Source organism: Condylostylus longicornis, unplaced genomic scaffold (assembly GCF_029603195.1).
Source record: "Condylostylus longicornis isolate FDR11 unplaced genomic scaffold, ASM2960319v2 ptg000135l, whole genome shotgun sequence".
NCBI classification, from domain to species: domain Eukaryota; kingdom Metazoa; phylum Arthropoda; class Insecta; order Diptera; family Dolichopodidae; genus Condylostylus; species Condylostylus longicornis.
Genome location: NW_026578103.1, coordinates 4452461 through 4524549, shown reverse-complemented (window position 1 = coordinate 4524549; position 72089 = coordinate 4452461). Strand labels below are relative to the sequence as shown.

At 25.7% G+C, this 72089-nt stretch overlaps 3 protein-coding genes across 4 annotated transcripts; 1 reads left to right on the top strand and 2 right to left on the bottom strand.

Moving 5' to 3' along the window:
- The first annotated feature begins 38256 nt into the window (after positions 1-38256).
- LOC129615069 (DNA replication licensing factor Mcm5) lies at positions 38257-40915 on the top strand. 2 transcript variants are annotated; one of them, XM_055530130.1, is made up of 3 exons: positions 38257-38344; positions 38436-39372; positions 39430-40915. In XM_055530130.1, exons 2-3 carry the CDS (start codon positions 38450-38452, stop codon positions 40703-40705), a joined length of 2199 nt encoding a protein of 732 aa, XP_055386105.1. In that variant the 5' UTR covers positions 38257-38344; positions 38436-38449; the 3' UTR covers positions 40706-40915. The 2 variants fall into 2 exon arrangements, with proteins under 2 accessions (XP_055386105.1, XP_055386104.1); XM_055530129.1 differs by having other exon boundaries at positions 38299-39372; positions 39430-40913.
- A 139-nt stretch (positions 40916-41054) lies between these two features.
- LOC129615071 (uncharacterized) lies at positions 41055-43101 on the bottom strand. Its single transcript, XM_055530131.1, has 6 exons — positions 42722-43101; positions 42613-42666; positions 42418-42553; positions 42059-42354; positions 41824-41974; positions 41055-41759 (listed from the first exon to the last, which is right to left on the bottom strand). The coding sequence occupies exons 1-6, from the start codon at positions 42855-42857 to the stop codon at positions 41399-41401; spliced, it is 1134 nt and encodes a 377-aa protein (XP_055386106.1). The 5' UTR covers positions 42858-43101; the 3' UTR covers positions 41055-41398.
- Positions 43102-45511: 2410 nt separating this feature from the next.
- Positions 45512-47572, bottom strand: LOC129615356 (sphingosine-1-phosphate phosphatase 1-like). The gene is made up of 6 exons (XM_055530512.1): positions 47333-47572; positions 46908-47203; positions 46690-46843; positions 46533-46629; positions 46430-46459; positions 45512-46371 (listed from the first exon to the last, which is right to left on the bottom strand). Exons 1-6 carry the CDS (start codon positions 47401-47403, stop codon positions 45811-45813), a joined length of 1209 nt encoding a protein of 402 aa, XP_055386487.1. The 5' UTR covers positions 47404-47572; the 3' UTR covers positions 45512-45810.
- Between the last annotated feature and the right edge of the window lie 24517 nt (positions 47573-72089).

The following is a 72089-nucleotide window of genomic DNA, read 5'->3' as shown; positions in this document are numbered from 1 at the left end:
TTATTCGATTTTTTTTTAAACAAAAACTTAAAAATGCTTCGTTGCAAATATTTTTTAATTTTTAAAGAAAAATCATCAAATAAATCAAATTTTAATTGAGGAAATTTTAACAAAAAAAAAAATTAAAAACCACAATCCAAATTCACTCATAAATCTTCAAGTAGAATTTCAATTCTCTACAGCTTCTTATACAAGTTCTCGTATATGTTCTCGTATGTGTGAAATATAATACACAAGCAACCAAGCAAGCAGAAATATTGATTGGTAATAAAAAAAGTTTTTGTTTTTTAATCCACATTTTAAATAAATCATAAAAATAAAATACTTCCAAAACTTTAAGATTAATTAATTCAAATAAAATTTAAATTATTACTCAAGTATTAGAATAACCAATATGTAAATCGATACGTATGCGATTTATAAGCACAAACAACATGCGACCAACATATAAATTATAATCTTAAAATAGAGCAATTCTTTGATTTATTATTAATACCGGTAACAGTTTTGACACTTTACTACCTAGAATTTTATGACACCAATTAAAATTTTGTATTTTTATAGAGTTGAATTGTTTTAATTTGCTTAACAAGTTTTATTTGTTAATTATACAAAAATTTTCATGTGTAATAAAGTGCGTTGTGCACGCAAACTTATAAAATTATTTAATATGTATGCATATACATACATTTAAAGATCCAATTAGGGTTAACAACAGGTTTAAATTTTATAAAATAAAAATACTTGTGTAAAGACCAATCAACAACAATCAATCATTATAGCAATGAAGATCAAGAATAAAAAATCTGATGTGGTCAGCACATAACCGACCGCAATGTTACAGAATATTATAAAAATGTCTGTTAAATACTTCTTTCCAATTTTTAGGACATTAGTAAGCTTATAGTTAACATAGAAAAATGTAAATTTAGTTCTTAGTAGAGTTTCGCCTTGTGCTACCCGAGTTCCCTGAAATGCTCGCCAGTTAGTTTCGGTAACAACCAGAATTTCAATATCAAATTTCAAGAAATTCCATCAACCCGTCCCGTAGATATGGTAAAAAATGTAAAATCGGCCCCCAGTGTGGTTTCCGAGCCCGAATTTTTCTAGAAAATTTATAAATTCATTGTTTAACATCACGAATTTAAATATTAAATTTCGATGAAATCAGTTGGTTATTTCTCTTTATATACTCAAAAATGTATATTTGGCAAGTAGTAAACGTCCAGTTGCTGACGCCTGATTTCTTCCGAAAGTTAGGAGGTTTCGCGGACGGTCGAGCTGAGTTTATATATGAAATTTCAAGAAAATCGGTTGAATATTTTCTTCAAAATGATCAAAAATATAAAACAGGCCAGTTAAAAACTCAAGTTCCCGCGGTCTCATATATCCCAAAAGTTGATCCTTCTGTGTCATAGCCGAAATAAACTTACATATAAAATTTCATTAAAAACGGTTCAGCCGAACTTGAAATACATGCGTGCACACACAGACAGACAGCCCGACAGGTTGCTAAAAATAGTCTATTTACACTTCCCTACCATGGAGAAGTGCATTCCCACCGTAAACTCGATATGCAAAATTTGTTGCCATCACATAACCTACCTATTGTTTCCACAATACGTACGGTAAAAAGATGATTATAAAAATTTTTTATATAACTATGTTATGTATCGGAAACAAAATTTAAATTTGTAAAATAAAAAGTCTAGATTGTCGCTTTTAAATTTTAAAAGTTGAAATAAACAAAAATTTAAATGAAATTTTTACAGAATTTTATATTTTCATAAATTTTGGGTTGGGGAATCCTGAAATAATCGTACTGTTTTTTCGTTTAATTGAATTACCCGGCATTTGTCTTGTATGTTATTGTGTTTATCATTTCGGATTGAAATAAACTCATTAATTCAAAGACCAATATCATCATATCCATAATTTTTATGAAAATTACAATACTTAATGAAAGCGTCTTCACTGATAATATCGAAGAGTATTTTTTGGAACAGTTTCAAGAAGGCCACCATTAGAGATGTATCAAAATCCTTAAAAACTAATGTTTTAAATAGAATAACCAAATATTAAATAATGCTTCCAAAATTTCATTAGATTCGTTTCATCTAGAAAGCATAAGAATTAGTACCATCTGGAAATTAGAATTTATTAATAATAACTGCAATTTTTTTGCTGAAGAACTATTTTATTACAGTAATTGAACCTATGCAGAAGTAATAGGAGAAAGAACGCTACATCATTATTCGTCCTTCCTACAAACATCAAGAATCATATATAATTTTTTAATAACGGTTTATAAATTTAATTAGCAATTCTACAGATTTGAACTACTAAGCCAAACATTACACTAATTTATTTTAAATCTCTCAAAAAAGTGTAAGCACATATTAAGATTACTTCAATGTAAGCTTACACGATTTTCCAAAATTATTTTGTAATTGCTTTCAAATTTTATATAAAACTTTCAATTGTTCTTCCCTTTAAAGACCCCCATTAAAACATGTTAATTATTAATTTAATGAAAAGAAGTTCAAATGCTCTTAATTAATTTTTAAACTTTTAACTATTTTGGGTAGTTATTTCAACAAGCAAAACAAAAAACAGGTTTTAATTTTAAGAAGATTTTACAAGTCAATCAATATAAGTAGCTTTATAAATTTTTCATTAATTAAAAATACATGCACGTAATTATAATGGGTGATTTTGTAAGTATTTTTTTTTTTGTATTTAATCAAGAGTTATTTTTTATCGACAAATCAAGAGTTGGAAACTGCACATTTACGAAATCAAATCCACACAGATTTTGGTCACGATTACGTTTCCAATAGTAATTAACGATTTATATTATGAAGCTCATAACTTTTAAGTTTAAAATTCCAAAATCTCTTTATTTTCCCATTCAACCAATTCGCGTTTTATATTATTTTTCAAAAACTCAATTGATGTTGCACAAATAATTTCTCCTACTTCCAGAGAAAATAGTTTAAAAACGTCTAATAGCATTGTGTCAGGTCGCAAATAATTGATCACCGAACGCTCGAAATTAACATTTCTTTAATATTAACAATCTGAAAACGCTACTTGGCCGTCATTTTTCCAAAGCAAAACATTTAACTAAAACAGTTTGGCGTTGACAATATTTGTTGACAAATTACTTGTGAGTTGTCAAATATAAAAACATGATGGCAAACAAATCACCCGTTACAAGTTATCCATAATTTTTTCTTTTAATCAACTACATACATAGTTATTCATGTTGGCAACGTTAACGAAAAAATAAAATAAAATTTAACAATAATGTATAAAAAAATTGATTGCAAAATAGCTTCTTTAATCTTTATAATTATATGTAATAAATTTGTTGAATTTAAGATATCTCCGTAATGGTCTTTAAAAGTATCATCATCAATTTAAACTCACAAGTATTAGAAATTGTGATCTGCACTAGCTATTAATAAAAAATTAAAAACAAAATAATTTGTGTGTATACAAGTTGTATTATAAAAATACTAGTTAAATCTTACAAGTTTTTCTTAATTTACTTTTATCCTTGAAATATAATTAAACGTATAACTTAACGAAATAATAATTACTTTAAATAATAATAATAAAATGCATCAAACACCCAACACAACATCATTAACTATCCAAAAAATAAATACATATAGGTATTTCTAACATTTCTATACTATCAAATTTGTTAGTGTAGAACTAAAGAGGTAGCAATAAAACTATAATAACGCATTCACAGTATACAATTAAATTAAATGCAAAAATAAAATTAAATTTTTGGTTATACGTTTTAAGACCCATATTTATCCCCATGTTCTTCATACTATTTTTCTCCTCTATTTTAATTTTTTTTGAAGTTTCTTCAAGGCACTTGATTTAGATTGAAAGTTTTTGTTTTGTTTTTTAATTCGGCATACCATAATTGCATTTTTCTTTTTTTTATTAACAATAATTACATACTAAAATTATAATTTTCGTGTACACGAGTGATGAAGGTGTTAAAGTTCCCACGGCTATTGAAATACAACTATCAAAAATGCGAATACAATAGCAGCCTTATGAATATCTGTAGGTTTTTTAAATAATATATTTACAGTAGTCAACAGTTGGTAATATAATTATAATTAAGGTATTTAATTTTAAATTATTAAAATTTGTTTTATCATTAGGGTTAATAATAATCATTATAGGTATATACAAATCATTCGTATATATAGTTGTACTTATAATTAACCATTTATAGGTCAAACATTGTGGTTTTAATTATAAAAAAAATAATAATGATAATTTTCCAAAAATGGTGATTTTGGCTTTTGATCTGAAATTTTCAATTGATATCATAATTGTATAATCTTTTTAAGTATTCTGACCTTGTAACCTTGAAAGATTGTTTCATTCGAGCAATATAAACTGTTTATCTGTAAGTAAATTACGAGTATGTATATGCATTTGTAGTTTTTGAAAATAAAGAAAATAAAAATACAAAGAAAGTTTAAACACTTGACTTATTCTTAATGGTTTCATTCAACTTAAGTTTAATTAGAAGGGATTTAGTTAATTATGGTAAAATGATTTTTTGCCAAATAAATCAAATTTGTGTCCTATATAGAATTAGTTCTGGTACCTTTCTTCCATGGTAATTTATTCTTTATTTTTATGCAGATTTGATTTCGTAATTCGTATCAAATCCATTATCCATCTCACAAATTTTGAATTTTTTTTTAAATACGGAAACCATTCATCTTCATTTCAGTAGTTTATTTGGTAACACAAATGACAATTAATAAATTAATCTTCGAATTAAAAAACAAAATTTAGAGATGTGAGGGAAAGAAGCAAAACTTTTCCTTAGGCTCGAAATCCGATTCCCTCAATAACAATAACATCAAAGACAACTTAAATGATTTTCAAACCAAAAATTAGACTTAAAAAGGGAGGCCTTATATGAGAATATCACCAAAGTTGAGAGAGCTTATTCCAAATGAACGGTAAATTGAAGTTACACAAATAATGTAGTAAATTTTTTTTTAAATTTTAAAAACATTTTCTATTGTACCATTACTTATTTATAGAGAAAGGAAAGTTACTTTATTTCTATAGAATATTCTTATTATAATATATTATATTTTGACTATAGGTTTACGTAAGTATGATAGAATGTAATTTAATTTTGAAAATGAAATTATCCTATAATTAATTCCAAAATCCGATAAATCACTGCTGATGATGGTAGGAGTTGATCCAAACTCGAATCATTTAAAAATTGCGACATTGACCGAGTAACGACGGCAAGAGTAACGTTATAGGAGCAATTAAAATATTAAATTTCGTTTTTGCGTGTTTTGCAGACTTATTTATAACCCGCACGAACGTATGTTCGAAGGGTATACTAAATTTACCTTACCGTTTGTAACGCTAAGAAATAACGGTCTTAGATATAGACTTAAGTGTATGTTTTAGATCAGCGTCAATCCGTCCGTCAGCCCGTCCGTCCCAACGATAATTCAAAAACTAATTGAGCTAAGTTCACCAAATTTTCAAAGATAATCTATTATAGTAAATGCCAGAACCTATTTAAATTGGATATGGTCAAGGTACTAGTTCGGGTAGCTGCCATACAACTTCAAAATTTATTTTTCTATACTTATCTCAGAAACTATAAAAGCTATGGTATTGAAATTTCATACTAGGAAATATATTTGTAGAGACAATCTGTTTTGACAAAAGTCGTTGAAATTGTTTTGCTATGGCATATTTATTCCCACATAGGATAATAAATTCGTATACAGGTATCACAGAGTTGACACGGTCAACTCCATTTTTTCTCGCTGTATTTAAAGCTATATAATGAAGCATTACAAATCTGCTCGAATCTTTCATCAGATCAAATTAATATTATATTTTCATTTAGCGACAGAAAATAATGTGTTATATCCGCTTGATTGAAGAAAAAGGTTGAAAGAAAAATATAAAAACAGAGTTGCAAACCTGTTAAATTTAAATTGACTATAATTTTATTTGTCTATGTTATATTTTCTTACATTTTATGTTATGTGTTATTTTATACATATTAATAAGGTTTTGTATATTTAGTAAATTGTTAATAAAAAATTTATAGATAACCAATAAACATTTTGTTATTTAAAAAAGCCTATAATGTATGCTTGTGATGTACATTTTAACATTGAATCATTACAATACACTTTTAAATTGAATTTCACGAATAAATTGAATGTGTCATAAACCTTTTACATAGAAATAGGTGACTCTTTTTCTTTATTTATAAAAACTTAAATTCTTACATTGTGGTTTTAGAAGAAATACATATTTAAAAATTTACTGCACGTTACGTTGCACACACACATTACGAAAGTTGAATGGCTGCAAGCAATAATTTTTGGCAGAAATATTATTTTGTGCAGAAAATTTAGTTTATGACCCCAACTTACAAAAGTTTTTTTTCTGGCATTATTATGTTGGTTGATATTCATTGTTGTGATGGTTGTATAAACATTTCGATAAAATTAATTATTACAACATTGAAAAAATTATAATTGTCCATGAGGGTTCAATTGTAGTTCAAAATTAGATTCAAAATGTTTCTCTTTCACATAACATTAATGAGGAGAAACCTTACATATCTTAATAAATCCTGACAAATATTTAAATAGCAATTTGTCGCAACAAATTTCCAATGATGTTAAAAATGTTAATTTTTAAGTACTTAATAATTGATTTCAAAATCTGAATTGAAATCTAAATTGCTAAAACGATCGTTGGTTCAAACACAAATCTAATTATTTTCGCATGAATAATTAAATTGCAAATATCAGTCTATAAAAAATATTTGAAAAATGTTTTACATAAAAATCAAATCAAGAACTTAGAATGTCATCAAAGATATTATCAAAAACGGAACTGTTTATTCTCGTTTGACAGCAATTTAAAAATTGAGAAACAAAATTTAAAATTATTATTTTAACTAATAAACGAATACAAAAAACAGAGGCTCTTTTGGACGTAAATAATATCTATATGGACAATGTACTTATGGCATTCTCGTGATTGATATTGCGAGTACCTATACACCGTTTTTGACAAATAACCTTAATGATTTTAATTTTATAATCTTAATACGAATAATAATTAACACTGGAAGGTAGTTGCTATTTTTCAAATTTCATCTTACTTAAACATCTGACAGAATTCCGGTCAATTCAGGCTGAATAATGTTCAACTAAACAAGAATATAAATAACAAAATTTTTTAATAATGTTCTTTTTATTATTTTACGTCTGTCAGTATTAATAGAAAATTTTGTTTTCCACCACTAGTTCAATTTAAAAAGCTCATATTTCAGTGTGTTGAAAAATATTGCAAATGAGTGGTGTTTAAGTCAGAGTAAATCAAACAGAAAAGTAAAAGTCCTACAGACATGAAATTTGATTAAGGTCAATCGTAAATTACGAAAAAAGATGCTGCTCTAGTTTGCCAGGAGGAACTCCAACAGTCTTCTATTACAAAGTTGAATAAAAAAATTAATAGTACGTCAAAAATTATAAATAATTCAAATGTCATTTTCATTCTAATTATGGGTTTTTCGAAGAGGAACGTTGTATATGCAATGCTTTTATTGAACTTGAAACTTAAGTTGGTTTTCCTAAAACGCATGTTTTAAATAAATTATCGTATCAACTTAAATAAAATTAAAATTAAATTAAATTAAAATATTTTGCAACTAAAACTAAAAAAAAATTTTCAAGTAAATTACCGCCAACTCTCAGGAACACAAGTATAATAAAATCTGCATGAAATAAAGTGATTCATTACTAATCCAAAAATCTTCAAATATCAGTGATCTTCCGGAAACATTAATTTTAACTAAGTTTTTGCTTAATTTAAAATATTTTTAACTAATCGAGAAAGTTACCCAGAGGCGGATACGTTTAATTTTTTTTTTATTTATTTATTTAGCATTATTTTTCGCAAAATCGGATTATTCAATTAATAAAAGTAATTAAAAATTGAATTTTAAATTAAAAATTTATAGAATAAAAACAAAAGTGTAGTTATGAGTTTTAATAAGAGATGAGGTTTTTTTTAATATTTTCAACTCTTCCAAGATTTTTAAGGTTGAGGTTAATTTTTTAGCATTTTTTTATATGTTATTTTCAATTTAAGTGAATGGAACGTAGTTTAAATATCTTAAAATTTATTATACAAACTAAGTACATTCGTTTTTGTTTTTCAGAAAAAAGTGACAAATAAATTATTACTATCCTTTCACATACAATTATCGTGAAGTAAACCTCCATAATCCATAGGTAGTCTTTAAAAACAATAACAAAAACCAAAATATCATATTGCATCAACAATATTGTCTCTATATATACTACATAATGTACTTATATATTTAATAGTAAAACAAAAATAAATAATTAAATAAATTATTGAATAATTTATGAATTTCATATTATTAGATTTGAAATATTTCAATTAAAATTATAAAAATAAAGAGAATGAAACGTAAAATCAAGAGAATCTATTAAAAATTTTATGCTTAATACGAGACAGATGGTGAGCTTTTAGATTATGAGCTTTTAGCATGAAATTGGATAATTATTTTAATTTTACAATTAAGAAAACATCGCTTCTCTCGCTATAATTTATTGATTAAAATTGAATTGAGTAATTAATAAGTAAAATACAATGTAAGTGTTAAAAGTAGTTTTTTTTTATAATTAAATTATTATAAATTAAATATTTTAAAATTCATAATTTGTTATTCAAATTGATTATTAAATAAACAATTCAAAAATTAAAATTTATTACAGCATAAGAGTTGTTTAAGGAAACTTTACAAGTATATGAAATTATTTAAGAATGCGATGAAATTGAGTGTTTTTGGTATAGTTTAATTCTAACTTGTTAAACACTAAATGTGAAGTTCCTGTTAAATAATGACATGAACTGTCCAAAAATATTGTAAAAATTTTAACTGTATGCCTTATGAAATTTAAAAATTACATCAAAATTTCACAGTTGCTATTTTGTCACTAAAATATGTCAAAGAGTTCTTTCTTATAAGAGACCAATTTCAAGTACTAAGTTAGAAATTCAATAAAATTGGATGAAACCCACGATTTGTAAAGTAGCACATTTCCCTAGAACGAGTGAAAATACTGCTTTTTAAAATAATCTTTTAAATTACTTCATCAACACGCAAAAATATCTATGCAAATTATAAGCAAAAGAAAAAAATTGAAAAAAATTTTAACATAATATTTGGTGAGTGGATTGGGTACTGATTTATTTGAAAACTTATTTGCATGTGGAACGGATTTAATTTTTTGTTTCTTGGAGTAGTATGTAAACCTGGTAGATTTTGCGTAAAAATTCATTTATTAAAGGTGTTGGATTGTCACCTAATCTACGCAAGCACAAAGGATTAATTCCAGCTATTTCAGAAAAATATTTTATTTCTGCTATATTTTCTTTTTCTTCCCTCACTACTCGACAGACGTTTTGTGCGTCTTTGAAATTTTAATATTATATCACTATTGTCATCATTTTCCGATTCACTGTCGTCTTTATCATTCACTTTGTATTTCATTGTAATTGCCAATTTCAGGATCACTAAAAAATTCTTCTTCAGATTACTCAAAGTCATCCTTATTAAAACTTTCGTTATCACTATCATAAAAAATATTCCTTATTTCTGACATAATGGGGCAGTGTATCGCCAATAATGTTCACCGAAATACTGTAATTGCATCTTCTGTTTTAACTGATAGAAGCTTCGATGAAATGAGCATGATTGTGCATGTTAAATATTGTCTCAAATCAAATGACGATTTAGACTCGTCATCCGCTTTTAAAGTAAACAAGTGCATGACGAGTCTGAGTCGTCAAATGTACTCAAAGGGTTAAAAATAAATAATTATATTTTTTAAAGGCATGACATTTTCCATTAACTCTTTGCTTTTTTAGAAATTTTAAAAAGTTTACAGTTTCGAAATATATGGTATTTAACTTCCACTCATTCTCAAGAGGCAATAACTTGAGAATGGATGGAAGTGTTTACAATTTGTCTTCTAACGAAATAAACTATTTATTAATGTCTAAAAGCTACTTAAATTTTTACAACTTACTTTTAGTTTTAAAATATAGAAAGTATATTTCGACTTTACTAAAATATGAGCCAAAACAAAAAATTATTTAACAAACAAAAACAACAGAAAAATTCTCAAAATAAATTTTTATCACTTACGCAATCAATGTTTTTCTCTCTTTTTCTTGATTTTTTGAATGTTTTAATCATTTTGAAAAAACAAAAATTATAAATTTTCCAATGGATTGCATTTTATAATTCTATAGACAAATTAAAAGATGATCAAGGACAAAATTAGCTTATATAATATTATACATATAAAAAAACGCATACCTGCAAATATCATAAGTTCATAATATGCTTAATATAAATAAATAAACTCAAATAATAAAAAGTGTTTGTAAATAAGCACATTTCTCTGGAACAATTAAAATTTAATTTTGTGTTTTCAGTGAAAACGATAACTTTTCCCCAAATGAAGTTCGAAGGTCAACTTGATGTATTCAACCCTGCACTTTAAATTACTAAATGAATCATTTGGCCTTATATTTACTTTTAGTAGGTTGCCTTGACCTTATACATCTTGTTAATGAAACTATACTTTATATATTAATTACATACTACTTGATTAGGAGACGTGTACGTTTGGTTGAAGTTTAAAAGTTGATAAAGTAAACCTTTTATTAAAATGTGCAAATTTACCATTTATTAAAAAATTATTCTAAAATTGTATTTAGAAAACTACTTCAAAACAACTTTTAGTTTCAATATAAATTTTTGGGTAAATAATGAAAAAATGACAATCGGACAGACAAAGTGGAAAGAAAACCATGTATTGTAAATGTGAAAAAATTAAAAAATATTGGAAATTCACTAGAAACGGCATAAACAAGTGAAGAAACAACTAAATATTGAAAAACAAGTTGGCAAAAAACAAAAACCGAAAACGAAAACGAAACGGTAAGATGCGTAACAATAATGAATTTTCATTTTCGTTTTTTTTTCTCCAAATTTTATTCATTATTTTTTGTTTTGAAAAATACCTTTAAATTTAATAATAAAAAAAAACAGACTTTTTAATTAAAAATTTACTAAAATTTTTTATTTTTTCTTTTCTTTCTTTATTAATTATTGCTTTCTTAGCGCTAATGAATTTGATGAAAAAAAAAACTAATAATGGTCACTTCCGACTGTTGAATTTTATTTTTATTAATTTTCGTAAATAAAAACGTCTCAGTGACGTAAGACACTTGTGATGACAACAATTTAAAAAACGAAATTAATGAAAATGTTGTAAAGAATAAAATTAGTAAAATGATTTTTGTAAAAATTTCAAGAATTCCGTTTTAATAGCCATTTTTAATTTAGTACTCGTAATTTATTGGTATTTCAGTCATTGTACCATACCAATTAGAGTAGTTCTTCAATTTTGAAGAAGTGTGATGCTATGAAATAAAAGATGCGTTCAATTAATTTCAATGAATACCTTTTGAAAATAATTTGACAAAAAAAAAATTTAAAAATTCATTGAATGCATTTCTTTGTTTCAGAATTTTTTTTAAATGATATTGAAAGGTTTCTCGTTTAAGTCTTTTGTTTAGCTTTGTATAATCATAAGTTTTTCACCTTTAAATTATTGGTTAAATATTTTCAGTTAAGAATAACAAAAATAGAAAGGCGTATAATAAATTTAATTTTTTCATTTCCTGGAAAAACTCTGTAACTTTTGATAATAAATATGGTTCATGTAACCTGGAAATGAAAAGCTAACGTTCAAACTCAAAATATGTTTACTTCTCTAAAAGAAAAAAATGAGAAGAAAACCGCAATTGCACGCTTTAAATAATCTAATTTATGATTAATCAATTACCTATTCTAATTGTTAAATTTAAATTAGCGTAAAATTTTTTAAAATTGTAAAAACCAATTTTAAAATTGTAAGCATCTAGCGGTTGGTATCAAATATTTAAAATAACAGTAAACGTACTTCTGTCAGAAAATACAACTTATAGTTTTGCTAATAATTAGCAGGATGTAATACTATATCAATTAAAAGAATAATAATTATAACTAATCCTAAGGTATGTTTTTATACCCGTGCAAAACAATATTGGATGGGTATAGTAAATTTACCTTTCCGTTTGCAACTCTAGAGAAATAATGGTCTGTGATATAAACATGTATAAATATTCTTGCTCATTACTAAATTTTGATTCCTGTAGGCTATGTCTGTCCGTTCGTCCTTGGGATAACTCAAAAATCAATAGAATTAAGATCACAAAGTCAAAATTTTAAAAGTAATTCGTAATTCGGGTAGCTGCCGTAAATCTTTAAAATTTCTTTAATCAAAATTCAGGTGCTTTTAAAATAATCACGAAAACTTTACATAAAAGAATATAGGGCTATTTATTTTCAGTTAGAGTTGTTGAGATAACAAAAACCTGATGGAAACCACTTTATACAGCTTTGTGAGTTAGTTGATCAAATCTCAGAAACTGGTTGGGCTACTTTTGCGAAAATAAATATAGAAACAGATATTAATTGACTCCTTATGGTAGCAGTTATACAATTTCAAGAGTTATTTTCGATGTGTTGAAAACTGTTGAATATATCGTTTTCGAACTTCATCAGCAAGTTGCATATATCTAGGAATCTTGAAAGAATAAATTCATCGTTTTACACTACAATTGCTTTAAAATCATCGCATAATTAATTGCATTAAAATAAAAACTAAAATTCAATATGTTTTTCGTTAAATACTTAATATACTCTTTCGGTTTATAGTCTTTTAAACAATCATGTAAAATATTTGAGCCATTTTATTATATAATCACCATATTAGACTTAAATTTCTTTACCTTTAATTGTGTAACCTACAAAATAATTCAAAAACACACATATTTTTTTTCACTTTGTTTTATTTGTTAAGTTCATTTCACTAATCGTCAAATTTCACGACTCATATTTGACTTTATAGTACATTAATTAACTAAATAATGGTAATAATTATAAAACATTTTCTCAATTATACACAAATTATATTTTATTTAATTTTATCCATAAAGCCATTTAAAATCTTTTTCATATTATTTACGTTTTATTTTTGTCAAATATCTTATTGTGAAAAAAAAAGAAATTTTAACGAATATGAGAGTGAATAAACTTATTAAAACGAAAAAAAAAATAATTTTCTTTACGAAAAAATTTTCGGACTTTTGTGATGTGACTTAAATATAATGAACGCATTATTAATGTTTTAAGACTTTCTCTACTCAATCACAAAAACTTATCTTGTGTGTGCTACTTTTTTAGTTTTAATTCTGCAATTAATTTGCAAATAATTTAAACACACTTTTTACATGTGTTCAACACATGCATATACAGTCTTAACTAAAATTTAAAAAATTACAGCTAACAAAAGTGTTTATATATAGCAGTTGGTAACATTTGTCTCCAAAAGAATGTTGGCTCTGTTTGTTCTATTGAAACTATAAAGCTGTTTTAATGAAATTTGACCACTGTACTACTCATCCCAGAGTACTTGATCAAGAATATATGTATTTAAGTCTGCGTCTATAATTCAGACATCTATATTTCTTAGCGGTACAAACGGAGTGGTAACTTTATATAACAAACATTTGTTCGTACGGTTATAATAAAACACATACGTATAAGTTCAGCATAAGTGTTATAAAACAAAACATGTAGCTTTAACTTAGTTCAACAACCACCTGTAGGCCAGTTGTAGGTAATCGAATTTCTAAAATCATCAATTTTCATCAACATCCAACTTGTCTGTTATACACTGTAAACTTAATTTAAATTTGGGTCATACATGTTTGATATAAATTTAATTTTAGTAATTTAATTTGTAAGCGATTTGATTTGGTAATATTTCTTTTAATATAATTAAAATCGCCATTTCGTAAAAGAGATACGAAATAATTATAAAAATTCCATTGTACATTTTTAATTGTCGTCAACTGTATATATGATTTTAAATCACAATATTTATTTTTATTAAATAAAAAACATTTACATAAATAATTTTGTATATAATTTTTTTCTTCTTCTTAAATGTGATTAAATGAACTTTTAAATAATTTTTTAAATATCTTTTAACGTCACACAATATAATACACGCACACCTCTTAAATTATATTAAACCGACGTTGTTGACAATTCGACAATGTCATTCACATAACTTTAACGTGAAGAAATCAAAAAGACAAAAAAATAATCCAAAAGGCATTAAATTTGTTTGAAAAAGTATTTCTCATCATAAACAAATGTTGTTTTAAATGAAAAACAAAAAAAAACAGACATAAATTCATTTCCTACATAATGTATGATAGCATGTACATACGACGTAAGTATGTATGTGTATTTATGTATGATAAATATGTAACAAATCTTTAATCAGAGCACAGTTATGTGATAACTTCCAGTTTGCAGATTTTTCAACGCAATTTTTATTTTTATTTTTTTTCTTATACCTTTTCCTAATGAACTTAAAATGTAAAATATATGACAAAAAAATTATTTCGGAAATGATGGTGTTTTTAATTAATTCAATAAATATTTTGATAGCTAAAAAATTTTACATAATGTCCATATATGGTAGCTAAATAGATGATAAGAATTTTTTATTTTACTGACTTTATAAATAAGAGACAAGTGGTAATGCGGCTATATCTATATAAATTGTCAATTAAATCATTTCCTCTACATGAAAACAATTAATTATTGAGATTTTAAAGATTTTTGAAATAATTTTTTTGATCGAATCGAAATAGATTGTATTTTGAAAAAAATTCTGTTAGTGCTATGATGAAGAATACACATAGAAAATATAAACGCTCCATTAACAAAAAGGTCAAATATTCTGTTGACAATAATGACAATTTGTTTCCAAATCTTAACTGTACATAAAATTATATATGTATTTCTGTTAAGATTTCAAAATGAATTCTAGTTTTTTACATGTTTAAATGAGACATTCAATATTTTTAAGTTAAAATACTCAAAAACCCTATAAAATCTGCATTACACTTAAGATCATAAAACATCCTAATTTAGATAACTAAACCCCTTATAAATAGATACGAGTAGTAAAATCATGAAATTTATAATGTAGAACCGCATTAACTTATAAAATTAGTTTAGTATAAGTATTTTAAATAATATTGTAAATAAAATCCATACAAGTTATTTATAAATATTTACAAGACTTTCATTTCATCTGCACCAATATATCTTCGACGGATATTATGAATTCACCACACCACATTACGAAATATGATTTTAAATTTTACATATATCTGTGCATATATTCTTGCGGCGAATTCTGATCTGTCCGTCCGGTTGGCATACCGATGATTCAAAAACCCTCAAATAATTTAAAAATAATTTACTCAAATCTAGGAAATTATGAACACTATACAGTTAAAATCTTGCATTCATTTAACAGCCGTCGCATAACGCAACTCTTGGAAAATAGTCGAACGAATAACAAAAATTTCATTCAAACTCATATCTCTTTGTGGTTCAGTTCATTTCCTCACTTCATTCTAGTAACCTTAAATTTCAAGTTTATGTGATTATTATTTACCTGAATAAAATTTGTAAAATAATTTACGTTATTCTTTTTATATAACTCCGTTCTATACAAAATCATAGTCTTCTTCTCATATTTACTGCTATTGACGGAATCAAATTGTATTATAATAAATAATTTTTTATAAAGTAACAAATTAATATACATATATATATATTTGTATATAAATATATATAATAGAATAATATCATACATACTTTACTCCAGAAATTATTAAAATTCAGTTTACATAATAGGCAAATATAATAAGTAAAATTTGCATATTTTTAATAACAAAGGTCATTAAAGCCATTGATCTCTCAATTAAAAAATTAAGATATAAATCTTAATCGAAAATGAGTGATTTCGTAAGTTCCTGTTCTAAATTATTATTTCAAAATTAAAACAGATTATTATTATAATAATAAGAACTTGAATTGAATAAAAAACGACAATATAATATAAAAAAAATTATTTATTCATATGAAATATTTTCAACCATTTTTATAATATGTGCGTAATATGTGAAGCTATCGATCAATAATTGTTTGCTTTATATAATTTTTAAAATATTCTTAACAAAATTTAATTAAAAATATCTTTTGTATTTAAAAGTATATTAAAGGTGGAAGCGGAAAAAATTCGGAAAGAAAATTTGTATAAAAATTTAAATAAATTATGAATATTTTATGTAAATGGAATAATTTTCAACTTTATCATTTCATTAAATATAGTAGATAAAGAGTGGAATACATGCTGATATTTGTTGTAAATAAAATACTTAAATGCTTATATAAATTTAAGAAACCCCTGAAAACCTTCCAACATTTTGTAATTTCATTTTGAAATTAATTAACGCATATATGTTTGTATTTCTCAACTTTGACCAATGCAACTCAGTTGTGATACTCGTACGAATGCAGTTAAAATTTTGATAGAATATTGTTCCTGTAAATAAACTTATTTTAGCTTTTAAAATTTTTTCATGAGTAGATTGTTTTTGAAATTATGTAATTCCTATAGCACGTACTTTTTAATCTACAGCCACATTAATAAAATCGTTTATCAAAAATTTAAACATTGCAACCTTTAGTTTACCGTATGTGACCAAATTGTTTTTTAAATTGTATGATAACAGTTGCGAAAACTTATAGAACTACGAATGAATTTTACCATAATACTGGCCCTATTACCTGAATTCTGGATATATTTAATTTGAATACTACTACTGGCTTTAAAAATAATATATGATCAAATTATTTTATAAAATTCCTAAACAGCCATTGTAAGAGCTTATACAAACACAGCTAGAATTATTTGCCCTGCTATACCAAAGTTATTTACGCAAAATTTAGTAAATCTGTATGGTTTTGTGTTTCTGTGATATGATTAAATTAATTTTGATATTGTATCTATATAGTAAGTGGAACAAACACTTCAATGGAACTAAAATTCGACACAGCACGTACCATAACTTCTAAATGCGTTTTGCAAAATTTTTGTAAGCCTATTTCAGTGCGTTTTTTGATTTGTTGCTGGATCGAACTGATCTGCATCTCAAGCGTTTATTTCCTAGCATTACAATTGGAGTAGTGCCATTCGGGGATAAAAGTATTTTTTTAAAGTTTCTAATATTTTTTTTTAAGTACCTTTTTCATTAAAACTTGTTAATTTTTAAAAAAAATTTTATATATTGTTTAATTTCTGCAAAAATAATTTCGATATTGTTAGTTTCATACCAATATGTACACGGAATGCAACAGGAGATTGTCAAATCGATATATGTATTTTAAATTAACAATTTTATAGTTGCGCGATGCAAGCCCGTCCAATTCGAATTCTCAATGCTAAACGTCTGCTCTTGATGCTAAAAATTATTTTCATTTTTGTCGACGTTTATAATACATTCATAATTAAAAAAATATGTTGTTGTGTGACCACATTTCTGTATACCGAAAAGACATTCTGTAATTTTTGGTCACTTTACATTAAAACTTTAAAAATTCAGGATCAAAAGTTTTAATTTACTGAAATTCTTCTAAAAGAGAAAAAAAAAATTCAGTAGCAATTTCAAAAATTTTATGTACCATTTAAAACCTTAAATTTGAGATGAATTCAGTAAAGAGCGCGATTTAAGCTATCACGCAGTTTTAACATAAATTAATTACGTGTAAAACATTTCGTTTTCATTGTGTAGGAGTTGCCAGAACAGCATTATAACAAAGAAAAAACAATATCAAATGCATATTATTCTGCAATAATAACCGCATTGAAGTTTAAAACAAATTTTTTTAATCGTTTTATTCCCATTTTTAAAAAATTTTAAATAACAGTTATATTGCAGTTATACAGTAATCAAAATATTTTTTTTATTTGAAATATAATCGTTATAGGGATTCCTACAACGCTCTCTATATGTAAGTATATTTAATGAACAAAATTAAATTTTAATATTTTTAACACGTGCTTTGCACACAATAAACATACTTAAATCTTCATCAATCCCATTTGTATTCCAATACAATAAAAACATATTTTTTATTAAGACTTTTAGTTTCATCTTCCCAAATGTGTTTGTTATGTATGTGTCATCTAAACCTACGTAAACTATGCAAATTTAAAATATAATTTGATTTTTCTTATTTGTTTTTTTTTTTGGTATTTACAACTTTTTTATTCACAAATCATTTATAGGTAAACTAATTAGAGTATACAAACACAAAGCAAATCAAAATCAAGCATTCAATCGGATATGATTATGGTCATATTATTAATGTATATACATAGATGTATGTGCATATGTTTTTGTTAAAATTAAATATACCAGCACAAAGTAATTTGTCCTTGATTCAGTTACACCAAATATAGTCAAATGACATGAGTCAAAGGTGATATTTATTTTGATTCACGCAAAATACAAAGAGTTTTTTTTTTTAAAACGGTGTAATCTAAAAATTATTTTCTATAATTATAATTTACAGTAATCAATACTAGACCAAATGATATAATTTTAGTGTTCGAATACTATTGAAATTTCCTTAAAACTTTTGTTAAATTTTTCTATAGATGAAATTTTTGTAAGCTCATTTCGAAATTTATGAATTTTGATTTTATTATTTCCGATTATTTGCCTTTTTGCATATTATGCAAAAATTATAGCAAAAATTACCATTTAGAGTGAAATTTAACAATTGTGAGAAAATATGAGCTTAAAAGGTAATTTATAATAAAAAATAAATTGGTAAGATATTAATTTTTTCTTTATATAGTTCTTGGAATATATTCAAGGTTGAATACAAAAATATAGGTCGGTTGCAAAAAATATTTAAAAAAGTTCTATTTTTCCATATGGGAATGAATGGCTGTATTGTAAGTTTCACTGAAGGAATTTCAGTTGATATGAAATCGAACTTTAACACGAGTTAAAATAATTTTTGTCATGCTTTTTTTACTAAGAAAAGCTGTAAATGTTTGCATTCGCATTTCGATATTACAGAAATTCCTGTTGGCACTCGCTCTAGAGAAATTCCTGTTTTAATAATGTTCAATGAAAAAAGTTTTCTTTAAGAAATCAAATTTATTTTAATGCTTACATTTATTTCTGATTGAAGCATCACCTTTTTTGTAAACAAACCGAGTATCCCTCGGTAAATCCATTCTTGAACTATTATAGATAGAAAATTTCTATCTTCAATCTAGATAGAAAATTTTTACATAGCTAAAATAATTTTTTTTTTTAAAACCACTGTTCCATTTCAAATTACCTTCAAAAGTGTTTATACATATAAACAAAAAACAGTGACAAAATATGACTGACAATTATTTAACTTGAATTGAATGCCGGCCTTTTATACACTGTTTTTTTAACGTAGAAATTTTCCGTCTGACGGTAACTCTAATTTGACAGTTCTAAACGATGGACGAAAATTGATTGAAATAATTTTCTATAAAAACATCTTATTCATAAAAATTGTCTTATATTTCATGAACAGAGTGTTCACATTGAACAAAAGTTTTACCTAAAAATGAGTATTCGAAGTAGAAAAGTGAAAATTTAAGAAAATTTTCACATGCCTAAGATTTTTTTCTTATATCTTAAGTTCCTGAAAAGTTAGAAGATTCAAAGAAACAATTTTTAGAAAAATCAAATAGAGGCCAAAAAATAAGATACCACGTTATGTCGTTACTTATGCACTTTTAGAAAAACAAGAATTCGAATTTTTGAAAATTTCAATTTTTCCAAAACTTTTACGAAAAAATTCTTTCGAGCTTCTTTTACAAATAAACCTTTGATCTTGTACAACTCTCTAAACTACCCTGCGTTCATTTATATTTATTATAGTTGCTTACTGTCTATATTAATTTCGATATATATTGTGATTCTTAAAGGTGTACAACAACATATTCTATTAGTTAGAGGATCGATAATGGGTAAAACATTTGTTCCGGACTGGGTGCAAAATTTCAAGGATTTCCGATTTTAACGAGTTTTCACGAAATTTTTACTTATCCACGTTTTTTTGATTATAACTTTCGTTCTGAAAAAATGGGGACTTCATACAAGCAGTTTCTGAAAGGCCTAGTAAAGGGTTTAAAATGAACATTATGCTTGATTCTGTGTTTTATGAATCTTCGGAATACAAAGCATTCGAACTTTAAGCAAAATCAAATTTTTCCCTTGTTTTATTTTTTCAGTTTTTTCTAACTAGGTAATTTCGTAGGAAATGTTTAAAACCTTGAAAAATGTTTTATAGAATTTTCCTAGCCGTTTCGTCAAGCATTTAAATATTGTGAGCCAAAAATTTAATTCAAGTCAAAGCAGATGTTGATAAAACTAAAATTAAATTCAATTTAATTTTCTTTATCAAAAAATTTGGCAAAATACGAATTCCTTTTCTCAAAAAAGAAAAATTTCTCAAAACAAACACCAAATTCTCCTATGAAATTCACCCAATTCGGAAATTTATGGTTTTCTTCTTTCAAATCGCATATTTCAAATTAATTGCTTTAGCCCTCTTTCCTCTTTAGTTGCATCAACCGTTTACCAATTTTAGTTTTTGTAGAAATATGTTGAAAATTTATTAATTCCCTTAAATTATTTATTAATTTTTTATTAGTTTCATAATGCTAATATCATAAATATCATTTACAAACTCCATTTTGTGTAAAAAAATTAGATTTTCCTATTAAAAAAAAATTTTTTCTAGTAAACTAAATGTCAAAATTTGTATGGCATGTTTTTAAAAATTCGCTCCAGCTGGATAATTCCAATAACTTCAGATGCCAAATGTTGTCTAGATTCCGAAAATTATTTTTTTAAATTTTTAAATTGCACCCGATGTGAGAAAAATGCATTTAAAAATTTCAAACCATATAGGTACCATTTTTTATAAAATTTGGCAAAAATTAAAAACCTATAATTTTTTTTACCAAGAAAAGTTTCGAAAAAAAATTTTTGATTACTAGATTTTTTTTTGTTTTCCTAATACAAAATTCTAGTTTTTCTTTTCAAAAATTTCAAATTTTTTAAAATCAATTTTTGTTTTTCAAATTTCAAAGTTTGTATAAAATTTTGTTTCAATTTTGTTGTTGTTTTTTACATTTCAATAAAAACATTAAAATTAAGATTTTTTACCAAATAACGTGATGTTCATCCAAAACAACTCTCTCGTAATCCAAAATTAATGGTAGTTGATAATTACAGCGCTTAAAATAAGTAAAAATCAAAAATAGTGAAAAATAGGGGCTTCAAAATCTTGACATAGAAATGATTTTTGTGCTAAATTTGCTGTACCATAAAAATTTTTTTAATGTTTGAGGACTTAAATTCAAGCTTAAACAGCTGGACACAAGTCTATAAAAAAAATTTCTTACGGAATTATCTAGTTAGAAAAAATTAAAAAAATAAAAGAAGGGAAATTTGATTTTGCCTAAAGTTCGAATGCTTTGTATTCCAAAGGTACATAAAATACAAAATCAAGCAACATGTTTATTTTGAGCCCTTTACTAGGCCTCTCAAAAACTATTTGTTTGAAGCCCCCATATTTTTCAGAACGGAAGTTATAATCAAAAAAACTTGGATAAGTAAAAATTTCGTGAAAATTTGTTAAAATCCCTGGAACTCGGAAGCGCTTGAGATTTTGCACAAAGTCCGGAACAAATGTTTTAACCATTTTCGATCTTCTAACCAATGGTATATGTTGTTGTATACCTCTCTGAATCACCCTGTTATACAAATATTTTTATAAATACCCACATTCCAATAATAATCAAAATTAACAATTTATTTATTAGACAGCTGCATGAGCTTTTAACAATTACTACATAGATTTTCATGATCTCAAAAGTCGATAATCTAAATTTGGCAAATTATAAAATAAAATCATAAAATTATAAATACAAATTACTAATATTAATAAAAACCAATCAGAAAAATATAAAAAAATTTCCAAATTTATGTTCAAAAAAAAAACAAAACCAAAACGTTCCTATAAACCATTTTTAAATTTTGTTGTTTTAATGGAATTAACAAATCTTTTCTTTTAAAGAACTATTTTTTTAAACTGTTACTTAAATAGTTAGTTCATTATAATATCGTAAATATCTTTAAGTCTGAGCCTGTTTGTTTGAATTATAGAAAAATACAATCAGCAGCTAAAAGTTTCATACATTAAAAACACGCAAATACGAAAGAAGATCCTACGTGGGTTTTACGTATTTTATTAATCTGAGGGTAAATAAGATATTAAAAAATTTTACACTTATTGTACCATAAAAGTCAGTTATTTATGTATGTATATGTAATTAAAACTTGTACGAATTTAATATCTATTCATAATTTATTAATTTTTTGAAGAGATTTTAGTCAAAATATTTGTGATGAAGACAAAATTGTTAGTAAAATTTTCAGGTAGTCAAGCAAAATAAGAAAAAACTTGAATTTACTATCAACTACACGGAAATTGCCTTGGCATTGCCACTAAATTTCGAATTGCATACCGTCACCCCAGTATGGCCCAAACTGTATTTCAATTTTCGAAGATCAATAGAACTTATATGCATGAGCATGGATATGTTTTTTATATGAATATTTGGTAAAGACTAGGTGGGTTAATAGTAAGTTAGTTAGATAATGTATATATATAATGAAAAACTCTTTATTAGAGCCAAAAATTACATATATATATTCTTTATATATTAGAATGCATAAATGTCACAGACTTTGAGGAGCATAAAATTTTTTGTAACTAGTTTTCGTTTAATATTTCATTTTCTAAATCAAACCGGAGTTTTTAATGAAAATTAGCAGTTAAAATAATTAAAGCTCGTATATGGAGTAAACCTGAGAACATAACCTATGAGCCGTGACATGGTGTATATACACAGTCAAATTCATTACCATATTTTAGATTAAATTAAATATTAGATTTAATTGTTCAAATAGGAATTATAAAAATTTTTAAATTTAAATTAAAGGAAATTCAAATTATTTGTACGTATACTTTTGGTTAAGTTGCAAAAAACTTTATTTTTATGTAGTAGGTAATTAATTTAATTTGGATAAGTCGACAGTACGCCTATAAATATGCTGATTTTAGTATTAATAGGAAAACATTATGATTGGGCCCACAGATAATATAAACGCAATTTTTTCACAAATGACAAAGGAAATGACCATGATGGTACTGAAAATAGCAACTTCCAATACAGTCTCAATTGTTAAATATTAAAAAGGGTTTTTTTTTAATTGTCCGATGATGCCTACTGCGCAGAAATAATTTTGCATATAAAATTTTGAAATCAATTGTTTTCATTGCATACGAAATTTTGAAATAAATAAAAAAAAATGGTAGGTGTGATGATGAAAAAAAAAAAATTCCAATTCCCAATTAAAAAAAAAACTTTGTATATTAAAATACTACAAAAAAAGTCAAAAATCAATTATAAATTATACGGCATGAATTAAAATTAAATTACAGGCCATGAATTCAAAAAAATCTCTTAATATAATTCAAAACTTTTAAAAGGCCAAGAAAACTAAAAAATAATATTGAAATTCTGCTACTAGATTTCAATTCAATTTTTCTTTTGTAAATTCCATAATAAGCTTTGTGTGCCATATAGATGAAAGTGAAATTAAAATCTTTTTTCACTAAATTCATTTATAAATAGAAAAAATAAAAAATTGCAAATAAAATCGATTTTATTAAGATTACAAATTACTTTCTAAGTTTTTGTTTTGTTTATATGGTTAATTTGCTCAAAATCTCATCCCAAATATGCCGAAAAAAATGTTATTCATTTCACCGAGGCTATTAAACAAAAAAAAAAACTAAATAAATAATTTCTTAATTTTAAAAATTAAGTTTTATTTGTAGAAAATCACTAAAAAAAATTATGACAACGTTAATAATGTTTAACCATTTTAAGAGCATTGGAGTGTCGATATTTTATTTTCTATTTAAAAAAAATATTACTCTCGACTTAGTCAATACAATAGAATAATAAACTGTAGGGATGAACATGTTACGATGAATTGACAAATATTTCTATTGATTCTTTGCCAAAAATGGCAAATATTTAATCGAACAACATTTTTTTGTGGTTTATGTTTTTCTTTTTTCTTATTCTGCCAAATAATTTAAATATTTTTATTTATTATTTTGTGAAATAAAGTAATTTGCATATTTTTGTATTCTTAACACGTGTTTCAGCCTCTTGTTAATAGCTGAAGCTTTACCGTTAAGACAGATGAAAAGATATAGGTTATTTATTAATAAATATTTCTTATATTCGTACAGTGGTTAACATTAATAATTATACAAAATGATTTTTAAGTGTTATAAAATAAAAATTTCTAAAAATGTTCTCTTTAGTATCTACCCCTGAAGCTCTTTAATCTGAAGTTATATAGGCAAATTATGAAAAAATGTTTTTGAGTCAAAAAACAACTGAGGAAAAGTAAAAACCTTTAGTATTTTTTAAACGAATTAAATCATATATCGTCCCAAAAATTTAAATAAAATAGCCCTTGAATGATATTTTGTAATAAAAATCGAACATGTATTCGTCGTTAACCGGGATTTAAATCTGAGGATTATAAATTAAATTAATAGGAATGATTTTAAATAAAGTTGCTATCTAGCTATGTACTACATTATTAAAATTGATATCATTCATGTACGAATATATTTCAAAGATTGCATACTTTTAGGATGAGCGATGTATACAATCTTTGAAGTAAAACGAAAAAAAAAGTGAAAGATTCGTAAACATAGTGAATGAATTTAAGGGTTAATTGCGTGAGTTAAGAAAAATAATTATAATTTTTAATGGCATGGCATTTATAGTTAACTTTCTGCATTTATAGAAATTTGGAAAAGCTTACAACTTCGGAAATATATGGTGCCAAAAATTCGAATATTACAAACTTGGAGAAGTGATAACAGGAGAGGAGTTTGAAAAAAATTTTTTTTAAATTTTTTAAAATTTTTTTTAAAATTTTTTTTGGTAAGTTCTAAAAACTAACTTTTAGAAGACACTGTAATTATATATTTTTTTCTATTACACTGGCATGATTCATTATCAAATTCTGGTCCTTTTCAAAAATGAAAACAAGGTGTATTACATTTTAAAGTTGGTAAAACTGATTTCTTCCATGAAAATTTTTCTGCACACAAATATTTAAGTTAATCACTTTAATATGTTGAACATATATGGAAAATAGAGGAAGGGGTAATTTGAATTATATGCGTATATGTGTGTAAGTTCACATATATAAGTAAAACAATATCTTTGCACTTCTAATAGCGAATTAATTTAGTATAACATCCAATTTGACTTAGCATCAATTTATATCGTGTAAGTTACCGGAATAAATGTAAAATTCTATACGTAGGAATTTATTTTTTTTTTACTGTTACTATTATATTTAAATAATTCAAAGTTTGAGTGAAACAAATCCTAATTTTCATTCAAAAATATCTAGCTTTTTTGCATTCACATTATGAAACATGTTCTTCGTTTAAATCGTTATACGTACAGGCTCTTAAAATTAGCCCAATTCTATTAGTCTAAAATGCTACTTTAGCTTCTATGGATAAATTATAATTTCAATTCCCATCTACTCTTTGAACTCTTTTGTTAGACAAAAATTGTATATTTTGAGAAAACCCCAAAAAGAAAGGTAAATAATTTTTTTCACAAACAAACATAATCTCAATGATTTATTTAATTTGATCGTTGTCATATCTGCACTTCTTCAATTAATTCAACTTCTTTCTCATTAATAATTACTTTTGCAAGTCCACACAGCAACAATACGCATAATCTTTCTTTTTTCTAAATTTATTATTGTAAATATTTAACTGGGGATTAAAGATTTGCAATGTGAAAAATTTTAATTCGTATGCATTATAAAGAAAAATTATGGTTCAGTGATTCTTAAACAATTGTGCGTGCGTGTATTTCGACAATTAACAAAAGTTAAGATTAATTTCTTTAAAAAAATGGAAAAGCAAAAAAGATCAATTGCATGTTAAAATCATTTTTTTTTTGCTTTATTAAACGTTTTATCGAAATATTTTAAATTACAATTATTGGAATTTATTTCTAACAGTTCATTTTACTCATAATTAACATGAAATATGTTAATCGTTTTAAAGCATTTTAATGATGTGTTATGAACGGGTTAACAAATTATTGTTACAATTCTTTATCTTTATAGTATACAATTTAAGTTTTTATGTAATAAAATTATTATTATAACTATTTCTAATTAAATTAGTTTTATGGAACAATGGTTGTTCTCACGCTTTATGATTAACGCATCGAAACTATATTTAAATTGATTTTTAAGTAAAATATAAAAAAAAAATATAAAAATTCAAGAAGATTATTAGTACATTATTTCTAAATTAAATATGTAACCTTATGTGGCATATTATACCACAACTAAAATTTAGAGCAATAATGTTCTAATTTTTTTGTCTGTTCATCAAAATGAGTTGAGGTTTTTGCCTCATATTTTTCAATAATGTAATTATAATAATTTTCAAATGGTAATTCCATTGAGTAACAAATGTTATGTTATATACGAATCTTCTCTTCTTAAAAGGTTAATTAGATTCGAAAAATAAATACTCCTAAGGTATGTTCTGCTAAATCTGGCAATATAATAATTTTTCCAAAATATTTCCAATTGATTTTCAATAAATTTGAAAGTACATACTCAACTTCCGGTTGTAGGTATACAATTGTATTATTAATTCATTCAAATTATATAAAAAAAATTAAATTAGTTAAAATAGAAAACAAATTTGTTATTTTTAGCAATACTAGAAAATTAATTGAATAAATAAAATTCTTTACGACAAAATATTTCCTTGTTTTTCCTTTATTGCATTTTTCCATTAATTTACCATTAAAGGCTTTTTTCAATCTCTACGTAAAATTTCTTAAAAAAATATTAATTTAAACTGTAATGTTTGTATAAATATATCGGCTTTTATATTAGCATATTACTACATACACAGTTTGTTTTAAATAAATATTAAAATGACATGACAAACAATAGGCAAATAAAGATGTACGAATAAATGTACAAAATTGTGACAAATTTATTTACCAATCAATTTTATTATCACCCAAAAGTGTTTCCAATTGAAATTCCCAAGTGCCTGATGATCTCTCTAATATATTTAGTTGCTGTCTTGCTTTAATATGAGATTATAAATTGAGATGATGTGAGATTATTGTGAGATGATTGTGATGATTTGATCTCATCTAAAAATAAAACGAAAACAACAAATTGAATTTTCATTTTTATTTATTTTCGATTTTTTTTTTAATGCAAAAATTCATTTGTTGTAAAATTTTAATGTTTATGTATGTTTGTGTATTTGTGAATATTTATACAAATTTATTTAAAATCCTCTTCTCTTTATTTTTATTGTTTTATGGTTTTCTTTTTTTTTTTGTGTTAAAAATGCTGACAGATTCTTTTTATAGCTCATTGTTTTCATAGAAAATTTATTTATAAAAGTGGTTATTTTATAGATTTTTACACAACAACATTGTTATTGTGGCTTAACTTAAAGTGGCTGACTCCGGTTAATATTGTAATTCCTTCCTCTTTTCTTGTTTTTCTGCTTTCTTGATTTTCTTCAACAAAATGACAATATCAATTTCAACAAAATTATTCAAGTAACAACTTAAGCCATCGTGATGATGTCTTAATCTTATGTAATGTATTTTAAATATAGACATCTTCGCAATGTAATTGTGCATGTGTTATATATGTATGGACATATGTATACAAAATCTATAAAAATATATATTGTACTTCTGTTTATTATACAAATTATACATGTATATTATGTGATATGTAAATATTGTACATAAATTTACCCAAGAGATAAAAATATTGGAATTTAGAAAAGATTAATATTAAATTCCAAATAAAATCCAGATAAAATGTATGTAAATTTCTAATTTTTAAATATGAAATGTAAAATTGACAAAATAAATAATTTAATGAGAATACATAATCTTCAAATTGAATAATGAGACAAACTTCAAATTAGAATAATAAACTTTAAAATTAGAATAAATAATAAACTGCAATGTGAGATTACTATATTCTCAATAAAATTTTTCGGCACAATCATAGTTTTACAAAGACCCTTTTGAAACAAGAAAAACTTAAAAAAAAATACGAGGCAAGGGAGTGGATGAAAACTTGCCTTCGTCAAGCAATGATTAGAATGGTGAACAAGTAGTTATTTTAATTGTAAATGCATCTTGTAATAGTCAAATTGAAGAAACTTTGCAGGAGCATGAATTTCGTAGCAATCGTATACTTAGAATTGGTCCCAATTAAATGAACTGCAGTTAAGAGTTACGCTGAATTAGAGTTTTTGTTAAAAATTGTCAAGGACTCTTAACAGCAGAAACAATTCATTCATAAGAGAATAAAGAGTAAAACCTTAAAAAACCTTATAGAAGAAAGGTTGCAGACAATTAGATAAACAACATGTGTATTATAATTAATCGTTTTAAATTAAATTTAAATAAAAAATCTCATATTGAAGCAACCATTCAGAATGACCATCATTTAGTTTAGTTTTCCAATTATTATTGGATAAAACAATTTCTTTCGAACTATGCGTACCTTTGATCCAAGAACTTTGATTTCATCAATTATAAAAAAGACTCAGAATTTTTATACAACACCTGTATTATGTACATCATGTATGTATGCACATATTTTAAATAGATTCTCCAAGAATTTCCACACGTTTAGTCTATTGGGTATATGTAAACTTATATGTAAATATTATATATATGTACATAATAATCAATGCAATAAATTTATCTGAAATATTTACAGATAGACAGATTTATAAATATGTACATATAATATAATTTAACTAACTTTCATATACATTCATACATACTGTAATTTAATAGCATCTGATTTGTAAAGTTTTATTATATGAGCATGTAATGTTTTAACAAGATGAAAACTCGTCTGAATAATTTATGATCTGTGAAATTCTCTACTATTATAATATCGAATGCATAAATTAATAATCTTAATTTGCAATCAAATCATCAATAAAACTTTAACAGAGCAATATATGTAAGATAAACAAGAAAAAAAGAAATATTTTAAAAGTTTATTCATTACATAATTATAATTAATGTTTTAGATAACAAAATATTCCACAGATAGTTGCTATTAAAAGCAAAATGAATTTTTGACATTGAAAAATAAAGAAGTAAATTAAAATAAATTTTGTAAGAGGGAAATATTTTCGAACTTTTATGTACAAGTCAATTATTGCCCCAAGTCATATGACAAATAAAATCTATGTGCACAAAATTCGCTCACACTAGTCCGTAAATATTTTTGAAATTGCAATCAAATAAATGTTAACATGATAGTGTTTAATTCTTCTAAGACTACATAATATGAAGCTACATATGCGTCTACATATAAGACATGTTATTTCCAGTTAATGAGCTTCTTCTAACCATGGACACTTTCATTGTATTTTTATGGTTCATTGAACAGCATGTTTACATATGCTATCAAAAAGCAAACTAAAGCTTAGAATTTAGCGAAAGAAAACTATTTAATTCTCTTCTAGTAGGAATTTAAGATAAAATATAAATTTTAAAAATTGAAATTTATTTAGAATTTTAGAAATTAAGAAAGTTAGTTAACACAACAAACATGGTTTTGTTCATAAACTTTGTAATCATGCAAGTCCTCTACTAGCCCTGTCTTTGGCATACACGTAAAGAAAAAATGCATTTAAATAAAGATATTTTAATAGAGTGTAAATCTCTAATCCAGGTCCAACTATATCTACATTTATGAAAACAAATTATTTGAGTGACGCTTTGCTTAAAGTTAGGTAAGTAAAGGTAGAGCCTTTTCCCGAATCTGTGTAGGATACCTATATGTACATACTAAAATAATAACTTAGTTAAGATGACGGAATATTGTTCTGCTCTTGTTTCAGTATGAAATAATTGAAAATAATCGTATATATATATATATATATATTATATTTCTTAATATCTATTTCAAGTAGATACGCAGGGTATATACATTACATATGTATTCGTCAAAGAGGTCAAAATCAACAATCTCTGTTTTATTATAAAAGTTGTATAAAGTCGTTATTTCACATACATATATACATACATCAGTATGATGTTAATTATGAGATGCTTTTCTTCAACAAAAAATGTGGGCAAAATTTATATCTATATTTAAAAGCAGTTCCAAAAACCATCATAGACTTAACACGTTATAATTAAATATCGCAATTCTATAATTTTAAATTTCTTAATTTTTTTTTATATGTGTGTACTTTAAATGTGGAATTCACAAATACCTACGCCAATTAAAAAGTTGTTGAATTATTTTTTGCTTTATTTTTTATACAAACAAACATTTTGAATTTATTTTCAATTTTATACAATTTTTTTTTTTCATTTTGTACTTATTTGAAAGTTTTACTGTTTAATTATTAATTACTAATTATACATATATAATAAATGTATACATATGTATATGTTTTGTTAAGAAATGTTATTTTAAAAAATGAATTCATTAATATTATTGACAATGATAATTAAAATTACTATCAATACACCTAATTGCATTCTCTCAATCAAATCACAAAAATGAGGGTCATTATTACTTTAATGATCACCTGAAAAATTTGATAATCGCATAACGAAAATAAAAAAAAACCTTAAGGGTATTATAATTTATTTCAATAAATTAGATCATTTTTTGCACTTCAAAACAGATTGTTTGATTGCATATATTGTAGATACGATACACGTATGTATGTGCCTATGTATGTAGAAAAAAAGATTGATTAAAATGGGTTTTTATGTCAATTAACTCAGCTATATTATTACAAAACAATGTTTTTATTAATATTATTTATCAGATAAAATTAATATTATTTAAAATTATAACCAAATTATTTCAATACGTACTTCAAACCACATACTCGTTTTATGTACCACATTAGTTTTATGTTAAACATTGTTCCGAAAGAACAATTTTTGCTCTTTTAGAAGCTCATCGAATATAGCAAATACGCTACTTACTAATCGCTATTTACAGCGTAAACATTAATAAAATTGTCTTCTAAAATTAAAAGATAGATTAACAATTGTGAGATAATGCCAATATTGATACAATAATAGTGAATATTATAATGTGAAGTGTACTGTTTTTGAGCTTGATATGACATCTTACACTTATAGATAAGGGGGCTAAAAACTTTTTGAAAGTGCTAAAAGTACTCCAAGTTAATAAAGGATCTAAAAAGACCACAATTGGGCTTTTTCCAACTATGGTACGCATTAGCGCTGTGAGAGGTGTTTTCCAATGAAAATTTTAAATTTTACATGATTCGCACGCGGATTAAATTAAGGCAACTCTGATATTTATTATAGAAATTTAGAGTAATCACGTGAGTATAATGAAATCGTCTGGAACAATAACAGAACACATTTATACAGGTTGATTCTGAAAGGTGTACAACAACATATTTCATTGGTTAAAGGATCGAAAATGGATAAAACATTTGTTCCGGACTGGGTGCAAAATTTCAAGTGTTTCCGAGTTCCAGGTATTTTAACGAATTTTCACGAAATTTTTACTTATCCAAATTTTTTTGATTGTAATTTCCGTTCTGAAAAAGATGGGGGCTTCAAACAAACAGTTTCTGAAAGGCGTAGTAAAGGGTTTAAAATGAACATTATGCTTGATTCTGTGTTTTATGAATCTTCGGAATACAAAGCATTCGAACTTTAAGCAAAATCAAATTTTTCCCTTGTTTTATTTTTTCAGTTTTTTCTAACTAGGTAATTTCGTAGGAAATGCTTTAAAACCTTGAAAAATGTTTTATAGAATTTTCCTAGCCGTTTCGTCAAGCATTAAAATATTGTGAGCCAAAAATTTAATTAAAATTAAAGCAGATGTTGATAAAACTAAAATTAAATTCAATTTAATATTTCTTTAACCAAATATTTTGAAAATTTCTAAAAACGAACACCAAATTCTCCTATGAAATTCGCCCAATTCGGAAATTTATGGTTTTCTTCTTTCAAATCGCATATTTCAAATTAATTGCTTTATCCCTCTTTCCTCTTTAGTTGCATCAACCGTTTACCAATTTTAGTCTTTGTAGAAATATTTATTAATTCCCTTGAATTATTTATTAATTATGTATTAACTTCACAATATAAATAACATGTCATTTACAAACTACACTTTTTTTGGAAAAAATTAATTTTCCTATTAAAAAAAAAATTTTTCTAATAAACTAAATGTCAAAATTTGTATGGCATGTCCTTAAAAATTCGCTCCAGCTGGATGATTTTAATAACTTCAGATGCCAAATGGTGTCTAGAATCCGAAAATTATTTTTTAAAATTTTTAAATTGCACCCAATGTGAGAAAAATGCATTTAAAAATTTCAAACCATATAGGTACCATTTTTTATAAAATTTGGCAAAAATTAAAAACCTATCATTTTTTTTACCAAGAAAAGTTTCGAAAAATGATTTTTGATTACTAGATTTTTTTTTTGCTTTCCTAATACAAAATTCTAGTTTTTCTTTTTAAAAATTTCAAATTTTTTAAAATCAATTTTTGTTTTTCAAATTTCAAAGTTTGTATAAAATTTTGTTTCAATTTTGTTGTTGTTTTTTACATTTCAATAAAAATAGTGAAAATTCACATTTTTTACAAAATAACGTGTTGTTCATCCAAAACAACACTCTCGTCATCCAAAATTAATGGTAACTGATAATTACAGCGCTTAAAATAAGTAAAAATCAAAAATAGTGAAAAATTGGGAAATTAAAATCTTAAAGTGGAAATGGTCTTTCTGCTAAATTTTCTGTGCCCTGTATAAAAATCATCCTGTATACGTACATATATGTATATATGTATGTATGAATATATTGAAAAATGAATATTAACTCTTCATGAGCATCTTATTCTTTATTGAAAATCCTTATTTACAAACTAGGATGTTTGAGGTCACCCGAGGCACTCATCTTAGGTATTTATTCAATTGAAAGACGATTTTTTTTAAGTAATTTTTTTCTAGTTAATTTTAAACGGTTTTTCCAAACAACTTTACATATGTACATACTTTAAAAAATTGAGTAATTTAAAAAACAAAATCTTGAATATTGCAGCCTATTTAAAAGTTAGTAGATCAAAAAAGCTTACTGCAAGTCCCTGTGACGCAGATGAAATTCTTGAATTTAAAGAGACTAATTAATTAAAAAAGCTTTAAAATATTAGGTCCTTTCTTCTTCGAAAGAAATTAAACTTATTTTTCTGTTATTCAACTTCGAAAAATTCAAGATCTGATTTATTGAGACTATACGTGTAAAAATATGAATGGGTATTCATTATGTACATAAATATACATGTAAATTAATGAAGAAAATTGAATGTAGCTAAATAAATTAAGGAAAATTGAAAGGTAGATTAGGAATAAGTCGTTGACACAAAATATAAAAAATGACATCCATACCAACAATAATCAATCAATAAATAATAATTTGGAATGAACATGAATTTAATTTTAAAACAATATTACAAAGTTTGTAAGCAAGTTTTTTTCTATATATGTATGAACATATGTAAGTATAAAAACAAAACACAATAAGTAAAGTGGTTAACCACAGCAATGGAACGGCAAAATCAGATGTTCAGAATTTTACATATAAAATCTCACCGCACATTTAAACAGATGATAGGGTACGACGTTAAATTCCGTGGCGGTTTTATTCTGGACAGTTCCATTAATATATTATGTACGTTCTACATGAATTTTGGCATTTCGCCGTGGAAAATCGCTCATTGTTCTGTTTTCATTTTAATCTTATTAACATGTTTTAATATCGTACCTCGCAAGCTTATGCACACATTTAACGGTAAGTAGGCAGCAGATCTGTTCATGTAAAAAATCAAAAGCTTGCGTTCACTTCATCTGTGAATAAGATGAACGTATTGAATTTTTTTATTTTATATCCTTGTTTTATTCACCTTATTTTCATAATGTACATGAGAATGTTTAAAAATTTTAAGTTCTCCAAAATCAAATGGAATATCAAATATTTTAGCAAATATTTTAATAAATGGAATATCAATTATTTTACACATATAATTATAAATATACAAATCACATAAATATCTTATTCACTAACATTATTTACATTTTAACATTATATACATATATGTATATTGTAAGTGCATGTAATTAACGCTATTTAAGGTTATAAATAAAAACAATAATAAAAAGATAACATAATTATTTCACTATAATCTCTTCTTTAAGTATTCGTTTCATAATTCATGCACTAATTCCTTTGTTGATTTAATTTAGTTTGCAGAAAATATAATATGTTAAACTAATATTAAGAATAATTAATACTATATCCCCCAATGTTGTTAAGTTTATTTCATACAATTGTAGTTTTTTACTTCATTTTGGCGTTCTATACTTCCCTACTACTGCAAACCAATTTTTACTACTTTTTTGCATTTATATGCACAACAAAAAAAAATTTCGTTTAGAACGTTGAAATTTTATATTACGGAAAATTCGCAGTTTTCTTTTTCAATATGAAGTATAAACACGAAGTTCTAAAACGGGTACATTAAATATATAAGTTTATTGAAATTTGTTTCCATGAAATCTGTATTGAATGTAATTCCATGAAATCCTGAAAAAGTCTTTGTAAAGCTAAAAAAATGTGTACCCAGTAAATTAATAATTATAAAAATAAATATATTATAGTATATTTTAATAAATTATATTAAAAATAATTATACTTCGTTCCATTTCTTTGAAATGCATATATCTTATTATTTATTCTATTTTTCTTATGTTAATTCCTCACAAATTCTGTTTCAAACTTGTTGTTCTTAAAATTAAAAAAATTACGACAAAATATAATTGCTTACATGAACGAAATTTGATTTCAAAACAATTTTCATCAAATAATCTATTTACTGCCATTGGGTCTCTCATAACAAAAAAGATGCCTTATTTTGTAATGATAACCCCAAATTACTACGCAAAAGTTCCCGGTAGTACTTTTTTTGAGACAAAGCTGCTGAAAAACAAGTTTAAAATAACAACACTGATATCCACATGAAATCGCTTATCCTGCATAGTAAGGTAAGTATCATTCAACTTATAAGAATATGAAAATAAAACGAAAATTAATAAATTGTGCAGAAAATCGGTATACATTTTATACAATACGATTTACGAATATGATATAGTAATGTCTTTATATGTAACAAGTCCCAATACTCAATTTTTTTTACGAAATGTTACGAATTTTTGGCCTCGTTGTTGGTTTTTTCTTTAAATGCCACTGATCGTGTCATATTTTTTATTATTTTTTTCTTTTTTTTTACGTAAAAAAGAGTTTAATATTTTAAAAAATCTCAGGATATTATACACATTTTTTAAAAAGCTTCCCATTTAAATTCTATTGCACGAAAAAGAAAGAAAGGTAGGCGGAAAGAAAAAATGATAAAAAATTTCAAATTCATATTTCAGTATGGTTCAAATGTTAATGAGGAAGGATGTATGATTTTTTATGCAAATTTTGTATTTCCCAATAAGGTAAGTTGAGTAGCGTCGGCTAACAAAAATGTTATTAAAAGTAATATAGGTTGACACATTTCAACAATTTGAATTATCTCATTTCGGTTATTCATACGTTACTTATAAAATTGTTTCAAATAATTTCAGTTAGTTTTTAAATTATTAAAAATAAATATGTATGTACCTACTTCCAATAAATTTTTTTTTAAATAATTATTTTAAAACTATTTCAAACATGTTATATTGAGTGCTTCAAAAATTTTGCTGTGCTCTTTTTTCATATTTTATTAGCAGGTAAACAAGAGCAATCTATTTATAAAATGTCCCTGCATGTGTATGTATGACCTATCTTAATTCTAAACGGAAAGAATTTTAAAATACCTCAACAAAAATTTTAAAATACCTGTTATTTTACAGCCGGAATTTTTGAGTCATTTGGTAAAATACAATTTATTTCAAAAATAGAAAAATATTCAAATCCGGTCATAAAAATATATGATTGTTTTTTCCAAACATTTTAAATATTTTTTTTTCTTAGGTAATTGATATAAATGATAGTAAGTTTTTAATATTTTTTCAAATAAAAATAGAGGTAAAATTTTGAAGTTTATATAAAATTTGTATTGAACAAATAATATTTGATTGTATTTTAGATATTACATTCTAATTCCCTCTTAAAATTTTTTCTTTACTATGTATTTATATCAATATTTAAGAATTATCTTTCATTAATTATATTTTCAACTTGACACCACAGTTACTCCCCATATCTTGAGTTAACTTACCCTATGAGAAAAAAAGCTGTTCACTTAAAAATAATGAAATGCTTTCAGTAACATATAAAACGTTGAAGGCGAAGGATGTGCTTGTTGTTTTTCCGCTTTTTTTATAATTTTAAAATAATTATCAATGAAAATATTAATATATTTTTTTGATTTTTCAAATATGTGTTCTAAATTTTACCTGCTTTATAATAAGTGTGAATTTATTTTAAAATTTCTTCTCAAAAAATAGCCACTTCGATTTAAAAAAGGCCATATAAAATAAGGTCGTGCTTTCAAGTTTCTCTCTGAGCATTGGGACTTGTTAGATATAAAGACATTAGATATAGCTAATATGTGTATTGTTTTATACATATGAGAATTGAGAATATGTAAATTTCTTTTGGTTCTCTTTTTCTGCATGTTGTTTTTTTTTTCGTTTCCTTTTGGTATTTTATTTTTTCTGCAAGCGTTGGAGATCTTTCTTTGGCTAATATTAATAAGAGGTTACAATTATTTGGAATTATTCCAAATTTACAATTATTGGAAGATTTATGTACAATTTTCATACACAAAAATTTCGGCATAAGTATAAATATTATGTACATATGTATAACAAATTTCTACATAAATAAAAACTAAAATCAAATTTCCTCATGAAGCGGTGTATCTACGTCTACGTATTATAAAAAATGGTTATATAAAAAACAAGAAGATATAAAGCTCCACAAAAATAGTTTTTCCGGGAAGAAAATTTATAGGAATTCGTTAAAATGGCATTATATCCTACATTAGGTCTAGCAGTTTTGTATATTTCTGCTAGGAAACAATAAAAAAATTTTTCAATTTTAAAATGTTTGAACCAAAAATATCAACGACAGCACTTTGTTTTGCTCATACTGTTGTGTTGAAAATATCATTCATAAGTCACAAAAGCCATTTCGTTATTGTCATTGTTAAATATTATGTAGTGTACCAGAAAATGACAAAACAAAAAAATAACCATTAAAGCAAAATACATTAATACTACAATTATTTTCACTTATATATAATATTTAATACATAAATTTTTATTATTTATATTTAATATTTAAACTTATAAATAATATTTAATACATTTTGTTTTTAGAAATATTATTTTCATTATACTAATTGTTATACAATATTTTTGCATGTTTTGCATGTCAATATACGTAGCATAGAATATGGAACTGGCTCTGTGTGTTTCATTATATTTTATGTAGATGTCGCTATAGTTGTTAAGAGGCTATTTAACTCAACCTACTATATCGAGTATCTCAGCTTCCTTAAAAACATAAATGCAAAAATGCATTAATATTAATTATTAAATTTTATTAATGAAAATAAATTTGCAACTTGAGGAAAATTATATACAGCTATGATAGCAAAACCAAATTTAAAAATATTTCATATTTATCTTCTTTTAATTAAAAATATTCCAAATGTAAATTTAATCAATTAAATGCCAAGCTTTTTATGTATGCATTTTTTATTTTCAAATTATTTTTCTACCTGAAAACATTTATTCCCATCACTATATTGTGAATATTTGTGATGTCAAAAAGACAGTTGAAAAAAAATTCGCGCCAAAATGTAAACAAAATTTAATGTGTTATCTACCTATGTAAATACTAAGTCGGTATTAGATTAGGTGAGAACTTTGAATTTCAAATTTCGCGAGCGCTTCGCTGTTTTAAAAATTAATTTTTATTATATATTAAAAACTTTTTCGGATCTAAAAGAGAAATAAACAAATATGGAAGGGTTTGATGATGTTGGGGTATTTTTTTCCGATAATTTTGGAGGTGTCGAGCAACAAGATGGAACGGGAATTAACATGCAAGTTGTTAAAAATAAATACAAAGAATTCATTCGAACTTTTAATGAAGAAAACTTCTATTATAAATATCGTGACACTTTAAAACGTAATTATTTGCAACGGAAATATTTTCTGGAAGTCGAAATGGAGGACTTAGCTGGATTTGATGAAACTTTGGCAGATAAACTATACAAACAGCCTACTGAACATTTAAAAATATTTGAAGAAGCGGCCAGAGAAGTCGCAGACGAAATAACAGCTCCTCGGGGTGAACATGAAGAACATGTTGAAGATATACAAATATTACTCACATCTAACGCAAATCCCACCAATATTCGTGAATTAAAATCAGAATGCGTATCAAAACTTGTGAAAATCGCCGGAATTATTATATCAGCCTCAGCTATTAAAGCTAAAGCAACTAAAATTTCAATTCAGTGCCGATCCTGCAGTAACGTTATACCAAATCTCAGTGTAAATCCCGGTTTAGAAGGCTATGCGCTTCCGAGGAAATGCAACACGGAACAAGCTGGAAAGCCAAATTGCCCGTTAGACCCATATTTTATTATGCCTGATAAGTGTAAATGTGTTGATTTTCAAATTTTGAAACTTCAAGAATTGCCGGATTTTGTGCCTCAAGGTGAAATTGCAAGACATTTGCAACTATTTTGTGATAGATCATTGTGCGAACGCGTAGTTCCAGGAAACCGTGTTTTGATACATGGTATATATTCAATCCGTAAAGTTGGCAGACCAAGCAGACAGGAAAGCCGAGAAAAAGCTTCGGTAGGTGTAAGAGCTCCTTATATGAGAATAGTTGGAATAACAGTTGATACCGAAGGTGTAGGAGCAATTTCAAGGTAATTATCAATTAACAACTTCAACTGGTACAATATAAATACTTAATTTTGTTTCAGGTATAGCAACATAACTTTAGAAGAAGAAGAAACTTTCCGTCGCATGGCAGCTAGTGGAAATATTTATGAGCGTCTTGCTAAAAATTTAGCTCCAAGTATTTTTGGTTCAGAAGACATTAAAAAAGCAATAACATGTTTACTATTTGGTGGATCTAGAAAGCGTTTACCTGACGGACTTTGTCGACGCGGAGATATTAATGTACTTCTCCTTGGTGATCCCGGAACAGCAAAATCTCAGCTGCTAAAATTTGTTGAAAAAGTGGCTCCAATCGCTGTATATACCTCTGGTAAAGGTTCAAGTGCTGCTGGTTTAACAGCTTCTGTGATGCGAGATCCATCGTCAAGAAATTTTGTAATGGAAGGAGGAGCAATGGTATTAGCAGATGGGGGTGTTGTTTGTATTGACGAATTTGATAAAATGAGAGAGGATGATCGTGTAGCCATTCACGAAGCGATGGAACAGCAAACAATTTCAATAGCAAAAGCGGGGATTACCACTACTCTTAACTCACGTTGCTCCGTATTAGCTGCAGCAAATTCAATATTTGGTCGTTGGGACGAGACAAAAGGTGAAGAAAATATAGATTTTATGCCAACAATTTTGTCGCGTTTCGATATGATTTTTATTGTAAAAGATATTCATGATGAAAGCCGAGATGTTACCCTGGCGAAACATATAATTAATGTTCACTTAGTTAAAAACAATGCAGCTGAAGATAGAGAGGGTGACATACCTTTATCACTTTTTAAAAAATACATCCATTTTTGTAGAATAAATTGTGGTCCACGATTAAGTATAGAAGCTGGAGAAAAACTCAAAAGTCGATATGTCTTAATGCGCAGTGGAGCAGGTCAACAAGAAAAATCATCTGAAAAAAAATTAAGTATTCCGATTACAGTACGTCAACTTGAAGCTGTAATTCGTATCACAGAATCTTTAGCTAAAATGGAATTGCAACCATTTGCCAATGATAAACATGTAAATGAAGCTTTAAGGTTGTTCCAGGTTTCAACTTTAGATGCTGCTACAAGTGGAACATTAACAGGGGCTGAAGGTTTTACAACAGAGGAAGATCAAGATATTTTAAATAGAATTGAAAAACAACTAAAACGTAGATTTGCTATTGGATCTCAAGTGTCTGAGCAAAATATTATTCAAGATTTTCTTCGACAAAAATATACAGAACGTGCAGTTCTCAAAGTTATTTATACAATGATTCGGCGGGGAGAATTACAACATAGAATGCAACGAAAAATGCTTTATCGTTTACGTTAATTTCAAAATTATTAATAACTATTTCACATTCTCCAGTTAAGAATTATTTATATACTTAACAGAAATATGTATTCATTATATTATATTCTTCAATAATTATTGGGGAACCTTCTACGTTGCAAAAATTTTTTGTTTGAATCGAGATTATTAAAAAAGGTATAGTCAAATAAAAACGATCATATAAATCTTTTTTTTAAATAGATTTTGATTGAATTTATTTATTTAAACGCTGCATCGTACATATCAAAATCTAGTAAATATCATTTGTAAAATGATTTTTTTGTTAAAGACAAGGTCAATTGAGAAAATCTGGGTGTATAAATTCATATGAATGTTTATTAAAACATGATTGCAGTATGTAAATAAAAAATTTATTTGATGTCTGAAATTCGAAAGGTACAAGGCATTGCACAAATTCTTAAAGGTTGAACAAAAAATCTAAAATTCATCTTATATTGGCTCTCTTTTGCAACTGCTATCTATTTAAGAATTTCTTTTATTTATTCCGAAAAACTAAAATTTTCTTTTTTTTTGGAATTTTCTGTGTAATTGTAATACTGCGAATACATATTTAGATTTTTTAAATTCTTCACAGTATATAAGTGAAATATTAAGAGGGGTTTCTACACTTAGATATTTTGAACTGTTTTGTTTGCTTATATATATATATACAATTTTTGTTTATTTAAATCTTTAACTCCCATTATCATTATTTGGAAAATCATTAAGGATCGTATCATCAGCATAATGCATTTTTTGCCAATTTCTAAGTACCACTAAAATATTAAGTCGTGCATCTAACTTATGGTCTTTTGGTATTTTTTTCATTTCCTTAACTAAAGATAATAAAAACAATCGATCCTCATCTTCTTCTTCTACATAATTAGTATCTGATAACTGTCTTTGTAAAGCAGAAGTATTTTGATTAGTCTGCATCAATTCCACTTCATTTTCTTCTTCAAAATTTTCATTTAATTGAGAATCACTCAAGTACTCAGCCTTCATGTTATTGGGACCGGAATCTATTTCGTTTACATCCTCAACCATTGGATCTCTACGTTAAAAGTTATTTCAAATATATTCAAACTTTTCATGATACTTAAGTATGACGTACTAACCTTTTCTGTTTAAAACCATTTTCTATAAAAGCAAGATTGAAGAAATGAGTGAATATTTTATCGGAATTCGTTTCCGGCCTTGTTTCCAATATTTTCTTTGTGGATAAATATTTTTCTCGTAAACGTCGCCATTTTCGCCTTAGTATTTTAACTAAAATACAAGTAGGTAGGTATATTAAAAATCAAATTTGTTCTGAGTTTTAGAAAACATTGATAGGTAAGTAGGAACTCTTACTTATTTTATTTTGATTTTCTGCATCAAGCTGCTCAAAATCTTCTATGAAATGTTTCGCAATATTTAACCAAGCTTTATTTCTCTCTTCAAGTATGTTGTAAGAATTAAAGTTTTGATTCCATATGCAAGCGTGGCACTTAACTTGAGAAATAAAAATATTAATATCGAGCTGTTGCAACAAATCTTTTTCGGATATGTCCTGTGTTATTTCTTCAAAGTGAATTGCTTCAACAGGACTTCCACTTTTCTTCACGTATTGCACATTTTGTTTGATGGTTGAAATAATTTTGGACATACTACGTACATGCATGTATCCGAAAATAAATTTGTAATTGAATTTATAATAAAAAAATATTTACCGTTCAGCTTTCATATAGAACTTTAGAAATTGCAGCTCTTTTCCATATTTAAAATGTGCAGCATGTTCTTCACTTATTCGGAACTTTTTGGTATATGTGTCCCTTAAACTTTTCCACCGTTTTTTAGCAACATCACCTGTTAAGGTCCATTAATTCAAAAAAAAAACTTATTTAAAATGAGAAAAACAAAATTACTTGTCACACCAAATTGATTCGCCAATTCCTTCCAAATTGCTTCCTTCACCGTTGCTAAAATATTTTGATTAAAAACTAACTTTTCATCACAAATAACTGAAATTTTTACCCATTTTATAATCACAATTTTCTGGATCATATAAAGCTGGATGATTTCGAACAGCTCGAATAAATTCGGGACTTTCACATTTGCCCTTATTCATGTTATAATAAACATCTTTAATTAATTTATTTTTATTTGGCATTATCGATTATATATTATTTTTTAATAAAATAACGATATAATTTTATTTTGAAATTTCAGATTGACGCCCAGATTTCCTATTTATATACTTTTGAAATGGACGCTACACAAAACGCTACATCAAATCAAAAATAAATATCTTGAAAACTTCTAGGTATATGTACATACGTAAGAAATACATGTTCATAAACATATTCAATTTTGGTAAACGCACACTTATATACTACGTATTGATAAACAGCTGTCATGAGTATTGTCAAAACATAACGGGTTAAGAAAATATCAAACTTCTACCTTGTATTTTGACAAGCAAATTAATATTCACAATTTCAAAATCGTTCTACTTTTAATAAAAATATGATTGAATAAAGGCAAATAGATAATTCTACTGAAATTCGATCTTCATAATGTATATTCAACAAAAAGAGCGGATTGCACTAAAAATAAAGTTTTTTAGTTTGGTTAAGAACCATGTTTATGCTATGAGGCCACATTAGTCATGACATCGATTTTGTAACTGCGTAATTGTTGTAAAAAAACACTAAAATAAAATCGTCAAGAAACCAATTATAATTATGTTTTTTAATTTATTTTTATTAATTCTATGTGAGGACAAGTGCTACAAATGTGCGGCAAATTTCACTTTTTCGGTAAATCAAGCCAACTTACGAAACCAAGTCGGGAAGTCGTAGTTTCGGAAAATTTTCAAGAAATATAATTTTAAATTTATTAAAATTCATTATATGAAATATATTACTAATATATTTATTATAATATATGTATGTATATTACTGCATATAATTTTGTTACTAATATTTTTAACATTTCCTTTTCTCGTAAAGAAGAAGCATTTTTGTTCCACCAATATACCATATTAGGTTGCGGGAAATTGGTGCTACAATATTTTAGGTTGTTTTTCGGGAAATTTTGCGATTTCGGACTGGTATTACTGAAGGACTATTACCGAACTCTATTAGGATTAATGATCCCTATTCTTTTAAATTATACATTTATCTGCAATTTATTAACGAATTTCCAAGTGTATTAAATTCTCATTATTTCCAATTAGCATGGATTATTAGTCCCCTATGAGTATCATTATTCTCTCTTTTTTTAAATATTACTTTTATCTGCAATTTACTAACAAAGCACCAATTGTATTGAATAGAAATATTGACTTACTAGATTATTAGACAGGCTGTAGAGTTTACCTTCCTTTTTTCTTTAGTGGGATTTTCTACCTATCTATTTGAAACATGATTTCATGATTAAACATGATATTGAATATATGATCAAATGAATCTTTCATCATGAGTAATAATAATTACTTGAATCGCTCATGCAGGGTTAGAACTTAAAACGAAAAAAAATTTATATGACGATATTACCAATATTTTAAGGTTAGAAATTTAAGGTTATAGCCAATCAAAACATTTTATAGCCAATTAAAACAGTTTAGACTCTTTATAAAAACAGTAAACCTATATTTGTATTTTGCGAATAAAGCTTGTTAGCCATAGGGTCCTTCCCATTTTATTTAGTTACCTCTATGTTAAGGTTATTTACTATGGTGCATTATTCGAAACGAGAAGTAGAAATAAGCCGATATATACGAGCAAATTAAAATTTTACTTGCAGTACCCTTGCAAAAAAAAATAAAAAATACTTCAGGTTATTTTTAACTTGAATAAAAAATAACCTAGTTCGTTTTTGACAACGTCAAAATATACATACATATGTATGTTAAAATTAATATAACTTGTTAAAATATTAAATAATAACATTATTTAATATTTTAGTAAGTTATTTAGCGACTATTATTTGAGTTTATACTTTTTTAAAGCTTAAAGGCTTAAAAATACTAAATCTTAAAATTCAAATTGTTTTAATTTTTAACTTCCTGAACCATAAAAAAATTTTTAACGCATGATGGCTTAATACAAAGATAAGATAAAATTCTGTAACAAATTTGATTTTTTCTAAAATAAGAATGTCTCGCACTGCAAAAGTACATAAAGTGATATGTTGACGCCAAGCTCTCTATTAGCCTTTTCTAAAAATATTTTCTTTTTTTAAGATTAATCTTTTTGGGAACGGAGGTTACAAGCAAAACAATTTGGACACGAAGATTTTACAATTTTGCAATGTACTCGATAAAATCCTTGTAGCCCCGAAAACCCAAAGCACTGATTATTGAATCTTTTGTATACATATATGTATTTTTATATGCAATAATAAAAAATTCGTCAAAATAATGCAATATGGGCTGAATCACATCTAAAAAGAAAATATTATTGATTTTTGTCCCTAAATTGCACAATATTTTTTTTATTTGTATCAAGTTTTCTTTTGCAATCACTTTATTCTTTCATGTTCAAATGCCAACATTTTGTTGAAATCGAAAATATAAAAATTATTCTAGAAAAACAACCATAAGCATTAAAATTTGGGACTTTTGGCTGCTCTAAAGAAAATATTTTCTAAATACAAAACTAACAAAGCACGAAGTTTTTCAATATTCACTTAACTCGTCGTTGCATTCGCCGGGTTCTCGTTTAAAAAAATTGTAGTTTACTTTCCAAAAATAAATAAAAGAATTCCCATTTTTACGCAAAAACGCAGTGTTTTATTAATTTAAATTTTTTAACTCGATTTATAGAACGTACAAGCTAATATATTTACGACGGAATTTTCCTAAACAAGTTTTAAGTCCGTGAGATGAACTTAAATAGAATACATATTTCTTATTTAGTATTAAGTTACTTTTTATATTATAGAAATTAATTCACTATTGTGATATGCATTTTATAAACTAGAGGTTTCAAAGTGTTTTAGTGTCTTTCAATAAGTAAACTATTATTAAATTTCATAAATTTGAGAATGTTCAAGTATTTAAAACTATAAGGAAGTTCAATAAATTTTTAACAATTTGTTTTAGAATAACAACTTCTTTTTTAAATTTCTGTATAAAAATTGGGTCTTTCAATGCCCAGCAATTTGAAAGCACTTGGAAGAAGATATTGCGTACTTAATCCCACCAAACCGTAAGTGAGATATTTATAACAAAGTTCAACAAATATTTTATCCTTATTATTTAAATGATTTTCAGAATTTAATAATTTATTTTTATCTTTACCTAATATAGCGCATACTATAGCGTAAGAAATTGATTTTCCTATAGCGATAGTGGCTACAATACAACACATTCCTAAAATTGTGCGTAACAGTAATAAACCTAACATTGTATATGTCGGCCATATTATTTTATAGGGAGGTGATGACTTTAATGGTATCATATTTCCAAGTTGATAATTAATCCATGCACCAATTAATATTCCAATTGTTACAGATACCACAGTTGTTGTATCACCACGTGTTGGTGTCCATTTATCGGAGATTGGATAATAAACTATAATCATTATTGATATAAATAGCAAAAATAATGGTGAATATTTCCATGAAATAATAAAAAAATCTGCGTAATCAATGAGCGGAACAAAAACTGTCATCAATACCTAAAATTAAATATTGATTAGAAAAAATGTTTTAGTAATTAAACGATGGTTATCTTACCATTGTTAAAAGTAAACCGACAACTACATCCTATTATATAAAAAGATTTTGATAATAAAAAAACATAATATAATATATTCATTTGGTTTTAATTACAACTTACACAAACACTATGCATTCCTAAATAAATTCTGCTCAAACAAACTACTGTACACCACAAAACAGCAATTACTATCCCAAATACGAAATTGTATTGGTATCTAAAATATTTGCTTGGTTTTGAATGAACTCTGTGTTATTTCAATATGGAAACTTATTACCTTTGGTGCGTAAATATTAAAACTGAAAACGGAATTGAAAACCCAACCATTGCATGTGTTGAAGGCATTCCATACTCAATGCTCCATTTCTTTTGAAGCCTTATCACAGGAAAACCAGGTCTTTCCCACCTAATTATATCCTTAAGACTTTGACCTTAAATGTTGAAATTCTATTAAAGTTAAAAAAATAGAAAGCAGAACAACGAAATCACTCTTACCTACATACATAATGGAAGACCACAGTAAAACAACTCTTCGTCCGACAGCTCCATCTATATTCCAAAACCAAAATGGAATAAACGTTGCATAGAAGGCTTCATCACCTAATTCAGTTCCCAATAAAAATATATAATACCAAAATTTGTTTTGTATTATGATTTTTTTCTGTTCACTAATTTCATCTTCATATTTTTTTAAATTTCCATTTGGACTTGGAGATAATGATACTGATTCTGTCTCAGAATTTTCTTCATTTGTTTCACTGGTAGCTCGTTTCCGTTTTCTATGTACATATCTACAAATGTGTATTAAATATTTCACATTTTTATTTTTAAAACACAATGGGCATATTTTTATTAACAATACATAACTAAATCATGTTAAGTAAAATATCGTGTTATGTGATGTCATTCAACAAACTTACTTTATTCCAAAGAATTCTTGAACTCTTATCACTAACTCGGGGCTTTTTAAAAAATCCACGAAATTCGTCATGAAATATTATTACAAAATTTCATCAAGTAAGTAAATATGAACTGCAAAATTTTCTAACAATTAAAATAACATAGAAAGAAAATTTAAATTTATTTTCTATTTTTTCCCTTTTTAAATTTTCATAGTAGTTTACTTTGATTGCTTTGCTATTGCTTAGACTGGATTTGACTTTACATTATGTATAGAACCTACTTAAAATTTAGAATGGATTCAGGTGATCTCATGTGCAATTTGTTGACATTTTTCTAACAATAAATTGTGAATCTTTTTCATATTGTGAATAGACGCTCTGAATAACAATGCGGAACATTACAAGATTATGAATTTTCATTACTTTCTTAACTATTGCGATACTTTATAAAATATTTTTATCTTGGTTCGGCAGAAACTTTCTAATATTTCCATTTAAAATCTAGCTGCATTTATTATAGCCACCAATCAAGACTAACTACATTTTTTGATTATTTTTTATTTTATAAAATTTACTAAACTGGGTAAAATTTTATTGTGTGAATTTGTATTTTTAAGGCCTAAAATGGTGAAGCCAAAAACTTCAGGTAAGTATCTTTCTTTGCTCTAAACATTGTCAAAGTGAAATAAACATTAAATGCTAAAAGTTGTTGTTATTTTTTTTTAGAAAAGCATGCTGAACGCTGATATAAAAAGTAAACAAAGATTTTGTTATTTTATTTACTCGATAAAAAAAAAAAAATTTTATTTACAAAATTAACATTGTGATATTAAAATACTTTTGGTTATTTACAATTTATAAAATAAATTTATTCAAAGAGAAAAAAAAATAATGAGTTTTGTTTAAATTTGTTTTTTTTTTACAGTTATCTAAAATGAAAAAATATTTTAAAATATGTTTTAAACACGCTCTTGTTGCGGCTTTGACAATCGTCGGAATAAAGAAAGAGACAACTAAAAAAAGGTTGCTTCATTATTTTTTCAAGATGTTGAGTTCCTAGTAACTTCCTAGAGTGTTGAGCACTTAGTAACCATATTTTTTTTGCAGTTGTCAAATTTCGCAGTTTGAAGTACTGTGTTTACGGTTTGTATCGTTGAAAAAATAAAAAGTATTTTTGTCGTATCTGTCACATTTTGTAGTTCATCTTTGTGTTTTGATTACGTTTACAGCCTTAGTAGTAAAATTACGTTTTAACAAAAATCTTATACAAAAAAAAACAAATTTAGTTGAAATGTTCATATTTGGATTAATCTTTTATTCAATTTTGAGTGAATGAATATAATGTGTCAAATAGGAAGAATTTTTTTATCAAAAAATTACAAAAACATATCCCGTATAAAAAATTTGTAACATTTTTAAATGAAATAAAAATGAAATTAAAGAAAGGTTGTTATATGAAACATTTAAAAAAGTATTTTAAAATAATAAGTTTACTTCATATACCCGTTTTTTCATCAGAAGTACTATTTAATTTCTTGAAAAGTTGTATTAATTTTAACATATCAAAAACAAAAGATATAACTCAGATATTTTTTGACCAAATTATTTCAAGACTAACTTCGAAGGTTGTCATTTTTTAATAATTAAAAAAACTTGTTTCATTTGTATGAAAACGTAACAAACTTTTAATGGGCAGGAACCAATTGATTGTCAGGAATTCAAATTAAACATACTTATTTTGGTGACTTTTATATATCAGACTGGAATTATGTGATGGCTCTCAGTTTTAACGTCTAAATTAATAATTTTGCTAAGAAAATTATAATAATCTGATCCCTATCCCAAATTTCTCCAAAATTTAATTGTCACCTTTTTACTTTTACAAAATCTGACAGTAAGTCTGATGAGAATAAAATAATTTCCATTTTTTCATCGGGCAATATGATGAATTGATAAATAGATTCATAAGGCAATCTGATGAATATAAAATTTATATCAGACACAAATTTAATCGTTTGATTTTGTCGTAAGATTTTATCGTACATGAAACAGTTACTTTAGGTTAGATTTTGTCATGTTATGTAAACAATACCATACAGACTTTGAAGAAAACAGCATGTTTCATGGTGTGTTCATATTTACATAATTCATAGATTTTATGTAATAAATGATATCGGAAGGAAGGAAACGTCGGAAGGGTAAAATATAATATAGGTTATTTGTGTATATTTGTGTATATTCGTTTTTTGAAATTTTTAAAGTTTTCAATACTTTTCCAATCAAAAAAATAATAAGAAAAAAGAACCACTATTTTAAAAATTAATGTCAAACAATTTTGCTGCAATTCTCTTAGGCGGCTACACTTATTACGCTTTCTATTGTAAATAATTAGAAGTAAAAATTGAAGTGCAAACACAACGAAATTCTATTGTGAATTTTGAGTATCCGAAAAATTTTCTAAAAAGTAATCATTTGAGACATCTTTTATACGCGTATGTGTTTTTTTTCTACTAGTGTTTGTCGAGTGAAGGAAGTTGAATTTTTTTTTAAAAGAAATAAACTTATAAAATTATTAAATAAAATTTTTAAATTGTATTTTGCAAATTGTATGTTAAGTGTCTCTAATAAGCGTTTATTATAATTTTGAAATTACTTAAAAGGTAAGCTTAATTTTAATTCAACATTCCATAAAAGAAAAAAAAGTACGCCAAAAAAAAAGAAAAAAAAAACCAATCCCAGACCCAGACCAACCGTCGTGATGTTGTTTGTATGTAACAACGTTTGGAACAAAGGAAACTTTTTGCATATACACAATTGTGCATAGTTACAAATTTATATATATACATACATACATATGTATATAAATTTATTGAATAGTAATCTTGATCGACGAATAGCTATGTTGTTTGCCGGTTAGTGTTTCAAATTTTTAATGAAAAAAAGTGAAGAAGTACCTTTTGAAACATTTTTTTTGCTAAATAAAAACTTAGATCTAAGTATGTAAAAAAGGAAAACGATTAATTTAATTTTTTTTTGATAAATAATAATCTAAAGCAATAAAAATTTCCAATTCCAAAATATTCAAGAAAAAGCACTGTACTCAAAGGATAAAAGAATTGGGTGTGGGTTTAAAAAGGTGTCGCCCTGCTGTAATTCGAAACTTTTAAAAAGTTATAATATTTTCAAGGTAGTACACATGTAAATGTATGTGCATAGACATATTTTCATTTGTTATTTTACTTCACTGTTTAATTTAAGCAAATAAAACTAAAAAATTAAAATAGAATGTATCTACATACTTACATATTAAAGAAGAAACTAGTTGGAATCGAACTTAATGTGGGAACATTTTTTCTCGTTTATCATGGAAGCATTTTTGCAAATATATAGATATATATCCATGAATATATACATATACATATAAAGCTGAAAAGTAAGAGAGAGGGCCCATCCCATGTGAGAATCTAAAAAAACTCATAATCAGGAAGATAAAATTGTTAAACTTACCGGCGAAATTTATATATAGGTATTTTAAAAAATTGGCGTTAAAATTAATATGTAATTTTTTTTTAAATATTTAAACTGACTGTCTAGTATGTAATTGGTTCCATCCATTTATAAATTTGTACCATATGTACACATCTGACATCAGATCTCTCGAGCAACAAAAAAAAAATTTTTTTTATATCTATACTTTCGTATGCTTAGCATACTTGGTATATTATAGATAGATAGATAATATTATAAAGTAGATATTAAATCTGTATATATGCACATATTTAGTTATATAAATATATATGTATATTAAATGAATAAACAAAAAATGTATCCTTAGATACATTATTTCAACATGTAGGTAGGATATATATAAGTATGTATAATCTAAATGCTTCCAGACGACGTAGTATATGTTATAACTACTTGTAGAGCAGGGATTCAGACAATTCATACTATTCATAATATAAAAGAATATTATACATACATATTTCTGTATAAAAATTATATCTAAAATGAAAATATAATAATGTTAAATAGTATATTTTATATGTATACATTACAAAAAAAAAAAAAGAAATGTTTTATAAGAATAACTACTTGTGATTTGAATTTTTTCTGAACAAATAATAAAAAAAAAAAAAAACATTTTTCAAGATAAGTAGGATGCATAAAGTAGTAGCATATTGGAGGATTAATATAATTTTATTATTATTATTTTATTATTTAATATTTTAGTAACAAAATTAGGTATGTGAATTATTCATTCAAGTTGATTTTTTAATTACAATTTTTTCTATTTGAACCATTAAAATAAATTAGATAGGTAACCCACCCACCCACCGTTCATTATTCGCATGTATTTTTTTGGAAAATTACAAGTTACATATTTTTTTAGTTAAGTAGATCTCTTGATGTGCCAGTTTTTTTTTTTAATAATAAATTTTAAAATGATTTTAGTGTAATACCATGGAACTGAGATTTTATTATTCTTCAAGAGAAGTAAAATTCATACCTAACAAATTGAAAATTTAAGTCAAATTTTCTATTTTAGATACCTAGGCGGGCACCCACCTACTGTCTTAAATTTTTATTGTAATATTATAGCTGAAATCAATTTAATTTAAGCTAAAACCACATTAATAAAAATAAAAATCGAATAAGTACTTAGTATAATAATAAGAAATCCATTAAGCATATTATAATATAAAATCTTTTTTAAAAGCCTTTGTTTATTAAAAACTTTAATGCCTAACAAAGTAATCCAATTTCGAGAATTTTAGCAATATTATGGGATGAATATCAAATTAGATTTTTATTTTAAGTTTTTTAGAACTAAATTTTTCCCCTATCTGAATTTGGAATTGAGGATTTCTTTTTTATATTTTAGTTCAATATAAAAAATTTATTGAATTTTTAAATGAAAGAGGAAAGAATAAAGAAAAATATTGTCATATTAAATATAGAGAACAATAAATGGAGCTAAATAACATAGAGCGTTAATTTTTCCATTAGTTATTACTACATAATATTTGAATAATTGAAAATTCCTTCTCTTTTACATTTATAAAAATTTGAGCTTTTACTTAACCGGCTACACATTAAAATTTTCAAAACAAAAATGTTTTATGATTACATTGCATGTATGAGATGGTTAAAAAGAAAATTATCTGCTGGTTGTCTGGTTTTTTGGTATCACCTATCAGGTGAAATCTTATTTAAATTTTTTATTTTCCTTAGACACGCTTTTTGTCTTTTTTTTGGTTATTTTTTATTTACGGAAAATTAAAAATAGTTAGAAGGTGTGCCATTATGATTTTTTTTAATGTAAAAAAAGCACAGTAACACAAGAAATGGGTATTAAAATATGTAATCTCTATCTTATTTTTTTTTTCTTATATATTTTGCGGATTGGATGAACAAAATTGGGTGTAAAATTGGGGAGAGAGAATAAGCAAAAATGTCACAATCGACTAAAAAGCGTTTAATTCAACTTATAGCATAAGTAAACACAAAAAAATTGATTTAAATATTATTTGAGATTAATGTACATATGTATGTATGTGGTATCAAATCATTTGCATGTACCGCAACGCAACACCTATGTGTGTAACAGATGTAATTTTGCATATCTGTAGTCAAAAATCAAATATGAAATTTTAAATTTCTGTGAAGAAAAGTGAAATTTATACTGTTTTTTGTTATAAATATTGATAAATTCTAAAAATTAATATATTATACATACATATGTGCATACAAATGATTCATTGAATCACATTTGAAATATTTTTGAAAACTTTGTAAATTTTACCTGTTCGACTATTACGTTTATATGTATGTACAAAAGTATTCTTAAAAAAGTTAAAAAACTAATAACGTGTTTCACACGAGCTCATAAGAAAAAAAATATGCTGGTGAAGGTTTTATTAAGCTTCTCCTGTGTCGACTTCATTTGTAGCCACATAATTTGTCTCGTTTGCAATGCTAAAAACAATTATTTGTTTTTAATTATTATTACGTTTTATAGATTTTTCCTTATTGATTTTAATACTGCATCATTTTAGTTTAAATCAAAAGAAAATTTTAAACAAAGAATTTGTAGTCCTGTTAATTAAGCACTCGGGTTTTCTCTTATGTTTCTAGCAAGCGAAAATATTATTTTTTTGTTTATTTGTATTTTATAATCTTAATGTTGATTGCGAAGTTAATTTTATTTAAAATAATATTATTCTATTTCATAAAAATAAACTATTCTATTCACATTCTCAAGTTCTTCTCAATATATGGGACTCATGAACATATTTCTGAATTCGACTGTGTAAGTTATAATCCAGTATACATCAAAATTTTCAATTCAAAAATATCAATTTAAATTTGATATGGAGTGTGTAGCCACTTGAAGGACTTGCGATATGATAATGTATATATGTACATACATTTTTGTACGATAATTTAATGAAGTTAGCACCACTAAACTTTCGGAAATTGTTCCTTTCCTGCAAAGGATAGCTTCTACTACTTAGTGACGACTTCGAGTAGTTTAGTGAATCCAATACAATAGTGGGTGTATTGGTTCGGGTAGTTGCCGATTAAAAGCTAATTTTAAGTATTTTGATTTAATTTTAAATATTTAACTAAAAATAACTTATCTGACTAGCTTTTATACTGTCGGTCAAATTTATACAATTTACATTTTAGTTTTTAGAGGTTTGTTTAGTTTTTTCGACATTTTCGTTTGAATAATTTTGAACTTAGAACCATAAGTCATACTTGTGTAGTAGAAAATAAAATTAATTAATGATAATTTTTTAAAGCTTACACAAACGTATATAACTTCTTTTTTTTAAATTAGTATTTCGGCAAAGGTAGTCTGGTAAGCATTTTAATCCTCTCTTATCAATAATACTATTTGTATTTTGAACATTAAAATAGTTCAAATCGCTAAAAGAATTGATCTCGTAATTTTTATATATGTATATACATATGTAGTAGGTATGGAAGGAAGTTATACAACTTGCGGTTCGACTCATACTGTCATACATTTTATTACGTTTTCAATTAATTAAAAACAAATTTAGTACATCAAACAGGTACCTACCCCATTCATATTCAAATAATTATTCTTTTAAATTACGATTATTTAAAAATTTTCTAGAATTGCTAAATAATATTAATACAGATGAAAATAATCAAATATTATGCATGCACTTTACAAAATTAAAAAAAAAACTGTACAATAAAAATAATATGTATGTACACACATATATAATGTGTGTACATACCTGTATGTGCATGGCAAGTATGTAAAAAAGTTATAAAAAAAATTTATCCAAATACAAAACTTTTCATTCATTTAATTTTACTTCTTTTCTCAGTTATTATTACATATGTATATAAAACAGTGTTGTTGTGGCGATTTTAGTAGTAGCATGCAAATGACTTCTTTTCGTATACACAAGTGCTATTTTTTTTTTTTTTTGGATTTTATTATTCGCAAATTGTTATATTTATGTGTGAGTATTAAAAACTTGTTGAATAATATTGTAAATACGCGTATATTTTTTGGTAATCTTTCTAGTACTCATCTTAGTTGTTAGCACTACTAAGCACTTAAGCTGTCCTTTTATTATAACCTTATAATCCTTTTGAGTCAAATTGAAATTCTCACAAAGCAATCAAGATCATAAGAATTTATATGTGATAAGTCCTTAGTTCGATATGCTAAAGTATTGTCAAAGCATATTTTGCACAAATTCTCATGTAGTGTTCGATTGAGAACTTTTTTGTTAGAGTTTGCAAAGTAAAAAAAAAACTTTCCTTTGCTCAAAGCAAGTACACTTTTACGTTTGTACAATAAAGAATGTGAGTGTATACAATGTATGTCGAATGTGAGTAAAAAGAGTTGTCGCGTTGAAAGAGGTAAACTCTTGTATTACGAAAATTTTATAAGATGGCGTCATCACTGGTGTACTATTATTTTAGTATGTGATGTGAATAACACAGATTCGTAAAAATTTCTCTGTAGGCAAAAAAAAAAAAAAAATACTAAAATTACGAAAGATCACACAAAAAAATAGCTTTCATTGGAAATTTGCCACATGTGAAATTGTGTTATGCGAAATTGAAACACGAGAAACACTAAAATAAAATAAAAAAAAATTAAAAACTCACAATAATTTTTTGTTTTTAATAAAATATTTTGCCAGTCAGTCACCTAGTTTATGTTGATATTTATATTTTTTTGTTTTCAAATTCATTTTTTTTCATTAATTTACTCGATTGTTTAATAAAATGAAATCTCATAACAATTTAGAATCAGACACTTAAAAATACAAAACACATTCATATTCAAAAGAAAAAAATTTAAGTTTTATGTACATATGTTCATAGGTGTGTAATGAAATTTTAGTGACTCAGTCATTAGTGACAATATTACGTATACTTCATGCGACGTTGGTCAATCGTCGTCATGTTGACAAACTAATTGTGAAAATGAAATTTTGTATTCAGAATTGTGTTCCAGTGGAGAAAAATTTAATTATATCTATGTACACATGATCATGATCTTTGTTTATGTGGTCGTTCATAAATAGACAAAAAATATTTTTTTTTTTCCTTTGTTCACTCCTAAAAGGAGTATAGGGCTAGTGCATGATTTCTCATGCAATAGTTTCATAGCGTCATAGAGTTTAACTAGGTAGGTGACTAGCCTGCCGTAGTTTTATTTAAATAAATTATTTGGGGTTATTAATATTTACTGTTTATTTTTCTCAGTTTTTTTTTTTAATATCGAATATTACGAATGTTTGAAAATTACTTGTATATAATATTTATTAGTATTGTATATTAAGTTATAATAATATTGAATATAATTTTTATAGTGACCTGACCGGGGTTTGAACCCGAAACCCTTCGGTTAAAGGACCGGTGCCATAACCACTGCAGCAATGGTCAGATATAAAATATAAAAAACTAAAATTCGTTCTTCACCTTAATCTTAACCAGTATATTATATAATAGAAAGAAATTCAAATTATACAATATTGTGTATAATTTGAATTTCTTTCTAGAAAAATAGTTTATGCAGAATTTAAACTGTTTAGGCCAGTTATAAGTATTGAAGCGATCAGAAAAATTTTCGTTAATCAATTAGATACTTTTCTGAAAAAATAGAGAAGCATTGATAAATTGAGAATAATCTCCTTTATCTTTCGTGTCAGTCTGTCGGTTTGTGTGTGCATGTGTGTACATGTCTCGGGAACTAAACAAAGGTGTTAAAACAATGAAACTATAAATTTTTTGGAACGATCAATGCCCGGAAAACGAAGTGGGAGCCGAATTTATTTTTTTCTATATCTACGGAACGAATTCATGGAATTTCTTGAAATTTGGCATTTGAGCTCTGGGTGTTACCGAAACTAACTGGTAAGCTTTTAAAGGAGTTCAGGTGTCACCAAACGAAATCCTACTGAGAGCCAAATTTAAATTTTTGTAGGCATGTTAATTAAAAGTTTACTTACTTCCTTAAAACTGAAAGGAAGTGTTCATAATCTTCTGCAACATTTTCACTAAACTAGACATTACGATAAACATTACGATCGGTTGAATCCTAATTACATCAGATTTTTTTTTATATGTTATCGTTACGACTAGTAGTAAAATTTGAAGCATGAAGAACATGCTAAGGATCATAAGGGATGTATGGGTACATTATGAACTCAAAAGATTAAGATTAATGTTTTTTATCTAATCTTTAAAAACTAAAAAGCTTTTCTCTAAGAGTGGAAAATACTTGAATAACAAAGTTTGTAAGTTTGTACTCAATGAGTCTACGCTGATAGCTAATGAAAAGTGTAAAGATTTAAATTATTCGACAACCTCTAACCGGTATTTTTATTACCCACTTTATTTTAAAGAAGAATTTTTTGTTTACATACAAGTAGGGTAAATTTACATATATGTATGTACGTATGTTAAGAAAAATACAGGAAAAATTATTACTATAGAGTAATAAACAAAAATCGTAAATATAGTAAAAATTTCTTCCGTATGTAATTTTTTTTGTTAACCCTTTTTTGTCATTACATTTATTTGGTTTTCTGTACGTTGCATGTAAGTACATTAAATTTTAGAGGAGTTAATATTTTTTTCTCTTCATTTGGATGTTTATTATGTGATTTGAGTTTAAAATGGGTAAAAAAAAATATTAAAAATCCATGAATCATTTCCAACTACATATTTACAAATACATTTTTTTTACACTTGTCGTTCCGCTGTTGGATACGGTATATTATCCGATTTACCATTATTGTTATTTTTTTTATTAGTTTCTATTTGTTGCTGTTGCTTTTGTTATGCTATCTTTTCTCACTGTTCAGATAATGTGAATTTCCTTCTCCATTTCTGTTATTTCGGTATTACATACATACATAGATATGTATGTACATGCTTTATTTCTTTTACATTGAGAGGTAAAGTTCAATGTTTGTTGACTTAAATTAAAAGAAAACAGTATTGGTTTATTCTTTTTTTTAATTTTTTTTTATGTACGAAAAATTAAAAATGTGTTAAATTTAAATTGAATGTTGTTAAACAAATTAAGAGAGAGAGTAAAAGTGTTAAGTATATTTCCATACAATTATAGGGTTTATAAATAAAAAAAAAATCTTTTTCTTTTTACTAATTAAGCGTGAAAAGAGGAAAAATTAAATGGAAAAAATGAAATTTTCGATGGACAATTAAATTTATTTGCTATATCTAGCATAATCATAATATGCCTATACAGATCAATTCAAATGAAACAAGTTGAGTGTTCTTAATGAACTTAGATGTCAATTAATTAAAAAATAAACAAATATAAATTAAATTTTAAATTAATTATTTTATAAATTAAATTTTCAATTTTAAATTGCCGCCGATTTTGATATTCTACATAAGTAATTTAATATTCACTATATTTACAAAATCGAATAAATTTTCCTCTAACATACTCGTGCATTTTACTGTCGTCTGTGTTTTTTACTTTTTCATTTTTTAGTTTTTCACTAGGAAAATTCAAATAATGCAAATGTAATCAAATTTATAGCGTTTTACAATCAATGTGTAATATGCAGTAAATGAGAACATGTTCTAAGACAACGCAAACACAATTTCATAAAGGCATGACATTTCCTTAAGAAATATTCTTATTTGAAACTAAGGGAATTCAAAGATGTTGTATTTATTACTTTAGAATTTTAGGGAAACGTTTAACTAATGTGTTAATGCGAATGGCTAATTTTAATTCTTAACAAATGACGTTTCTTTTTACCATAAAGTATGCATATGCACGCCAGGCTTAAATTTTGGAAAATAACAATTCTTGTGAATTAAAATATAATTGTAAAAGGTGACTTTAATTCAATGGCATTTAAAATGAAAAAGTTAAGTGAAATTAAAAATTGTAGATGAAAGAAAAACATTTGCATTTATTTGATAATTTAATTGGCAATTGTATTTGCACAAAACTTGCAGTTAAGTGTATAATAACCAAATTATTTTGTTATGATATGTTAAGAATTCTTTCCAACAGATTGTAGTCCTCCAGAATGTTTAAAAGTGTAAAAGAATGTTTAAAAGTTTACAACTCTGGCATTTCATAAAAGAATAAAAAATTTTCCAAAAAATTTCAAGCAAACTTCGAATTTAATGACACCAATATAAAATTTTATATAAAGTTCATATTATTTAACAGTAGTTCTCAATAATTAATTTAATAAATAAGAAAAAGCAAATTAATTATTTTCGGATTCAATTTCATATATGTACGTGGGAACACGGTTATAATACAACTCTGAAATTTACTAAAAGAAAAAAAAATAAAACAAAACTTTACAACTCTGGTAACAATTTATGAAAAGAGTTCGATTTAATTTGATTCAGTCTTGTTTCGTATTTCTTTTATTTTATTTGTTAAGTTTTTCGAAAAGTATAAAAAATTTTCTTTGCTTTCATTAGACATTTTATTTGTATTTTATTTTTTCTCGGTTTTTCTCTGTTCGCTTCTTTGTTATTTTAGATAAATTAGTCGTTTGATGACTTTATAATAAGATAATTTGGTAGTTTTATGTGATTTCAATTTGTTTTCTTTTTAGATGGGTCACTACTTGCATACCTCATAACCTTGTAGTATTATAATGTGTGTATATAGTGATTTAATGATGATAATTGTGTTAATTTTAAAATCATTTTAATTATATTATAAATCACTTTTCTTCACATTTATTTACACATGAAACGTTTTTTGTAAAAGAGAAGAATACAATTTTTGCAATAACTTTTATACTCGTATACACACATTCTGTGGTACTTAATAAGTATGAATGTTCGTATGCATATGTAAATGGGTAAGTGACTTGAATTAATTCATTGAAGATGATAATAATAATAATTTGGCATGAAATTACAATATTCTTAGTAAAAAATCCGGTAATTTCAAAATTATTATTTAAATTAATATTACATTAAGAAAAGCAAAATGATTTCAATGTTAAGGTATTATGGAGACGTGCAAACGAATCACCAATTCTGAGTATTGAATCTCCAAGTGATAGTGATATTTATTGCAAAAGTTTCAAAAACTTTATTATAGACACGAATCATTTGTATGGATTTGCTTGGGTTTGCAATAAAAATATTGAACTTTTTTCGATAGTTATCACTATTTTAGCTCTAATAATTTTAACACTTTTATAAACTCTAATAATTTTTAAAGTCAAAATAATATGCTTTGGTAATTTTAGCTCCATGTTTAAATTCAAATTTTTTTTTTTGAAGAAAATTTCAGTATTTTGCGCACGCTTGGGTAAGTTCGGACGGACCCTTGTGAGACAAGTTGATCAAATTGTGGTAGTGTTCGAATTTGTAACCGATTAAAGGACTACACATGTATCCACAACTCGACTACATATATATGTAAAAATACATTATAAAATGTCTACATACATGCGTAAGCAATACTTTATCATGTAACAAAGATTTTTTTACCAATTTTTTTTTTAGAAATTTATATTGAACAATGACAGTTTAAATTTCTATTTTATTTCTAAAATTGATAAGACAGTATTAAGACGATTTTAACCTACCGGAAATTTAAGTTATAAAACGCGATAGAAATAAAAACTTAACCTTCGTGTTTTTGTAACAATGACGTACATATGTAATTTGCATAAACAATTTAATTTGGTTCGTCAATTAACCTGAAATGTCCTTTATTTTTGCAATGTTTCCGGTTTGATTCAACCCAGTACAAATTTGCATTGAATAAATTATTGTAATTGTCCTATGTAAATTTCGAATTATTTACCTTTTTCTAGCAAGAATGTTAACAGTAAGCATTGATTTATACTAGTTTTAAAATGTGAAAAAAATAGGAGTTGAGAAAGTGATTGAAAATACATTCAACATTTATTCTTAATTCAGTTTCAATTGTCGCCATCTTAAAAAATTTGTTTTTGTACAACTGCATTAATCTGCATTATATTGTTATTGTACTTATACATATTTTCAGAATTTATTATAATTTTAGCAAGATTTATTATAATTTACTCAAAACTGTCATTAGTAGATCATTTTCTAAAACGTTGTAAAATTTTCTTTTATGTTCTTTTTTCTTTTATTTAATCAGATGCAATATCCTTATTATATAGATAGCATAAAGTAAGATTAACTATGGTAATCATAATTTAACATGCTTTTTCTTAATCCTTACATTTTTCATATTTTCAATGTTTAATTTTAATTTAATTTTTATGTCATGTTATAAATCATTTCTCTATCCGACATAACCTTCCAAAATCTTATTACCTTCTTCTAAGTTTTTTAAATGAATCATCGAATGTAATTATTTAAATATTTTATGAAGTTATTATTGAATCACCTATGCATAAAATCAGTTAAAAATAATGCTACAAAATATTGCAATAAAATATTCTATCATTCTAATAAATTCAAGAAATTAAAAATTTACACATTGATTTAGTTCCAGCTAGGTAATTCCAAATTCAAATTTAATTGGTCAGAGTAAATCTAATAGAATGTATAGACTAGGTATGAGATTTTCATGACAAAAACAGTAAAAATGTTCATCAAATGTTTTCTTATTTTTTTATTTATTTTTTGCTTTTATTGTGCTTTATTATCAAGGAGTTTTTCCTTATGATGTTCAAATATATAATTATGATCGTATGGTTGCGGCAGTCTGTCGCCAAATTCTAATAAAAATTAAAAAGAAGCAGAAAATAAAAACAAAAGGAAAGGAAATTTAGTAACTTTCATTTACTAGAACTATAAAAATACGTCATCACAGTAAGAAAAAAAAATTTAGACACGCGACAAAATTTAACTCTTGTTGTGTTATGCTACAAGTATTAAATTTATGTACTTTTTGACTATTGTTTTTTTTTTTTGCCATAAAATGTACTACAGAATATTCCAAAAACAAAAAGATGAGAACAATAAAATACCACAAACCTTTTTTACGACCTACTTTTTGAATTTTTACGACTTTTTAGTATAAATACGGGTATATTTTTTTCGGTGTTTATTCACATATTTAAAAAAGCACAAATTTCTCCACTTCGCCTCCCTTATATTTATATAAACTGAATTCATTTTAGAACAATATAAGTTTTTACGACATTTTTATGATCTTTAGGAAAACAAGGATGTATTTTATTTTTACTTTTAGCTTCAATATCACACAATCACACAAAGTAAATGAAACATACATCTATGGAGTACTTGTATAAATATGTATGTATAACAAAGTTCAATCAATATAATAATAAAAAAAACAGTAAGGAAAAATGTGTCAATAATAGTATAAAAGTTCTCAAGCCAAATAAACTTTTACTTTCTATTAATTTGGGATGTTTAAATTTCAGTAGAAATGAAGAAAACACGATACCATCATTATTACCAATTTAAGTTACTGGCAATATGTAAAATTTTGGCATTTGAACAAAAATTTATGAAAAATTTTTTAGACAATATGCTGGAATTTACAAGGTTGAAACTTTATGTAGTGCTTTTCAAATTTTTACTTATAGATTTAGAATAAATATCTGATCAATGGAATATTAATTTTTATAAATAGGTTGTTGAAATAAGAATGGGTTCCAGTGTTGTTTGTTAATATAACGATGCACTGCCTAGGAAATAGATTTTATTATGCTCTTCGTCCATCTTCTACATTTTCTCGACATTCACGATCAAAATCAATTCGAACAATTTGTAAGTTTGGGTACGTGGAAATTTCGTCGTGTTTTCTCGTTACACTGTTCCAGAAGTTTTAATGAAGTCTGTAATTTTTTCAAAAATATCAAAATCTGACGAGATAACTATCTTGCACAGGCTTAGTTCCGTGCTTCAAAAACATTCTCACAACATTTCTGATCATAATGTGTCAGAAAACACTTGTCCTGACGAAGTTTTTTTAAAGTGATCATAATTTATATCATAAAATGTAAGATCCTCTCATTGCCAATATATTCCACGCCTTGTTATCGCTTGGAGACTATCTACGAATTACGGAGCATAACGCAGTGTTAGTAAGTTGTACTGAAGTTAGAGCAATTACTTTAGTTCTCATTAAAATGAGATATGATTTTCAATTCACAAATTGAAGTAACGTCTAATATTTGATTTATTAATTTTAATTATTTTATTTTAAATAACTCTTTTCTGGTCGTAGACCTTTAAGTGTGAATTGAAATCATGTTGGGTTCGAAACAGATTTGACTTTTTTTAAATTTTTAAAATTTCAAACATACGGAAATTCGTATTCCGATTCAGATTTCTGAGCCAATAAGTAATTTAAATAAATTGATTTGCATAAAATTATTATGCCGTCGAACACTGCGAACAAGTTTATTTTATTTTTTGTTTCGTAAATTTTTGAATTAAACTTTTCTGAAATTTTATACTCTAGTTTCCTGTACAATTGCCTAGAACATCTTTGAAAAATAAAAATAAATAAATATTTAACATTTTTTTTAGCTTTTTTTTCCATTTTCACTTTTAATGTCCTGTATGACCTAAGTCAAGAACATATTTTTTTTGTAACAAAAAAAATTTTATGCTAAAATAGTTGAAGGTAATAGTGTCAAATGCCAAATAAAATTTATTTAAGGTGTTTATGTGCTATACTTATAAAGTTATAGAATTATACATTTAAACGCTTATATGATCATGCATAGTTTGAACTAAAATTTTAATTTAACATACGCATACATACATAGGTACATATTTATTTTTAAAATTATATCCTTAAAATATTTTCATAATAGAAATTTATTGCCCAATAACCGTGTATTTTATTTTCAAAAAAAATTGATTCGTATGTAATAAAAAGACTACGATAAAAAATTTTTACCAAAAAGAAAATTTATTTTTAAATATTTTTATACCCTGCACTTCGTGAAGGGTATATTAACTTTGGTATGGAGTTTGTAACTACTTGAAGGAGTCATCTGCGGTATGGACATATATATATATTCTTGCTCAGCGTAAAATTCTGCGTTGATTTAGACATGTCCGTCCGTCCGTCCGTCCGATCGCACGATAACTCAAAAACGAATAATGCAATCGACACCAAACTTTCACAAGTTGCTTCTTTTGTGCCAAGGACGAACCCTATTGTTATTGGACCAATTCGGACAACGAGTTCGGGTAGCTGCCATACAACTCAAAGAGTTTATTTTAATTATTTCAAAAACTAATAAAGGTACAAACACAAAATTTTGTATACATGTGTCCAATTATATTCTACATATGCTCTAAAAATTTTAATGAGATAGCTGCACCGGTTCGGGTAGCTGCCATACAACTCCAAAAGCAAATTTTTTATGTTCGGCAAAATAATAAAGTCAGATTCATGAAACTGGGTAGTCGTGTGTCCAATTATAGGTCAAAGATATTTCTGAAGTTTTGGTGGAATTGCTTGACAGGTTCGAGTAGATCCCGTACAAGTCCAAAAGCTTATTTTAAATATTTGGAAAAATAATAAAGTCAGATTCATGAAACTTGGCAGTTGTGTGTCCAATTATAGGTCAAAGATATTTCTGAAGTTTTGGTGGAATTGCTTGACAGATTCGAGTAGCTCCCATACAAGTCCAAAAGCTTATTTTAAATAAAGTTAGATTCATGAAACTTGGCAGTTGTGCGTCCAATTATAGATCAGATATATTAGCGAAGTTTTAGTGGAATTGCTTGGCAGGTTCGGGTACCTGCCATACAACTCCAAAAGCTAATTTTAAATATTTCGAAAAATAATAAAGTCAGATTCATGAAACTTGGTAGTTGTATGTTCAGTTATAGGTCAGACATATCCGTGAAGTTTCTATAGAATGGTTTCACAGGTTTGAGTAATTGCTATACAACAATGAAAGGTGCAGGGTATAATTCAATCGGTTCATACCGACTGAAACGTTTTTACTTGTTTTATTTTAATATTAAAATACCATAAAAATATATTTTTATATGGTTATGGCACCTATAGAATACTAATATAACGTAAAATATAGCAAAAATAAGATGATAGCAACACTTTGTTCGTTCTTTCGTCTGTGAGCCTGTTTATGCGCAAATAGGTCTTTGCTGGAAACTTATTTCTATAAAATAAAACTTCAATCTATTCCTTGCCTCTAAAAATAATAGCTCCTCAAAGCTCCTTTTGGATATTTATTGTATCGAAGCGGCAAAAATTTTTTTGATCACATAACCGCAGAAAGTTTTAGACAGTTTTTACATGCCAATCAAAGATTGTCAATCATGGTTGGGATTAATGAAGATTGATGAGAGTTTACGTTTACATTGCATTTTTTTGCAAACTGGCAATCTCTTAAAAATTTGGTTATTATCAAAATGTCGATATTATATAATTAAAGGGAAAAATTGTTGAAAGTTTTTAATTATTTGTTGAATAGTTGTGAATTTAAATTGTTGCGGTTCTTGTAACATATATTCCAAAAGCTTTCCATTTTTATAATAAATTTCGACATTTACACAGCTGATAAAAACTAAGAATATTAAATTATTTAAAACTACCCTGAATTGGAATTAAATTTTTCTTTATACTTTATGACTTTTACTTCATTTTTTATTTTATTTCTGTCAAAAAATTATTTCGTTTTCTTGTAAACGGTTAGTTCAAAAAACTTTGAAGTGTCAGGAACTTTTAGATATAAATTAATTAAATTATTGTTTCTAAAAAAAATTTTCCATCTCCAACCACTCCAAAATAATCATCTCTCGAAATTTGTAAAATTTGAATTTTCGGCGCAATTTATTTCCGAAACCGAAAGAACAAAAAAGTATTTTCACTTTTTGAAGGGAAAAGTGCTACTTTACAAACCATTGGTTTGATTCAAATTTATTTTGCAATTATGTATAATTATATTGACATAATAGTCATTTACATATATTGTGTGTGTTACCACCGTCATTGAAGTTATATTTTAAATATTCTCCTAATTTAGACGTAAGTAGCTTGTTAATATTTAAATTTAGATATTATTCTATTAATTTTTAATATAAAATTAATTTTATATAACATAATTTTTAATATTATTTGAAATTAGTGGAAAATATTTTCCTTCATTCAAACTTGCAAACTTCCAAAAACAATAAATAACTTGCATTCATCCAAAAGCAATAATATTTTCATGATTTCCTTCTTTTTTTTGCTTTCGTTGCTTCTTTTTATACCCTGCACTTCGTGAAGGGTATATTAACTTTGGTATGGAGTTTGTAACTACTTGAAGGAGTCATCTGCGGTATGGACATATATATATATTCTTGCTCAGCGTAAAATTCTGCGTCGATTTAGACATGTCCGTCTGTCCGTCCGTCCGTCCGTCCGTCCGTCCGTCCGTCCGTCCGTTCGCACGATAACTCAAAAACGAATAATGCAATCGACACCAAACTTTCACAAGTTTTTTCTTTTGTGCCAAGGACGAGCCCTATTGTTATTGGACTAATTCGGACAACGGGTTCGGGTAGCTGCCATACAACTCAAAGAGTTTATTTTAAATATTTCAAAAACTAATAAAGCTATAAATATAAAACTTTGTATACATGTGTCCAATTATATTCTACACATGCTCTAAAAATTATAATGGGATAGCTGCACCGGTTCGGGTGGCTGCCATACAACTCCAACAGCAAATTTTTTATATTCGGCAAAATAATAAAGTCAGATTCATGAAACTTGGCAGTCATGTGTCCAATTATAGGTCAAATATACTTCTGAAGTTTTAGAGGAATTGCTTTACAGGTTCGGGTACCTGCCATACAACTCCAGAAGCTAATTTTAAATATTTGGAAAAATAATAAAGTCAGATTCATGAAACTTGGCAGTTGGATGTCCGATTATAGATCAGATATATTTGTGAAGTTTTAGAGGAATTGCTTGACAGGTTCGGGTACCTGCCATACAACTCCAGAAGCTAATTTTAAATATTTGGAAAAATAATAAAGTCAGATTGATGAAACTTGGCAGTTGTGTGTCCAATTATAGGTCAGACATATTTCTAAAGTTTTAATGGGATTGCTTGACAGGTTCGAGTAGCTCCCATACAAGTCTTAAAGCTTATTCTTAATATTTGGAAAAATAATAAAGTCAGATCCATGAAACTTGGCAGTTGTGTGTCCGATTATAGATCATATATATTTGTGAAGTTTTAGTGGAATTGCTTGACAGGTTCGGGGACTTGCCAAACAACTCCAAAAGCATATTTTAAATATTTGGAAAAATAATAAAGTCAGATTCATGATACTTGGCAGTTGTGTGTCCGATTGTAGATCAGATATATTTGTGAAGTTTTGATGGAATTGTTTGACAGGTTCAGGTACTTGCCATACAACCCCAAAAGCTAATTTTAAATATTTGGAAAAATTATAAAGTCAGATTCATGAAACTTGGCAGTCGGATGTCCAATTATAGGTCAAACATATCCGTGAAGTTTCTATAGAATGACTTCACAGGTTCGAGTAATTGCTACACAATAACGAAAGGTGCAGGGTATTATTCAATCGGTTTATACCGACTGAAACGTTTTTACTTGTTTCTTAAATCAATTCTCCGTTTTTATTATTTAATATTTTATTTTTACAAAAATGAGAATATTTTGTAATTCTACCATCTGATCAGAAATGATAACGTATTATATGCATTATTTGTAAGTAAGATAAAATTTCCGACGAATAAAACAAACCTACAATTACTTAGATTTAAAATAGATTTTTATGTGTACGAGTATGTACATATGTTACATATGTATGTATCTAAATATAATAATGTACTACATTAAACTTGATCACTTTGTTGTTCTTCTTAAGCAGCTTTTTTATGCAAAAAGAATAAAAACCAAAAAATGTAAGTTAAACCAAAAAAAAAAATTCAAAAGAATTTCTTAAATAAACAAATTCATTAAAATTAAAAGAAAATTAAGATGAAAAATAAAAAAAAAGATTCTTCACATAACATTCCGTAACCATCGTGTAGTTTTTATGCTATTCAATATAAAATTCAAAAAATTTACTTACAAAATGCAAAAAAAAAAAGCACACAGAAAAAAATTTTCCTATCAATTAACAATTTACCATACACTCAACAAATACGATGAACAAATAAATATTTAATGTTTATGTATGCTTGGCTTCTTTTTTTACTTCATTTTTTAATGATAATGTAAAAAAAAAGAGTAAAAAAACAAATAAATCACATAAACATAAACGTTTGTGGTGTGCTTTTATGTACATATGTAAATGTAGGGAAAATAAACGCGAAAAAGTAACGAGAAACAATGGAATGTGTAATTTTTTAAAAAAAAAAGTAAACAGAAGTCAAGATAAATTCAGTTGAACGCATTTTATTAACATTATTTAGCTTCCGATTAAATACCAATTTTTTTTATTTGCTTTTGTGTTTTAAAATTTCGCTTTCAATAAATTTGTAATTTTAAATGATCACTTTACAGTAAAGTTTTACACACGTATACACATTTGTATATTTTTGCATATCAAATTACAGTTTGCAGTCAGTTATTGTTTTTTTGTTATTAATATTTTTACTATTCACTCACTTAGTTAATCAATTCGAATAATGTTGTTAACAAAAATATTTTTCTTTATAATTAAAATTGTAATTGTTATTATTGTTGTTGAAAATATTAAACAACAAATTAATTTCTTGTTGTTCAATTATTAATTTTTTATATTACATTTCTTTTTTTTTTTGTAAATAATCTCAAGACGATTATGGTTTATGATTACAGAACTTTTCATCCAATCGAAAAAAAATATTTGTAATTTGAAGTTAGAAGATAATTTCGTCTAGTAGATTTCGTGATAGTTGATAGTTTTTTCTTTAGATTGGTCTTCAGTTTTCTCTCTACCCACACGGCTGGTAAAAACATTTATACGCAAAATAAAAATAAATGTATAGTTGAGGACAAAAATGAGAGACTCATTGACTTAAGAACATATTAATTGGGTTCTCTGTGATTTTCTGTTTTCGTAGAAACTTGAAATTTGGATTCCTCTTCTTATGTCCAAACGGATTACAGAAACATATTCTTATTTAATTTATTTCAGGCACTTATGTTTTTATGGAATTTAATAAGGCTGTTGGGGATTTTATTTAAAAATTTATTTTCTAATGCAATTTTAGACGAAAAAGGAGCAAATTTTGTTTTGAAATTTAAATAACGGAAAAAAATATGCAAAATAATTTGAAAATTATACTTGAACAACTGTATAGAAAAAAAAGTTTAAATACATATAAAATTTAAATATGAATAATATTTTGGAAAAAAAATATCTAAAAAATTTATACAAAATAGAAGCATAATCTTACAAGATTCCACAATTTGTACAAAATCATTAAAACTTAAAATTTTGACCCAGTATTTATCAGTGCTGTATAAATAAATGAAAGATTATACTGGTAAACATTCGCCTTTCTATAAACACACAACCCAAGTGTAAACATAATTTTTAATAAACAATAATTTATAATTAATAATCTCATTTTTTATTTGTTACATTCGATATGGGAATAAATAGAATAAGATTTTTTTTCACTTGTGTGATTAATCGTTTTTTGTAGGCCAACTAATTGTGCATTTTTTATATAAATACATGCGTACATACATATGTACATTTATTAATTAAAAATAAAAATAATTTTAAATAAATATTTTAGTTTTAAAACAGATAGAAATTTTTATTTCTTTTTAAAATATGTAATTTTTTTGCATCAAAGAAAACTTATGAATACGTTTGATTATTACGTCATTTAGTTTTAATATGAGTTTTATACTCCAGTTTTAAAGTATCTCTCATATAGTAATTCGAACAGTTGGTAAATTTAGTTGAAATAATTCTTATTTAAAAAAATATTGAATCAGAGTTTTTTTTAAATTGTTTTAGAGCTTTATCACTTCCAATATTTTAGGAGTGTGATGAAAAGTAAGAGTGAAAGAGAATGTTAAAATCAGTTAATTTCTTTTTTTTTACTTAGTTGATTATATTTTCTAAAATTATGTTAAAATTTTAATTTTATACTTTGATAATACTTGAAATTTAAGTTTAAAGTTCATGTACAGCTTTAACAAATTCTAGTACCACTCAAGATTTTTTTATTATTTTCAATACGTCAGAAACAAATATTACAGTTTTCTTAGCTTTTCAATTTCCAAAAGTCAAGTTAGTTCCATTTAATTTTCACAACTCTTTTTATGTGATAAATAAATTTTTGTTTTTTAATTTTTAATTTAAAAATTTCTTTTAAGAATTGGTTGATTTCCTGCTTAAAAAAATGATCATTTCTTTATCTTTCCTCATTTTAAATTACGAAATAAAATCCATTTGAAAATATGGTGCTTCACAAAATAATGTATGTATGTATGTATATGTATGTAGACATAAAATGTTGGAGAAATGTTCACACATTTGACAATAGCTGAAAAGTGGAGTTTTATATATACAAGCTATACAATTTTTATATATTTTTAAATGTGTGTAAATAAAATAACTTAATATTTTGCTATTTATTTACTCTAGTTTTATATACATATTGTACATATTTACAATATTACTTTTAAAGTATCATATTATTCATAATCATATTCTGTTTACAATATGGTTTTTAATATTTGTTTCTACAAAATTACATATGTACATACATAATGCATAAGAATGTAATGTATAATGTACATTGATTCTTTGACAATTCCTCCATATTGTTGGTGTTATCATTCGTTTTGTTGTTAAGAGCTTGTATATGTATATAGAAGGAAACGAAAACTATACACACTTACATATATATTATTATTATGAATTCATATGACAATTTGAAAAATTGTTTGTAGAATTTTCATTACTTATGAATTTTTTTTATATTTTTTTTAAATAAAATAATATTTTTAATAAAATAATTAGAAAGAATGCGGATTGAATTCTTAAATTGCTTAAATTTATCTTATAAAAGTTTCATATTGTAATACAGTTGTACGTATAAGACGATATGTATGTACAAGTACTGTTTAGAGTTACCATCTTTCTGATATTTAAGAAGTTTGTTTTTACTGTGTAAAGGAATATTCTTTGATTAAATTGTTGCCGTAATCACACTTTTAAAAGTTTTTTGAAAACGATTATCGTAAGATTTCCCTAAATTGATGCAAAAATATGAGCTTAATCGTGTATTTCGCTTTTTCATCCCACTTTTTATTCACCTTCAAATCAGAATTATCCGTTTCTCTAATTTTAATGGATATTTTATTTTTCCAATAAAATTACTTATTTTTTCAATTGGATTTATTTATATTGTATTTTTTCTTAAATTACCGGCTGGACCTTCAAAAACAAAGTGAATAAATTTTGTATACATTTAAGCAAAAAACGAAATACCGAATAATTTTTCTCGCTCGAAAATTACATTATACATATATAAGATAGTTACTCCCTTCTTTTTCAGGTCGCGAATAAAATAACGAATACGCGAATCAAATATGTACATATGTATGTATTTCAATAAAAGATTTTTATTAGTAATGGATATTAAGTTCTAGACTTGAATTGGAGAAATTAGTTATTTAATAGAATTGAATCAAAATAAAAAAGTTGGGTCAAACCAATGGTTTATATTGTAGCACTTTTTTGTTCAACAAGTGAAAATCCTGCTTTTAAAAACAATCTATATGTATACCTAATACACCATAAAAATTATTTTCATTCATATACGAAACTATTTCAAGGATTGCATATATTTAGCATGAACTATTTGTGCAGTCTTTAAAATGAAGCAAAAATAAATTTAACATAATGCTCGATAATTATATTTTTTAATATCACGGAATTTACCGTTAGATTTTTGCGTTTATAGAAATGTGAAAAAGCTTGCGATTTCGGAAATATAAGGGTTCCAAAATTCAAATTTTATAAGTTTCAAGTCTTTTCTTTAGAGTTTTGGAGGTTACAACTTCTAGAGGGGGAGAGATAGGTTCTTCTACGGAAATAAGTTTCTAGTAGAGGGTTAGTTAGTATATACATTGAATTTCAGCTTTCTATCTTCAAGGGTGTAGAAGTTTTGTAAACATGTCCACGGGCGGACGGACGGACATAGTGACACTAATAAGCAGTTTTCTTTTGTTTTTCATTAACCTATAATAATATTGTAAATTTTCTTAACTAATTACAACTTAAAATTCATTTTTCTCTCCCATTATACTCGCGC

Bases quoted from the DNA above. Each gene is read 5' to 3' on its own strand.
- LOC129615069 (XM_055530130.1), top strand. From the start codon at position 38,450: ATGGAAGGGTTTGATGATGTTGGGGTATTTTTTTCCGATAATTTTGGA. The intron at 39,373-39,429 runs GTAATTATCAAT...ATTTTGTTTCAG, and splicing joins GGTGTAGGAGCAATTTCAAG to GTATAGCAACATAACTTTAG.
- LOC129615071 (XM_055530131.1), bottom strand. From the start codon at position 42,857: ATGCCAAATAAAAATAAATTAATTAAAGATGTTTATTATAACATGAAT. The intron at 42,667-42,721 runs GTAAAAATTTCA...AAAATATTTTAG, and splicing joins AAATTGTGATTATAAAATGG to CAACGGTGAAGGAAGCAATT. The intron at 42,355-42,417 runs GTAAATATTTTT...GCATGTACGTAG, and splicing joins TTCTATATGAAAGCTGAACG to TATGTCCAAAATTATTTCAA.
- LOC129615356 (XM_055530512.1), bottom strand. From the start codon at position 47,403: ATGACGAATTTCGTGGATTTTTTAAAAAGCCCCGAGTTAGTGATAAGA. The intron at 46,844-46,907 runs GTAAGAGTGATT...TCAACATTTAAG, and splicing joins GTCTTCCATTATGTATGTAG to GTCAAAGTCTTAAGGATATA. The intron at 46,630-46,689 runs GTAATAAGTTTC...CAAATATTTTAG, and splicing joins TTAATATTTACGCACCAAAG to ATACCAATACAATTTCGTAT.